Source organism: Gorilla gorilla, chromosome 12, assembly GCF_029281585.2.
Source record: "Gorilla gorilla gorilla isolate KB3781 chromosome 12, NHGRI_mGorGor1-v2.1_pri, whole genome shotgun sequence".
Classification (NCBI taxonomy): Eukaryota; Metazoa; Chordata; class Mammalia; order Primates; family Hominidae; genus Gorilla; species Gorilla gorilla.
Genome location: NC_073236.2, coordinates 118878305 through 118949972, shown reverse-complemented (window position 1 = coordinate 118949972; position 71668 = coordinate 118878305). Strand labels below are relative to the sequence as shown.

Genomic DNA, 71668 nt, shown 5'->3' with positions numbered 1-71668 from the left:
GGAAACATGCAAAGACTCTTGAAGCCCAGGCTTGGAACTCGGATAACGTCACACTCTCTGCATTCTATTATCCAAATCAAACCACGAAGTCAAGAAGTACTTCTCGATGGGAGAGGCTGCAAAGAATTGTGGCAATTTTTTTGCAGTCGATCACAGGTGTCCTCTGTGCTTTTGTTAGCTTTAAGGATTTACTTCCAGCCTTTTGAAGTCCATTGAATCATTCATGAAAGGAAAATCTGAGAAGAACCCCAGTGTTTGAGAGATTATAAGAATTCCTTTCTAACGTCAAAAATTTCCAAGACCCTTAGAATAGTTCATGGATTTCTACATGAACTCTAGAACCATACTCCTAGAGTTTGAAAAATTACTTAATAACTAAAAGTTCCTATACATTTGAGGAAGTTTTGAAATAAATTTGTATCTTTTAATCATAACATCATCAGTATGCATTAAAAGTAGTAGTTAACATTTATATGAAATAAGATACATAAGGCTACAGGCATAGATTAATGTGCAAATAGCCTCATGGGCCGTTTGTATTAATAATAGCTCTGAGATATAAGATCCAGAGCTCATAGGGTGGGAACCACTGTTCTAAACCAAATGAAGAACTGGCCTAATGTCATTGAATTTTATGCATCCTTGTCCCCTTGGGCCATGGACACTTACATGTACTTTCCATTTGTGGAGACTGCACTAGAAACTGCCCTGGGTCCTTTATATCCACTCTCTTGACTCCCAAACCATCTTTCCATCAAACCAACCAGTGAGGTCTGACATTCCACTATGGAAAAGTCATATCTCAAGTTTACAATTTCCAGGGTTAAGGTGCAATTCTCCTGGGGGTGCAAGGGCACAGTGTGTGGTCACTACTGGTGGCTTACTCTGCAACCCCTCACTAGAGTAGGAAGGTGGAAGCAGCTCTACTTGGCCACTGAACAGTGGTGGGAGACTGGAAGTCCTCTCCCCAACTCTGGGCTTCTGTTTTCTTGCAAAGAAATGAGAATTGAAAAGGCCCTTTTAGGAAGATCAAGGCTGAAATGAGTGGCAATAAAGAGAAGTGTTTTCCAGGCCAGGCACAAATAAAAACTAGTTGTCTCTTTCTCCTTCATCTTTCTATTTGATCTTATTGCTCTTCCCCTCCCTAATCTCCTGGCAGTAGTATAGCCACCTCCTCAGTTGGAAAAACATTGACTCTGAGAGTCATATCCCTTGAAAAACCTTGGCTGGCACATCGATGCTTCACATTTGGGGATTTGACAGTGGGTTTAATGCACTAGGAACCTGCAATTCCAGGACAGAGCATCCTAGTGAGTGCCTAGGGCCTAGTCACCCTGTGGCACAGCCTCCTCAGATATGCAGGGTGAAGCAGAGGCAGAAGACCACAGGAAAGGAGCCAGGAAGGCAGCAGGAAAGAGCTGAGGTCTCTGTTTCCATGGGCGTTCCCCTTCTCAGCTGTGTGTCTTGGCGGCCAAGCTACGCTTCTGCTCTTTGATGCCATGAAATACTTTGTTACTGTCCAAATCATCTCCCTTTTGACTTAGGGCCAGTTTGAGTGGAGTTGCTGTTGTTTTTTTTTTTTTTCCTAGCAATCTTGATAAAGACACATTAACTTAACAAATTAAGACATATTCATTTGACATTTGTGTGTGCCAGGCTCTGGCAGCTGCAACGTTGAAGCCATGGCCTCTGCTCTCCTGAAATAAAGTCTAGTACAGGAGGCCAACACATGAACAGATAATTACAGTGTAGTGTGAAAGTGTGGCATATGGGAGTCATGGATTGATGAAGAGAAGAAAGCACGTAGACAGGAAAGGAGGAGTCAGACAGCTGGGTTTGATGGGCCACCAGGAGCTCAACAGAAGCAGTAAGATCACAAACAAGGAGCTGGGAAACAGCAGTTCTCAGAACTGACAGGTATGGAGGTTGGGTATTGCCCTGGTGTAGATGAAGGCAAGTGAAGGTGTTGAGAAGCTGAGGCCAGGTTGGCAGAGCTAGGTGATCCAGAACTGCTCAGAGAACCTTCCCAAGCTTGCTCTTGGCTTGTGACTGCTGAATTACAGAGATCGGAACAGGTGTAATTTCATTTCCCATATTTTCAGCAAAGGCATACAATTGAACAGTGTTCTTATCTGAACTGACAAAAGACCATCACCAATTTATATAATAGCACCCTTTAAAACATTCCTGCCAAATGTTCTCAATATTGAACAAAAAGATTTTGGAATCAAAGCAAGGTAGAAACAGGCCTCTTTCATAAACGGTTTCCATCTTTGCTGCTTCACCTCCACCACTCACAGATATCCCTCGCTTTATAAGCAAAGACAAATGTTTGGAAACAAAAATGAAAAATGGTAAAAATGTTCCTATGTTGGGACACTGTCATCATCCAACCACGTGACTTGGCCAGCATGCTGTCAGATGTTTAGGGCAGCAGTGGGACAAGCTCTGGAGGCTGCAGAGTGTGTCTTCCCAGGTAAGCAACCACACTTCCCAAAGTATGAGGCTGTTATGAAGACCTGGGAAATGAATCCCCTCCAGCCCCCCTCGGAGAGTCCCATTTCTAATGCCACCTCAGTCAGCCAAACTCATGTTAGCATCAGTTTATCATGAAATATGGAGCAGCCTGTAACTTTCATTTTTCTCTTTCAACTGGGATATTAAAAGAGGCTTTAACATTTCCTCCAAAAATGCATTTCAGAGTTCACATTTCCTCCCGAGGGCCTGCTCTGAATGAAGACTCCTCATTTCAAGCTTGATTTAATCCAGGAAGTGCCTGGGAATCAGATAATGCCAGCAACAACCAGCAAGCTAAAAGAAGCTGCTCTAAAGGGCTTCTTTGCTGCATTTCTGCTCTAAAGGGCTTCTTCCTTGTGCATTTAAGTTGGGGGGTTGTCATCTATAGAATGCTTACCTCCTGCTATCATCTGTATACCCTTTATTCCTACTGCCACCACCGCCTGTGGCACCATTCCCACCATCACATCAGGATCATCACCACCGTGGACTCTATAGTCCTCCCTCTGTGACCTGTCCCATCATGGAAGGCTAATTAACACGAAGGACACACCATCTGCAGGTCTGCATCCTTCCTCTCCCCCTCATTCTCCTGCAGAAACAGAAGCAGCAGAGGTTGGTCTAGAAACTCCCTGGGGTATCACATAGAATGAGCTTCCAGATCCTGTCCCCCTGGGAAGGGGATACAGGTTAAGAAGCTGCACAACCCACCTTGCAAATAGAGGTTGATCAGCACTATAAATCCTTGAATACAGCAGCTTCTTGTTGGTTGGGAGTCATGAGTACTGAACCCACATTTCCTGGATCAAAAATGGAGTGACACATGTTCATTGATGGGGCCAATAGGACAGGGTGTTTAAATTTCAGCTTTCCTGGAAAATCCAGGATGTTAGGATATTGAGAAGAAGGCCAGGTACAGTGAGTTCTGCTCCCAAGAAGACCATGGTGGTTGCAGGCCTATGTGTGACTTCTCAGCTTTTGGATCTGGGTAAGTTACTGGTGGCAGACCCTCTAGAGACTATTCAGAGGAGGCACCAGGCTGACTTCCTATTTCCTGTTGGAAATAAAGCTGTTTAGCTCTTCATGTTTTAGACATGAAGTCCTTGCCCATGCCTATGTCCTGAATGGTATTGCCTAGGTTTTCTTCTAGGGATTTTATGGTTTTAGGTCTAACATTTAAGTCTTTAATCCATCTTGAATTAATTTTTGTATAAGGTGTAAGGAAGGGGTCCAGTTTCAGCTTTCTACATGTGGCTAGCCAGTTTTCCCAGCACGATTTATTAAACAGGAAATCCTTTCCCCATTTCTTGTTTTTGTCAGGTTTGTCAAAGATCAGATAGTCATAGATGTGTGGCATTATTTCTGAGGGCTCTGTTCTGGTCCATTGGTCTATATCTCTGTTTTGGTACAAGTACCATGCTGTTTTGGTTACTGTAGCCTTGTAGTATAGTTTGAAGTCAGGGAGCATGATGCCTCCAGCTTTGTTCTTTTTGCTTAGGATTGACTTGGCAATGTGGGCTCTTTTTTGGTTCCATATGAACTTTAAAGTAGGTTTTTCCAATTCTGTGAAGAAAGTCATTGGTAGCTTGATGGGGATGGCATTGAATCTATAAATTACCTTGGGCAGTATGGCCATTTTCACGATATTAATTCTTCCTATCCATGAGCATGGAATGTTCTTCCATTTGTTTGTATCCTCTTTTATTTCATTGAGCAGTGGTTTGTAGTTCTCCTTGAAGAGGTCCTTCACATCCCTTGTAAGTTGGATTCCTAGGTATTTTATTCTCTTTGAAGCAATTGTGAATGGGAGTTCACTCATGATTTAGCTCTCTGTTTGTCTGTTATTGGTGTATAAGAATACTTGTGATTTTTGCATATTGATTTTGTATCCTGAGACTTTGCTGAAGTTGCTTATCAGCTTAAGGAGATTTTGGGCTGAGATGACGGGGTTTTCTAGATATACAATCATGTCATCTGCAAACAGGGACAATTTGACTTCCTCTTTTCCTAATTGAATGCCCTTTATTTCCTTCTCCTGCCTGATTGCCCTGGCCAGAACTTCCAACACTATGTTGAATAGGAGTGGTGAGAGAGGGCATCCCTGTCTTGTGCCAGTTTTCAAAGGGAATGCTTCCAGTTTTTGCCCATTCAGTATGATATTTGTCCAACAATGATAGACTGGATTAAGAAAATGTGGCACGTATACACCATGGAATACTATGCAGCCATAAAAAATGATGAGTTCATGTCCTTTGTAGGGACATGGATGAAGCTGGAAACCATCATTCTCAGCAAACTATCACAAGGACAAAAAACCAAACACCACATGTTCTCACTCATAGGTGGGAATTGAACAATGAGAACACTTGGACACAGGAAGGGGAACATCACACCCCGGGGCCTGTTATGGGTTGGCGGGGGGAGGGATAGCATTAGGAGATATACCTAATATAAACGACGAGTTAATGGGTGCAGCGCACCAACATGGCACATGTATACATATGTAACAAACCTGCACATTGTGCACATGTACCCTAAAACTTAAAGTATATATATAAAAAAAAAAAGCTGTTCAGCTCATAGAGACGGAGTCCTGCCCAGGGAGATGGCGAGATTGTGTCCCTCTGAAGCAGTAGTTCTCAATCAAGGGATTTTGTTCCCCAGGAAACATTTGGCAATGCCTAGAGACATTTTTAGTTTTCAGTATTGACAAAGAGATGCTGCCAGCCTCAGAGGCTGGGGATGCTGCTAAACATTCTAGAATGGACAGGACAATAGGAAACTATCCAGCCCCAAAAAGTAAAACCAGGGGAGGGAGACTGAGGCAGTATAGCGAAGGCCTTGGAACAACGTAATTAGACGGCCAGCTTTGAAAATGGGAAGGAATTTACATAGAAAGAAGGCAGGCAAATAATGAAGTTATGACAGAACCCTGTTTTTATAAGTGCCTGAAGGGCAGCTGGAAGGGACCTGGGTCTGGCCTCTGTGGGACATTAAGAGGGCATGAGTGTAATCAGCTTCCAGTGAGGTCTCTATCAAATGAGGGCCTGGACTCTGACTGATGCCTGGGAAGTTAGCCTCAAGGAGAGCTTTCTTCTCATCAAAAAGTCAAGTGGCTGGAAGAGATGGCTTCTAGCACTACACACCCAGGAGCTGGCTATTTTCGAGAGTAGGAGGTGTGTGGGAGAAGACTTGGGGATTTGGGTCTGCATGCGTGAATAAATACCAGGTCTGTACCCTGTACCCCCAGATCTCAGAGCCTGGCAGAGCACATACCCCATGGCAGATATTCTCAACTTGGCCAAGACAATGCAGCCCCTGCTGTGCCCTTCTTAGCCACACAGACCCAGTGAAGGACTGGGAGTTGCAAAGGGCAGTTTCCCATTTCCTGGGCTTGGCCTTATACCTGGACAAGGAAAGGAGTCACCTTGTCATATGGTGTCAGTAGATGTAGAGTGCCCTGCTCCCACACCTGCCCTTCTCTTTGCTGCCTGAAAACCCTCTCCTACTCTAGGGAGAGTCAATGTCAGAATGAAGACCCCTGGGAAAAACCCCAGTAGCTTATCCCTCCTCTGTTTCTGGCTACACCTCTTGGGTGAGATTTGAGAACACTGGCCCCTGAGGAATGTTATGTGGGCTCAGATTGTGAACTCTTTGAGTACGAGGTAGGGACTCGGTGTTATTTCACTTTGTATCTCCAAGCACAGTGAGTCCAGGAATGGTGCTCTATGTAAGATTGGATAGATGGATGGATGATGCATGGGTGGATCAGCGGAAGTGTGGATGGATGGATGGATGGATGGATGGATGGATGGATGGATGGATCTGTAATGAAAGAATGAACAACTCTGCAAGCCACTTGTTAGCCACCTGCAGGGTATGTGATATTTATCTCCTTTTCCTGGTAACTCCCATCCCAGGGGTTTCCCTGGGTGACAGGAAGGATTGAAGTGGAGGAGAAAGAGTGTCAGGAAGAGAGCCAAGGACGAGGCTGGGCCATGGCCAATATTCCAGGATTGTTGGGACAGTGAACAGATTTGAAGAAGTAAAAATCTTCTTGGAGAATGATGCTGCTGCTGGCAAATGCCTCTGTGGGTTCCTGGACCTGGGCCTGTTTGGAGGAGGCTGAGATGAGTGGGGCATGGGAGGTACATCCTAGTTGCGGAGTCAGGTCATGAGCATGTAAAAAGTTAAATAGCCACACTAAGCTTTTGGCTCCATTGAGGATTATTTGATGCTAGGAAATAAAAATTAGAGGAATAAAGAGTAAGAACAAAGGGCTGCTAAAGTGCTGCCAGGCCTCCTGGAATGTGGCAAACTATCAGGTGGTGCTTGTCCATCTTTGTCCCTCTGTCTCCCTCTGGGATGGCATTGCTACCCTTCTCTTCTTCTTTCAGCTTAGGATCCTTCTCTGGGGCTTCCTCTGCAAGGAACTTCATTTCTGTGCTCTTAGAACTTCAGAATTTCAGCTCTTCCAGGATTTGGGTTTGCTCTGGCACCTAGTGTGACCCTAACTCTACGTGACCTTTCTGTGCCAGTGCCTTAAACTTTTTGTACTGTAGCTTCTGTATCTTTTAGTTCAAATTCTGGAGTGAGTAGGAAAAAGGGAAGAGATCAATTAGACTGACTTACCTTGATCATATGCTATCCCTCTCCTCCCACTACCAATCCCAGTCATGCAGGCCCACAGCTGGGGCTGTATTGAAACTCACATGAAAGGGACATGGGCAGTGGGGATATTTCATCAAAGACAGATGCAAGAGACACTGCAAATGCATGTTTAATGAGGGAGGGGAATTCCCGGGAGTTTGGGCTGACCTGTGACATGGGGGGAGGACTCTGAGGTATGAAACCCATGAGATGGGGAGTATGGAGAATAGGAAGTTCACTAAGTTCAGGGATTAGTGTTTGGGGGATGATGGGAAAGTCGGTTTGGGACTCACTGAGTTTGTCAAACTCTTGAAATAGGTGCTTCATTTAATTGAGTGAAGTTTATAGGGATGCAGAAGCTGCACACACGCTCCCTTCTGGGGGATGCTGGGATATAAGGGCAGGGTTCCCAGGACAGACACCTGGGACAGTTGCCCTGGGATGCAGAGATGTAGATTTGAAAAGGTTAAACCACAATCACTCACTGTGAGTGGGGAAAGAATCAGGCCACATGGTTTCCTCTAGTCTGGCCCCAGGAAACATGTTCCGAGTTCCTTAAGAGACTGTTGAAATGCAAAGAGTCTGTTTGTTTTGGGAGCCCCCAAAAGACCTCCACTCATTGAGGTCATCTGAAGTGTGGCTGGAAGCCCAGCTAACAGTTGGGAAAAGACTAGTTTCAAAGCCAATTCAGAGGTAAGAGGGTAACGACAAGGAAGAAGTCCAAGAAGCAGAGAGAGATATTCGAGGAAACACGAGCGGGGCAAGTTCTACAACTATGAAGAAGAGAATCTGAGCTGCAGGGCCCCGGAGGAGGGGGGAGAGTCCTAAGGGCTTGGAATCCAGTGACTTTCCAGGATGGGAGCCCAGGGTCACAGGTCACTGGGATTGTTCTCTAGGGTCTGGAGTGGTGTCGAAGACCAAGGTAACTCAGAGGGAAGATTGAACCTATGACCTTACAAACACTGTCCAGGAGGAACTCTGTCCTATACCAGAGGAGGCCAGTTTAACTCAAAATATTTTAGGGAATGAACTGGTATCAGGAAGAAAACCAATGGCATATTGAGCAGCTGTTTGTCTCCTGGAAAAATCCATCCAGTTCAGGTGACGATAATGAGGAGGGCAGAATGGGTGCAGGTTTTCCCCCAGTCTGGAAGTTCTTGGGCATCCAGCCCAGAAGCACCTGCACAGACACCAGCCCCGACTCTTTCCTGGCTCAAGTGACTCCCTAGGGCCCTGGACATGTAGGGGAAGCTGTAAGGAAACTCTAGCTAGCAATGCCTGTTGGTGGTAATTGATCTGGCTAGAGGGTCAATGTGAATCATTAACTGAGAACTTATGACAAATTTCTGCATGTTATTATCTTATATTTGCGTTTGAAAGTCATCATCCTGGGTTGTGACAAAGGGGTATGCTCAACATAGAATTCCTGCTCTGGTTGAGAAAGTAGCTTTTGGCTGTCAAAGCGACAGACTCAATTGCCTGTGTTTCAGCCTTCACATTGAATTTCCTGCCCTGCTGTGAGGCAGTAACTAGCCACACACCCCCTCTCAGTCTGCTCCATGCTGATCAGAAACATTCCTGTCCCTCTGTCAGAGCCATGACAATTCTGTTGAGGCAGAGGCCTGGATTGGACCCCTCTGCTTCCCTGGCCAGGCAGAAGCTCCACCTGTGGAACTCAGCCCCAAAACTTTTTGGGAGAAGAACAAAAAGCAGTTCTGATTGACTGAGCATCTTAGGAGTGTTGTGGCCCAAATAAATGCTTATTGTCATGGTGACAAGCTCAAGCCAGGAGTGACTGGGCATGAGGTGGATGGCAGGGGATGGATGGGGAGTCCATAGACATAGCCTGGAACAGTTAAGTCCACAGGTTCTGGAGTTAAGAGTTGCGTAAATCCCTGCTTCACCATTTACTAGCTGTGTGTCTTTGGGCAATTTGCTGAACCTCATTAGCCTTGGTTTTCTCATTTGTCAAACGGGAATAATAACACCAACATCAGACAGTTGCGCTAAAGATTAAAGGGAAAAAATGCAGACAAAATACTGCTCCTAGAATGTACTCAAAAAGCATTAGCTTTCTTAGTGTCAACATTGCTGGTGCTACGTTTGCACTCCGCTTGATTCTCAACGTCTGGTATAGGCAGCGCATGGAGGCAGGGAGAGTTAGCTGCATGCTTTAAATAACGGATCCATGAAGAATCTGTCATGTTTTGGAGACGCCAGCCAAAAAACGTCTTATTTTCAGCCAAGCACTTTGTTTATCCAGCTACAGAGTGTGACCTGTTTATCAGAGACAAGGACACCCCAGCCCCATTTTTGTTACTTCTCAAGAACTACGGCTGGGTGTGGTGGCTCACACCTGTAATCCCACCACTTTGGGAGGCCGAGGCAGGTGGATCACGAGGTCAGGAAATTGAGACCATCCTGGCTAACACAGAGAAACCCTGTCTCTACTAAAAATCCAAAAAATTAGCCGGGCGTGGTGGCGGGCACCTATAGTTCCAGCTACTTGGGAGGCTGAGGCAGGAGAATGGCATGAATCCGGGCGGCGGGCTTTCAGTCAGCTGAGATCGGGCCACTGTGCTCCAGCCTGGGCGACAGAGGGAGACTGTCTAAAAAAAAAAAAAAAAAAAAGTACAGCCAGAGGAGAAAATTAAGTTGTGGCTTGGTTGCATCCCAAGATACAGATGTTTTCCTTTTTGATAGGCACCTTCGCCCTTCCAGGGGCCCAGTAAAACACCCAAGAACTGAGAATCACTTATGGTTGTTGGAGGAACTGATACCCTTTGAAAGAGGGTTGAGAACAATGCGAATGTCATGTGATCTCTGCTATGCACAGAGTAGAAGGAACAAACCAATTAACTAATGGAATGTGGAGCATCCAGGGGAACTGCAGGGGCTCCGAAAAGCCAAGAAAAGCAGCAAAATGATCCCCACGTGGACAGGAGACTGCTGCTGAAGTGTGGCTAGAACTAAAACTCTAGTGGCTTTGACAAAATCTGAATCATTCTCCCAAGTTCTCTTTATTTTTGTTCTAGGATGGGCACATCCCTCTTTGAACAGCTAAGTTCCTATATCAGAGCCCAAATGCCAACCTTAATTCCTCTCTTTCTGGAATCCCAAGACTCTGCCCAGGAAGGCTTTGCTTTCATGCTGTCTTTTGCAGCAGGTGCACCTGGAAGTAGCTCCTCCACTGAATTGTCAGCCCAGGCTAAGGACACCAAGTCTCACCCAGACTTGAATCCTTGAGACAGGAGCAGATTTTTAGTGGGTGCCTAGCACATCCAATGAAGGATCTCTGGGAAAGTTGTGCAGTCCTCAATTAGGAATGTCTTCCATGGATTGGGGCACAATGAATAATGAATAATGAGTAGAATAATGAGTAATGAGTAGATGAATAATGAGTAGAATATGAGTAGAAATGAATAATGAGTAGAAACAGACAGGTGAGGCTTTCTTAGTGCCAACATTGCTGCAGGTCACTTGAGCAGTTGCCAAAGGTATAGACTAGACAGCCGTCTTTGGATTGGCAGCTAAGAATTCTTTCCCTTTGTATGATTTGCTCTAACTCTCAGCTCAAAGCATGGGGGCCATGAGAAATCACCAGCAAAAGGAGGGTAGAAGAAAAAGGGAGGATCTGGTAAAGGCCAATGTTCTTTCTCAGCTCCTGTTTGATCTGGTCAAAAGCAGATGCATTTGGACTCAGCCTGGGGAAGAAACCTCTGCATAAAAGAGACAAGCTAGGCCAGGGAGATTCCTGGCTTCTCCACCACTCAAAAAAAAAAAGACTGGATGCAAGAATTTCCACTGCAAATTGCTGGTCACATGTATTCTCCATCTAGAAATCATTTGTTAATCAATGAGTGCAGTTTTTTTCTTGGTATGTTGAATCACATCTGGAAATGATCTATCCCCATAAATTGATGCTCAGGAGATGATTAAAAAATTCTGATTGTGCCCAAATGAGTATGGAAATGTTTAATAAGGAGCTGGGATACTGGGATGCCTGTGAGGCACATTCTTGAATCCTCATGGTCTGGACCTCACTTTGGGCAAAAGAGACCAAGTGGAGGATTAGGGAGGTGCTGGTTCAGTTTCTGTTTCCCACTCTAGTGTGGAGCAAGAGTCCCCTGCTCCCCTGCTCGCCCTTCTCTGTCCATCTGGAGCCCTCCTTTCTATTGCTTTTTTCCCAGGGAGGACGAAAGGCAGGGAGAACATGGGGATGACAAAGCATTGGCATCTCACAGAAACACCACGAGGATCTTGGCACATGGGGACTATGATTCTGTTTCACCCTTGGAGAGGTTAAGCCATGCTGTAAATCTTTTTGAGCCTACAGTCCCATAGCTCTGACTTGCGCAAGGTCATGTAACAAGCTAGAGTCTTGTTGCTAGACTTCTAGTGCAGTGCTTTTTGTGTGCTGAGCTCTTTGGAACCTTCTGTCTCCTGAGCAGGTCCGTGGGGTGGCTCTTCCTGTCATAGGACCAAACTGTTGAAATTTGGAGGACACTGGGGGTATGCATGTGTTCATGTATGTGTGCATGTGGACATGGGGGGGTGCATCTGTTCATGTATGTGTGCATGCATGCATACATTTATGCAGATATGTGTATCTGCACGTGCATGTGTTTGTGTGTGTGTGCACAAGCCTGTGTCTGTATGTAGGTGTTTCTGCATTTCTGTGTCCTCCGTGTGCATGTGTTGGGCCAGGAGTCAATGTAATGTGTACACCTACATGCCTGTGTCTATATGCTTTGGTTACCATTACCAAGGGCCCTACTCAGGATGTTTAGTACCCAGCCTACCACTGTCACTGACCAATCAGAATAAACACTGTCAGTAACTCAGCATTGGCTGGAGTCCTGGGAGGCCAGAGGGTCCTGTGGGAGAAGCCGGAATGACTGGGGTATGTGTGAGAGTTTGGGGAGCTTGGGGGGCAGCCCCTATATACGAATTGGTCCGAAAGTACTTCAATACTTTAACGGCTGGCATGGCCTTCCTTGTGCTAATTGGAAGAATATCAGTTCTTCTGTCCTCGGAAATAAACCTGGGTAAGTGATTAGGAAGATGTGTTCCGGTTAATGTTTGATTTTCAACAAAAGGAATGACACAATTGAATTTGACAAGTTAGAGTACTCTGTTGGCTCTAGACAAGTTATTTAATCCCCCTGAAAAATTGGGATGATCATACCTACCTTTGTATAAGGCTGGTGTAAGGGTGAAATAAGCTTACACCCACATGGTGTGCCTGGCACGTGGAAGTTGTTACTATTATTGGTGTCATCAGTTTTATTATAAAATGGCACAGTGAATGTTTCCAGGTATGGTTTTGGAGATCACACAGATCTGGAGTTTATGCCTACTCGGCTGTTCATAAGTTTTAAAAGTGAAGCTACTTAACCTTTTTGAGTCTTAGTTTCCCCGTCTGTAAAATAAAGACACAGGATGTTACTATGCATTTGTTGCAGCACTATTAACATGGCCTTGCAAGAAGTGATCTAGAGCTGAGCTCTGTTAAATTGCTCCTGATGATGACGGTGATGGTGATGATGATACTATAGGGGCTCCCCTCTGAAGTCTGCCAGAATCTGAAGGCCTTTAGAGATCACTCGGTCCTATTGTTTATTTGCACAGATGAGACTGATGTGGTCTGTGGAGGTGTGATGGGGGCCTGACCTCAGGCCTCCCTGGGGCTGCGACCTGCGGGCCCACTGAGGCATGAGCAGCCTCCAGCTGGGAATGGCCTCCCCACGTTGCTGAGCCCTGGGCTGCACAGCCGACTTTGGGACTTGGAGAGACATCAGTGCCGGATGATGTGCATTTCATTACTTTCAATAGATGTGTAGGTTGTTGTTGAAGACTGATAACTTGCTCCTGTTCATCACACGTGTGCTGTGGCAGACACCCTCCAGGGATTTGGGCTTTGAGTGACTTCAGGGTAGGAGAGGAGAAAAGAGGGCATCACCGGACCTCTTCCCTGGTGGATGGAACAGCGGCATGGCTTGTCCAGGTTGGCAGGCTATGCCGGCCTGGTCCCCTGAGAAACGTCCTCCCCACATTTTGAGGCCTGCATACATGCTGCCCTTAAGTATGTATGGCAGAGGCAGAAACTCAACAGAGACATAGGCTTCCCAGCATCAGGTACCAAACATGACAGAAACCTATTGCGACTTTAGGAGATGGTGAGAGAGGTAGAGGTGTTTGATAGGTACTCAGGGATGATCAGATAAAAGCACTTGGGCAGCATTTACATTGCATCAGACACTAGTCTGAGAAGTTTACACAATGAACTTCTAAAACTTCACCAGAACCCTCTGAGGTAGTGCAATGATTATTCCCGTTTTATATATGCAGAAGTGGAGGCACAGAACAGCTCCCTACCCTGTCCAAGGTTACCCCTAAGTGCACAAGAGAGCTGGAATTAGAACTCAGGCAGTTGGGCCTGGAGTCTGTTCTTTCTGTGTCCTCAGTTGGAGGCTGGGACAGAAGGACACAGCCTCTTTCCCTTGGTGAGATTTGGGCTGAATGCTGGGAAACTGTGAGCAGGGACATTTTCTCCAGGCAAAGAGAACAGCCCTGGAGCTTCGAGGAGGGCCTGGGCCACTCACTCTGCATTCCTCAGCCAGCAGCCACACTCAGTTGCCTGGTGAGCCTCTGGAGAACGCCAGGGCATCATCAATCACAGCATGGCCCCTCCTGGGGACTGGCCCCACCTCACCCTGCCTTTCCTCACTCACTTGCTGAGTTCTCACGGAGAAAGGGATGGGAAGGGAGCACAGCCTTCCCTTGAAGCACAGCCTCCTGGCATCCACGAAGATGTGTGGTTGGGACCAATTCTGCCCTGAAGTTGATCAACAGGGTTATGCTGAGCCCCTGCCAGGAGCTTGGGAACCCAGTCATGGGCTATGGAAGGGATGAGACCCGTGAAACCCAGGCCCAGCCAAGGGAGGGCACGGGACAAACTAACAGGAGGAAAGAGGGCAGTTGGCTTAGAGGGGAGGGAGGTCTGCAGGTTGGGAGATTGGGGGTCCCAGAGGAGGGGGCCTCTGGGAGCCTTTTTGGGGCAAGGAAGTGAGTGAAGGGGTGGCATGTCACTGAGAAAAGAAAGGGAAGGGGTCTGGCTTCTGCCAAAGCCCTGGAGGCACATCTGCTGAGCCCTTTTCCCCAGATGTCAGAAGGGCTGGCTGCTGCTCAGGGGGCAGGGATCCTGCCAGCTGGGGCTGGCCACAGAGCCCCTTCCTGTGTGCGGCACTGAACAGAGAGCGGTGTTGAGCTCATTTGCTTATCCTCACGTATTCACCTCCCTCAGCTCCTCTGTGTGCCCCCAAGGTTCCTGATAGGGACTGGAGGTGATGTAGTGAGGGAACAAGAAAAACTAAGGAAAAGTGACCAGGGGTCTCCCTACTCTGACCTTACTGTCCCAGCAGAGCTTGCCTGGGGCAGAGGGCTGGCCATGCCTGGAGGAGTTAAGTATGGCCTTTACCAGTCCCCATAGATCTCTAGATCTGTGTCTGGGGGACACAGGACTATTCTGGCAGTGCTGCAGGAATGTGTCAGGAGGAAGCCTGAGCCCTGACCAGCACCCTTCACTTGTCAGCTTTTGGGGAAGGGCTCTCCTGGTCCAGCCTTGGTTTACACTGACCTCAGCGTCTGATCCTCAAAGCAGCACAGTGGAGTTTCCTGGGAGGCAGGCCATGGCAGTAAGAAGGCCTCCACCTGCTCCCCGAGGGAAGACACAGATAATCAGGGCCACCCTCTTTCCCCTTCCTCTTCAGAGTCTGTAAGTGACCAGAAAGGAGAGCTCATCAGGCTTTTCACACGCTGAAGGACTGGAAGTTTGCTTTTCTCTGTGTGAACAGCTGGAAAAGCCAGTGGAGAGTTTCCATCTCAGTGGGCAATGGGCTCCTTCCTCCTGTCCCTGAGCAGTCCTGGTCTCGCCCTAGCCTGAGCAGTGACAGAGGAGAGGCCCAAGGGGCTGGATTCTCAGGGGCTTCCAGACCTGGAACTGAACCTTTCCTGGGGCTGTCTGACAGTCTCACCTCCCGCTCTCTGTTTCATTCTGAACCACTCACATTATACTTTAGCACTTAATTCAACAGTCATTGAAAATATGCTGGTTTTAGTTTTTTCATCGTTTTGACCTAAGATCATGTTGGTGCCAATTTCCTTTAAAATAATTCTCTACCTGTGGGCCACTGGCGTGAAATCCCAGCGGCAGCCCCCGCCGACCCTCCCTCCCTAATTCCATGGCCTCCCCTCGCTCACGCTCCCCTCAGGGTTCCTTGGCCTCTGTGTTTATACACTAATGTTTTTTCTCACACATTCATTGTGCAGCTTTCCTTAATTTGGTGTCCCGCCGGGCGCCAGCAGGAAGCCACTCAAACATTATGTCAGTGATCTCAAAATTGAACCCCAGGGCTTTCTTCTGCCAGCAGATGTGTGGCACACTTTATTAACTCAAGTACCCACGAGTTGAAAATTTCATTAGTTTGAGGGGAGGGCTAAGTCCCATCAAGAGACCTGGTCTGGACAGATTCTTTGTGTCAACCTGACCCCTAGCAAAACGGATTATTGTTCTAAGTGAGACAAGTGACCTAATGTTCTGCCTATTATGCACACATGGTCTGTAACCTTTTAAAATACGAGTGTGGGAAAACAGCACATTCTGCCACATCCCTGACCAAAAATTCCTGACAGGTGGCAGCCGGCCTCTTAGCAACGCCACCAGGAGCCTGGAGTTATCCAGGGGCCACAGTGGTTCCCTTAGGCCAGGTACAGGGCGGAGTCGGGAGACCTCCTGCTGGGAGGAAGGAGCCCATGAAGGCAGCGCTCAGCCTCCAGTGCCGCCCTGTGACAGGTCAGGGGACAGCCTTGGATGGGCCATGAAAGCCCACCTCCTATGCCCCCTTAAGGTGGTCCCCGGGCTTTCCACCAGACTGGGAGACTCACAGGGAGGCAGTTTGTTTGCTGTGCTAAGAAAATTTCCCAAGACTCTGTGCTGGGCACTGAGTGCAGCCACATCCCTGCACAAGACTCCCTTCTCACCTGCTCACCCAGGCCCTCTCACACTACCTTGTTCCAAGTGGCCTGATATTCTGCCTGCTAGGCACACATAGTCTGTACCCTTTTAAGGTACAAGTGGGGAAGAAGGACACTTTCTGTCACATCCATTACCACAAATTCCTGACAGGTGGCAGCTGGGCTCTGGGAAAAGGACCAACATGCTCAGTTGAGCTTAGCACCTCCTGAGGCCTCCTTAGCAAGGCTGGAGCCTGGCCTGTGGAGGAGACAGGTGTCCCAGCTGTGGCCCAGAAGTGTGCAAAGGTTGGGGGTAAGAAGGTGGAAAGACTATGGGGTTGGGCAAGGAGGTATAATCTCCGCTTGGAGCATGGCTGGAGGAGAGCAGGTAATGGAGGGGTGAGGAGGGCTCCCAGGAAGGAGGGCCTGAGCAGGGCATGAACAGGTCAGAGAAACGGGGTGAGGAAGGGTTCTGGGAAGGAACGGGCCAAGGTGTGGGTCTTGGGTGGAGTTTTGGGGGATGCGAAGCGGAGGCTGTAATCATGCACAGCACGCTTGCTCTGGACTGTGTTTTGGGCTCAGACACAGAGCAGTCCCTAGGCTGAGAGACCCCAATGGAGTGGGGACAGGCAACATTCTTCGTGGTACCTCTGTCTCCAGTGGGCCTGTTGTGGGGATGCATCTTCTGACAAACCCGTCTCTTTTGGGGTAGATGAGAATTCCTGGAGATCCAGGAATGCAGCCTTCAGGCCTGGGTTTGTTCTCCCCGGAGTCTCTGTGACCTGGCCTCCCAGAGAGCTGAGGGTAGGTCTGCACTGGCCCCTACCTTCTGACAGACACAAAGCAGAGCTGGTTGTAAAAACTTAATTAAATGAAATATTTTAACAAGAAATTCCTAGAACAGAATGCCCTGCTCGTAAGCAAGCCATCACAGAAATAAAAGCTGACAGAAAGCGTGTGTTCTGTCCAGGAAGAGAAAGTTTCTGCAAGAAACAAGATAGTGCAGAGAGCTGGCCTGTGCTGGACCAGTGGCTGAGCAAGCTGGTTCCTGGAGTCAAAGCCAGGCAGACTCGGGACACAGCCCTGGGGCTGTGACTACTTGGCTCAGGAATGCGTGAACTCCAGACCATAATTCATGCATTCCACAAACTTTTCCTGAGCACCTACTGTGTGCTGGGCAGTGTGCCGGGCTCTGGGTATACAATGCCTTCGGTGTTCACCAGGTGCTCCTGTGAGAGGGCTATTTTGCAAGATGAAGAAATGGGGGCTTAGGGAAGTGATGCAACAGGGTACCACTGAGGCAGAGCTGGGACTGGAACTCAGGTCTGCGAATCTTCAAGTCCAAGCTCTTTACCACCTCACCTACTCTTCACACAACAGCTCAGTTAGCAAAGGTGCTGAAGAGGAAACTCGACTGCATTTGTAGGCTGCTAAATTGTGGCTGGCCCCATGCAAGGCCACCTCTGGGGCTGGAGTGTGCCACTGGACCTTCCTGGGGGAGTGCAACAAAATCCTGTCCTCACACTGGACTGAGAGTGGACAGAGACACTCATTCCCATACTGAGGAAAGGGCCTGCAGATCAGAGTGTGTAGCTTGCATAGTGGACTTCCTGGAGGAGGTGGCACTTGAGAGGACCTTGAATGTTTCTATAGAGAGTCAGGGGAGGATGTGCCCCTACATAGGAGGGGAAGGGAGTAAGCCACACCTGAGAGTGGGCAGCAGAGCATGGAGTGATGCTAAGTGGCAGGAGGAGCCTGCATTGGAGGCGAGAGTGGAGCCTGACTCAGGGACTGATCTCCAGGGAAATGTTGCCCTCTGCATGTGTCAGTAAGGATGAGGTGACAGAAACATCTCTTGCTCCCTTGCCCATCTCGGGTGAGTGTGAGAAAAATGCATCGCATGCACAAGCCAAGGAACTGGCTTGATTTCTCCTGATTGATTATTTCCCAGGCTAGAAGGATTTTGGGAACAGCAGAGTCAAATCCTTCCTGCCACCCGGTGCCTTTGTTCCACACCATCTTCCAGTGGCCTCAGTAGGACTTGGCTCAGGACCAACCTAATTTAAGAAAATTCCATCAAAAACCCTGACATGCAAAGAAGACTCATTTTAGGTAAAATGGTTCACAGGGTAAGAGGAAACTTTGTTTTACAGGAATATTCTCCATCAGGTTATCTTATATTGTAAATTTCAAATATTCTTTGATTTATTCAAGGAAATGCCCAAACTTTACAGGATATGGTGAGTGCGTAAAGTGAGACAGGGCTGTGTTTTGTTCAGAAATCAGCTTACAAGTGCCTCTTTTTTGCAGCAGAGAAATTATCTTTAAACTCTGTCCCCTACACTCCCCCAAGGACTCAGCCCCCTACTGCCCCAGGGAGTCTGGAGAAGGAAAGGGGAGTCTAGGGGTGGGCTAGTCCTATGTTTGGATGACTCTCTGCCTCTGGTATTATTGGGGAGTTGAGGTTGTATGTGCACTCCGTCCCAGCATCGTGGCTTTGCCCCATTCACAGAGCGGAGGGGAAGACCCTGCATCCACGGCTTATCTCTGTACCTGTCATAGGAAAGAGTCAGCCCTGCATGGGCAGCCGGACCTGTGAGTGGGGAGGCAGGGTGCCCGGGATGGGGAGGCAGAGGTGAAGGCTAAAACCCACTCAACAGAGCAAGACAGCAAGCCCTCAGTCAGCCTCCTGAAACTGCAGCCCCTTCCATCTCCCATCCAAACCTTCTTCTGAGAGAACAAGCCTAGAAATGCCACTTTAGCGTGTGTGCTTAGCCAGTCAGAGGACGGCAGCACACACCAGTGCTGAGTGAGTTGTCTCAGAGGCATCCATGCAAGGGAATGATTGTTTTCAGCAAACTCAGGGAATCCCCAAGAGGAGGCCCTTCAACTACCCAGCCACAGGGTGAGACATGGAGGAAAACTGACGAGACCTCAGGGGAAGCCCCTTGGAAGGGCCTGGTTGATTTCAGTTTGGCCTCGGGAGTGACACAGGCGAGGACAACTAGATCAAGGCAAGCACGTGGCCTGGGTGTGCTTCAGCAGGGATCGGGGTGTCTTCAAGGACTAAGAGACATTCTTTGCTGGGCCTTGGAGGATTTTTGTATAGAGAATAAAAAGAAGCGGTCACAGAGGCAAAAAGCTTAGATGGTATAGAAGGACCCGGGCGCATTCAGTTCATCTGGAGCATGTTATTGTTCTCTGAGTTCCCATTTTACAGATGAAGTAACTGATGAACAGAGAGGTGAAGTGACTGTCCCAGGACCCCATGGCTGGTGAGTGGCACACTTGGAACTCACACCCACGTCTGTCTCCCAAGTGTGCTCTGTGACCTCCTGCCTCTTCTGTCTCCGTGATCCCAGAATCCCTATAAGTCCTCCTCATTTGGGCCCCTCCCAGATTGAACACCGTGTCCAGCCTCCTACATCAGTGCCTTGTTTATTTCTCTGCCCTGAATGCTTAGGAGAATGCCTGGCCTAGAGAAGGGGCTTAACAAATAGCTGCTGAAGCAATAATTTTGCCTTGAGAAGGAGGATTTGATCTGCCCAAAAATCTCAGGTGAAGAGGAGAAGGAAGCATGAAATCATTTAATTGCTTCATAAAAGCCATGCACTTAAAGGCTTTACATTTTTCTCCTTTGTTTTAATTCATTAAATACATAATATAACTTAGTCAATTAGTAGTACCATAAGCACCTACAAACTCACCCTCCAGCATGAGAATGAGGGCATGAGGGTCACCCACCTTGACCCATGAGTTCTCACCCTCCCTTCCCTGCCTCTCCCCACCAGATCGTAACCTATCCAGAATGTTGAGTTTAGCATTCCCTGGCTTCAAAACTATAATCCTAGAAAGCAAAGCATTTTGTTCTTGATTTTAACTATATTAAAAGAGTCTGGCGGCCAGGCTCAGTGGCTCACGCCTGTAATCCCAGCACTTTGGGAGGCTGAGGTGGATGGATCATGAGGTCAGGAGATTGAGACCATCCTGGCCAACGTGGTGAAACCCCATCTCTACTAAAATACAAAAAATTAGCCGGGCGTGGTAGCACATGCCAGTAATCCCAGCTACTCTGGAGGCTGAGGTAGGGGAATCGCTTGAACCCGGGAGGTGGAGGTTGCAGTGAGCCAAGATGGTGCCACCGCACTCCAGCCTGGTAACAGAGCAAGACTCCGTCTCAAACAAATAAACAAACAAACAAAAACAAAAATAAAAACAAACGCAAACCAAAAAACCCAAAAGAATCTGGCACTGCATTTCATCTTCCAGGACTTGCATTCTTATTCCCTATTATGTTGTGGTCAGATTCCTCTAAGTAGTTGAGTATAATTGTAATTGTACATCATTTATTTTGACTTCTGTCAATAGAAAACCATCGATGCATTCATTTGCTGTGTGCCAGGCTCCATGTATGTTAACCTCATTTAATCTTTGTAACAACTCTGTAACATAAGATGGGGCCACTTTCCCCTCCTGCTCAGAGTCGCTTAACCTATTTTTCTCATTGATCTGCATTTTAATGATGAAACTGAAGGTTAGGAAACTCAAGTGACTTTTCTGAAGTTAAATAGCTCATGAATGATGAAGCTTGAATTTGAGAGCGGGGACTTCTTTTGAGAGGAGGGAAGTATTGACTGCCTTGGTTCCCAGCCTCAGCTCAACAGAGCTATGGGGCAGCAGTCGGCCCTCTCTATTGTTCTTTCCAGGATCATCCAACATCCCATGTGATTATAGAAATGTTCTAATGACTCTAGCTCCGATCCCACTTCAAAGGCTTTAGGTCTCCTGGAGCTATACTGAGCTCCATTACTCTAGAAAGACCTTGGCATCAGCCTGGATGAGCCCCACCTGATGGAAAAGCAGAGGAATGGAGAGAGAATTGGTGGAGCTGGGCTATTGGTCCAGCTGTGCTTTCCTTAGGCACGTTTCTGGGTTAGAATCTAAACTCTGGATGCCTCTGCTCACTGTGGTTTGGTGTTCATGCTGCACAGCTGACAGCCCAAGCCACAGTTTAAAAACAAGCGTGGGGACACAGGTCTTCAGTTCATGAACCAGTCTACCTTCAAGGCCTGAGTCATCCCTCTCACCCCAAGAATGGGCTTTGGTGGTGTCAGTCCAGGGAGTAAAATGGACACAAGTGTCAGTGTTAGCGCCTAGTGCCCTGGCATTGTTGACTTGAAGCACTGCTCAGATCTGGGGAAGGCATGAGCCAGTCTATGTAGCAGAATAAAGGCAGGGCCCTCTCCTTGTGGAAACATGTGCACCTACTCCACCAACTTTTATGAGGCCCTGGAATGTTATTTGTTGGTGACCACCCAACCATCCCACCAACAAATGGAGCACTCTGAAGGGAGTTATAGCTGACCTCTTAATGTGAAACAGCATACAAGGAGATGAGCTAAGAGGTAGGGTCTGTTTCTGCACATTTATCTCTGGTTATTAGACACTTTTAGAGGGAACATCTGTTTGTCCACTCTGGCTCCCATATTGCAGGCCCCATTTGAGGGCCAGCTTGGCCCCTTCTCTGACTGAATTGGGACTAAGTCATAAATTAGATTCAGAAGGGGACCTAGAATAGGGAGTTAGAGGGGGCTTTGCTCAACTCACCAAAAAAGGGGAATTGAGCTGTTCAACTGACCGGGCTTCAAGTAAAAAGCAGAAGAAAATGGAGGTAGCTCTGAAGACATCTGGTGGTGCTGAGTTCCATTGGACCCATTTCTTATCAGGTTTATCCTGAGGACAGCACCACTACTCTAGGCGGGACCTGGGAGTCAAACCAAAGCACACAGCTTGATCATGCTTCTGAAGCCCCAGGGACTTGGGCTGGGCTCCATTATTTGATTTCTCCTTTGGTTGAAAACTTTAGATATTTGTTTAATGGGAGGAATATCTGTATTTATAGCAGGACTTTCCACGTCACCTCACAGTATGTTCTTAGCAGATGTACCTGTTGACTTAATCCCAGGACAATAGGGCAATTAACTGTACAAAAGGAAAAACTCTTTGTTTTCTTGTTAAGTTTCTAAAGATACTTATACAAACATAAAATTAATGCAATTATTGGTTAAAATCCTCCTTTTTCCCTACTCCTTTGGATATTGTTTCTCTAGCCCACATTTCCAACTGGCCTGCTAGATATCTCTGCTTAGACACATCATTGCAAATGGAAACTCACTATGTGATCCAGTAGTCCCATTCCAGCTGTGATAGTCAATGAGTCCATGTCTTATACTAATAATCTCCCACTCAACACATTCCTCCCATTTCTACTGAGGCTCCATAGTCCTTCAAGTTACACAGGTTCGGAAATTCCTGAAGTCTGCTCTGAATTAACTCTGAAGTCTGCTTTACCTATTCTTCCTTGTTCCTATGTTCCTCTCTCTCTCTCCTGCAATCCCTCCAGTTCCCGGCTTCAGTGACTTACCAAGGCAACTCCATTTCTAAGAGCTTTTGCACCCATCCTTTGTGTTTTACTCAGTCAGCCACCGGATTCTGTCAATTCTGCCTTCCCAATCTTCTTTTATCCTACCCTCCTCACCATTCCCAACCCTAGGACTTGACTGAGGTGCTCCTCGTCTGTTACTTGGACCCTGGCACAACCTCATAGATGTGGTTTGGGTCTGTGTCCCCACCCAAATCTCACGTCAAATTGTAATCCACAATGATGGAGGTGGGGCCTGGTGGGAAGTGACTGGATCATGGGGGCGGATTTCTCCTTTGGTGCTGTTCTCGTGATAGTGAGTGAGTTATCATGAGGTCTGGTTGTTTAAAAGTGTGTAGCACCTCCCCACACTTCCTCCTGTTCCAGCCATGTAGGTTGTGCCTACTTCCGCTTTAACTTCTGCCATGATTATAAGTTTGCTGAGGCCTCCCCAGTCATGCTTTCTGTACTGCCTGAGGAACCATAAGCTGATTAAACCTCTTTTCTTTTTAAATTACCCAGTCTCTGTATTTCTTTATAGCAATGCCAGAACGGACTAATACACTCATATCCAGATTCACCCCATTACAATTCATTATCTATATGTTGTCATGTTGGTTTTCCTAAATCACAATGCATGTCACCCTTCTGCTCAAAAACTTTCACTGGATGTCCTTCAGCAAAGAGAGTGTCATCTTTTTACTCTGACATTCGAGCCCTCTGCAGTACTATAGATCTGCCTTTCCAGTCCTCTCTCCTTACCTTTCCTGTGCTTTGGCTAAACTAGATAATCCAGTGTCCTTACAACACACCCAACTATCATTCTTTACTCGTCTTCTTCCTAGACCGCTCTCTCTCTCATCTGTTTATTAAAGTCAATGTATATTCGAGATCCATTTCAATCTTTTCTATAAAAATCCCCTGATTCACAACTTTCCTCTTTTAAATCCCTCATAGTGCTTTGGTTATATCCATCATGAGACAACACATTTCACCTTTGACAGATAAATGGGCAGACAGACCTCCAGGAACTGCATCTTATTGATCTCTGTCTCCTCTATAGAGCCACTGCACAGTGCCTTACACATAGAGGTGTTTTATCAATGCACACTGAACCAGACACATAGCCCTGCCTCCATTCTTTCCTCTTGCCATAACGTCATTTTAATAATCATCTAATGATAATGGCAGTTTGTCTCTACAGGACATTCAAGGTTGCAGAACTCTCATATATGTTATTTCAACTGATTTTCATGAAAAGTCCTGCAAGGCAGGCAGGATAGATATTATCTCCATTTCATAGGTAAGAGAACTGTGGCTTGCAGAGGTGAAATAAGTTGCCCTGAGTACAAGCAAATAAAAAATGTAGCTATTAATTGAACCAGAGAAGTATCCAGATATGCAGTAGAAGACCTAAGAAGGGAGCAGGCAAAGTCCAAGTCCCCACAAGGATCCCTTGTTCTTCAAACTTCATTCAGTACAACAAAGACATTCTGAGCTCATCAGGGGCCCTTTGTATGAGGGACACTGGTCAAGGAACTGGGCAGTGGGTACCATGTGACTGCACAATCATTTTGGATTTGTGGCTATTTTTTTTTCCTTTCAGCACTAGATAGATATCAACAAATAAGCACTGGGAATCTTGGACTCCCTCTTTCCCTCCAAATTAAGCCACAATTCCAGGCCTCCTTTCAGTTTGAACACTCACTAAATTTTTGCTGCTTATAGCTCATCAGGGAAACTCTTGCAGAACTATTCCTGGAACTATTCCATGTGGTGCCTTGGGATTTAAGTCTAATTTCCATGTTTCTCTCACTCTCAAAACTGACCCCTCATTTATCCACTCATTTATTCGCTCACCCACCCATCCATCCATCCATCCATCCATCCATTATCCAACAGACTTTCCTTGAGTACCAGATTCATACACTACCATATTATAGCTCCATAGACTCTTTCTCACTCTTCAGTTCAGTACAGAAGAATATTGTTAAGGCTATGTGTTTCCTTTTCCAGGTAACGCCTGTGCATTTTAACAGTGGGCTTCACCAAGAGAATGTGAAGCTTTATGAAAGAATGGTGGAGGTTGAAGGATTTTTGAATTAAAAAAGGAGGTCTTTTCCAAATAGACCTCATGTAGGATTTGGGAGGTGGTGACCTCCAATTTCTTATTGCCCCCAAGTTACACTGTTCTTTGCTCTTCAGTGTCATGGAAAAGAATGCACTGTTTTATATCTACCCTTGTCAGTAATATGAGTGCAAGTTTTGTTGCACAGGTTTTTTGCAGCTTTCTCTTTCTAGAGCTCAGCTCAGAGGCTCTGACTGGATATTGCCAGTGTTTAAAATCAGAGTTTGAAGTCAGTGGATGTGGCAGGAGAAACCCTTGGGTTTTTACTACACTTGGGATTGTTGGATATTATGTTTGGAAAAATAAGGATGCTTAAGAGCCTAAAGAGCATACATGTATGCTGGGTCACAGAATTGTTAGGAATCTACATCTCCACCCCTCCTCTCCCAATCATACTTTTTTGGCCTTGAATGGATCCTGGCAGAGCTCCAGGGAGACATCTGGGGTCCGTATTGCCATGAAGCCCCTGGGGCTAGGACTCCCTAGCCATTCCTTCTCCACTCCTGGCAGGCTGAGTGAAATAAAGGACCTGTTGTTTCATCTCGAGGCCTACCGGAGAGCCTTGCCTTGCAAAGGCAGACTGTCAGTGAGGAAGACTATGTGGCACATGAAGACACCAGAGGTGTTCCTCAGGATCAAAGTATGTACAAGCCTTTGTGAATATTTTTTCCTTCTCACTTGGCAAATACAATTCCTGAGATCAATAACCTCGTCTTTTTAATTTTTTCCTCGTCTTTTTAACTATTTATAAAATATTGAATTATAAAATATGTAATTATAAATACTTTAATTATAAAATATGTAATTATAAATAATTATAAAGTATGTAATTATAAATACTTTAATTATAAAATATGTAATTATAAATATTTTAATTATAAAATATGTAATTATAAATATTTTGATTATAAAATATTTGATTATAAATATTTTAATTATAAAATATTTAATTATAAAAACACAATTACCTCATCTTTTTAAATATTTTTGCAAAATATTTCCCTCCACAATTTCTCCGTTTCCATTTTTATTCTGTTACTTAAATCACTATGTGTTCTAGAGGTTTTGCTGTGCCAGAACATTTTATCAATGCCCTCGTTTCACTGTCTTTCAATACAAATGAGCCACATTCAGTGGTATGATACACAATAAAGACTCCATTTATTTGTTCCTCCTCCCCCAAGTTTAGCAAAATAACTCAGATCCTGATTTTCTTTAACTTGCAAAAAATGCCATCCTTCTGAGTTCAGAGACCTTCAGAGCCCTGGTGCCAGCTTTGGTGCAGGTCCAGTTCATATGTGCTTCTGCTTATAGTCTACTGCCTACTGCAGGGCTGGCTCACTGTATGGTTTTATCAATGTAGGCAGTTTGAATTTTTTCTGTGCTATGTGAAAGTTCAACTTGAAAAGAAGAATAAATGAAGATTGCTTTTAAAAAATTAGAGGATGATAGTAAGTTCTCCTGGAGCAAGCTTCATGTAGGGGTTCATGACTGTGGTTGATTGCAGCTTTTTCAGTAACTCCTTGATGTATATCAGAAATGTGTGGTAGTTTTGAATGGACAGGTCAATCAATCTTTTGGATTCAGCAATAAATTTTTCATAGTAATCAGAGAGTTGGTCTGAAAAATCTTGCAGTTTATATCTAAACTGCTGGTGGTAATCAGAAATTATTTTCTTCGTCGCAATGGCCTGGCTTTTAATTATTTCCTGAGCAGTGGCAGAAAGCTCTGCAATCTTCTCTTTCCCTTTTCCATCTGGATCGGTAAGGATGCTAAGATATTCCAGAATATTTCTGTGCAGAAATTGCTCAACTTGACTTGAGAGTTGGGAAGTAAAGTCAGAGGCACTGACAATATATTCAGAATGGAAGTCCTTAAGAGAAACTAACAGGTTCTTGATCAGACTGACTATCTTTTCTTCAAGTTCATAATATTTCACTGTCCAGCCAACTATACTTGGATCAAAATATTCTTCACGAAGGGCCATAATGTATTGATGGATCTGCTGTAACTCTTGAGAAGCTTCCTGAAGCTCGTTTTGAATAAATTCATTGAACTTATGAAGATTAAGGCATAGGTTTTCTTTCAACAATTTAAAAACATATGGGATATAATCATTGAAGATTGTGTTGATCTCATCTTGGATATAATTAATAAGATAAGTAAATTTCATCTCTTTCAGCTGTTTAATGTTATCTTCTATTAGTTGGAAAATGAATTGTAAAAGTTCCTGAAGATTACGTAGCACCTCTGTGGTCTTGAGAGACTGAATGGCTTTAAATACCTCTTGGGCTTCTTTTGATAAATCTTTCAACAGTTCCCTATACATCGAGATTACTTCTATTAGTTTATGTTTCCTTAACTCGAAAGGAAGTGTAATCACTAGGTCTTGGAAATAGGAAAACAGTATTTCTGAACCATTATGGACTTTCGAATATACCTGGGACAGTACCGTCCCTACCTCCCTTATGAACATAGTGCAAAGTTCCTCCCTAGTGTATATCCCAGGTTTCCCTGGAAACTGGAATCTGGGGAAGTTCAGAAAATCAATGAGTGAGTCAATCAGATGCTTGACTTTCATATGGAATTCTTGAGTAACTCGTACCAAGCCGTCAAACACCTTATCCTTGAGTCCCTGGAAATTGGCTTGGCCTTCCTGAGTCAACAGTTCCTGGTACAGATTCTGGGCCTTGTCCTTCCACTCTTGGTAGGTCCCAGTGGTGCCACTGGCTGCTTTCTGGAACCTCACGTCGATATCATCAATTTGCCTAATGGCCCCTTGATAAACCCATTCAGCATTGTTCTGCAGATTTCTTCTCAGCTTTGAAGACGCTTCTCTCAGGGTGAGCCCTGTGTGTTCCCAGTGGTACTTGTTGACGTAATCATAAAGGGCCCCTGTGGCCTTGGGCACGTTGTCTTTCAGAGAGGTTAGCAAGCCAGAAGCTGCCTCTTCTTCCCAATTAACTTTGATCTGAATTTCCTCATCAGATTCCCGGACCCTCAACTCAGTTTTGAATATGGTGAGTTTTTTATCTGGAGAGGACTAAACAGAGAGAGAAAAAAAAAAGAACATGTTTTCAATTACTCCAATTACATAATATAGTACACTAAAACTTCATTAGCAGTTAAAAATAAAGATCAGAGAATCTTTCATATACTGAAAGGGATTTATCTTTCATATGTCAGTTCATGTGTTTGTTTTATGGTTAAATAAGTCTACTGTTGTTAATTTCTCTTTATCACATGCCCCAGAAAGGATTTAAAAAAAATGCTTGCTGTTTGGCATTTACATTGTGACACTTAACATTAAAGCCTTCCTAGGACTGAAAACTGGAAGAGGAGTGGGGGAAGAGAAAGAAGAGGAGAGAGAAGAAGAGTCAGGAAATGACAGATAGGGAAAGAAGAAATAGCAAAAAAGGCAAGTTGGAGCCCACCCTGCAGAGACCCAGAATCCCAACATCAGTACGCATTCTCCAAGCCCATGACAAACTTTTAGTAACAGTAATAGAACCATGTTTGGTCTTCTCCTCTGGTAACGTCACCCTTGATTTGGCTCTGGCAGAGCTTGTAAATGACATGAGAGGAATTTGATGTATCTCATCTAGCAATTCCATTGTGGGGAAGAATTTTAAAGTTTTAAATACTACAGAAACCAGCACTCTCTGAAAAATATACCCTGCCTATGGCTGAGCTTGCTTATGATTTAGATGATGAGGTATAACCCTCATCTTCCTGGATTTGTCCAGAATTAACAAATAATAGTGCTGATGGGATGTCATGTGTGCATCTAAACATTAAAATCAATCAAGGACTCATTGTAATACTTTCTAGAGAATATTTCCTCAGAGAAGAAGTTGCTTACCGCCTGTCTTTCACCTAGTTTGGGGAATCTCTGAATGAATATTTGGTCCTAAATTAAATGTATCTGCCCCAATTCTCCACTCACTCTTGGGGGCGTGTCACTCATTAGGTGGTATTTACCTGAGGGCTGTAGTAGAAGTTCCATTTAGAAAAGTCGTCATCTTCATCCATATCCATGCCCACGGTGCCTATGGCTGGGGAGGCTGCTGAGGTGGAGATGCCTTTCTTGTCTTTCTGGTAGCGCAGATGGAGATCGGTGAACGCTGGGCTTTTGATATTGAGGTACGCTTTTCCTTCCCATTCCCTGAAAGCAGAAAAACAGATGAGCCATCACGAAAGGGGTATGGAGATGAAGAAAATCACAATGAGTTTTCAAAAGGTATAAAGTTTCAATTCAATAAAAGCTCCATACTGAAGTCCTTCATATTTGCCATCTTCTTCATATTCTGCGCTGAAGTCACGGTGTGCAAATGTTCCTTTAGTCTTAGAGGCTAACATACCATCTTCGATTTTGTGTGTTCCCACAACTGTATAGGAGAGATTTTGTATTTTATTAGATTCGTAACAGTAGGATGTTGATGTTTTCATTGTGAAAACTGGGAGAATTCTATCCTAACCAGATATTTCACTTATGTTTAAAATATGCAATGTACAGCTCACAGTTATTTTAAAATAAATAGTTAAAAGACATTGTTAGTCCTAAAATAATTACAGAAAAATCCATTTTCTTTAAAGCTGTTTGTCTTGAATGGCACTAGATTTTCTACAGTTTGGTTTTTACGTGTAGGGTATACATGTATCTCTTTTCTTACTTAAAATTTTGTGATATTGAGTAATTGTACATCTACTCACAACTAAATACATAATTATTTACTCATAACTCTCATTGAAAATATACAGTATCTAGGAGAGGAGGCAGGATATTTCTTACCATTTAGTTCATATTCTAGGAACTGTACGGTTGAGCTGCATGTGGAATCCAGGACTGTTTCAACATAATCTGCTTTGTTTTTCAAACTGGCACTCCAAGTGGCATTATACAGGGGAGAGTCTACCTCAAAGTGTGCAGTCAGTGCTTGAAAGGAAGGAATGACAATTCCAGCAGGTACAGAGAACTTAATGGAGGGAATCTCAATGGTCTGCTCAGGCACGATGATGGTGGGCAACTCAAAGTCTGCGATCTTGTTGGCTACTGCATTTAGATCCAAAGCAGCAATGCCATCTGAAACACTTTTTGGAAGCGTGAACTGGGACACAGTTAACTGAGATTCAGGCACGGTTATCTCAAAAAAGGGAATCAAGGAGTCTTCTGGTTGAGAATATTTTGTTAACACATCAACTTCAGGGAATTTTACCTCGGGGAGTGTTGGTAGGTTGAGGGCAAATGATGAAGTTCTCAGCTTCTTATAGATTTTTATTTCTCTGAAGTCAAGTTTGTACGATGGAACCTGAAGATCTGTAAATGGGACATGGAATGTAGGCATGACAAGAACTGAATTTAGATCATTTAGTTTCAGCCCAGGAATAATGAATTTATCAGCCAAAACTTTTACAGGGATGGAGAATGAATAGCCATTGGGGTTTTTGGTGTACACAAAGGCAGTTGAAACACGAAGACGCTGTCTCCTACCAATGCTGGTAGTTACATCCAGCTTTAGGAAATCCCATAAGCTCTTGTCATAGACTGGTAGGATGATATTTTTGAGGAACCTTAGGTGTCCTTCTAAGGATCCTGCAATGTCAAGGTGTGCCTTTTCTTGGTCATTGGAAAGCTCGACATGGCTCTGGAAAGACCCAGAATGAATCCGGACTTCATTTTTCCATCTGATCTTCTGGTTCTTAGTGTTAGCATTCAGGGCCACTTCCTGGCCAAGGTGGGGGAAATCATGGAAGGAACTGGGCTGACTTGCATGGACCTGAACAAGAGCTGACATTTCCCATGGAGAGAGTTCCAGGGTGGCTTTGCTTGTATGTTCTCCATTTGTGAAAAAGAGGCCCTCTAGCTGTAAGTGGTTTTTTGTACTGTGCTCCCAGAGGGAATATATGCGTTGGAGTGTGGCTTCTCCAGCAAAATTTTCTTTTACTTCAAGGTTCCAGATATCATCAATTTTGGAAGTGCCCTGCAGCTTCACTGAAGACCGTGTGCTCTTGGAATTCAAGTAAGTGTTGGCCTCACTAGCAATAGTTCCTGAATATTCCCGAGAAAGAACTGAACCCTTGACATCTCCTTTGGTAGATGACTCAATGGAAAAGTAAGAGGTGAGGCTTTCCAAGCTGAGCTTGTGGTCAACTGCTCCTTTAGCGGTAGAGTACAGCATTGAAGAATTGAAATCATACTTAAATTCCATGGAGGAAGAGACAGTAGGTTTTGCCTTGGTATTTCCATTAAGTTCTTGCTTGAAATTCATTCTCAAAATTGGAATTTGGGCTTTTGCGGTTGTTGCCACTGACGCTTCCATATATTTCGTGGTTAAGCTCACAGTACTGTTATGACTACCCTCCACAAATTTGTTGCTCAGAGACAGAGCTGTGGCTAACTTCAATCCCCTTTTTCTTGTCAATCTTGTGGTGCCCTCTAATTTGTACTGCAGTGCGTCAATGACAGATGAAGATGAAGAAAGGAGATGAGCAACAATATCTGACTGGTTAAAAAGTTCAGCATTGGTATTCAGTGTGATGACACTTGATTTAAAGGAGAAATCATAGGTAATATTGCCCATGGCAGGAATAAAAATATGGCTTATGGTATACAATTCCTTGAAATCTGGAAGAGAAAGCTTGAGATTTCTAGGGACATGAAGGACTGGCAGCTCTAAGGATGGCAGGATTAATGTGTATGAAGGCACACGGATGTCAGAACCTAGGATGGTGAAACTAGGCATGCTGACTGCTTTTGGGAACACATAGCCGAACGCCGACATCTCTATGGTGAATGGAGACACTTCAACATTGACAACTGGAACAGTGTATCCAGGAATTTGAAAGGTCCTGGGGAGCTCGTCGTGAGATTTTTCAGCTTTGTACTTATCAAACTTAATTTTTGTTTCATTATAGGATTTGGTGACAAAATCTAATGCATTGTTTCTGTTTTTTTCAAAATGCCTGTCAAAGGGTTTGATGCTCTGACTGGTAAACTCATAAAGCACAGCCAAAGGATTTGTGATGGAATGCCTGTGTTTGTTTTTCTTATACTGAGCTTTTACACTTAAATCAAATGATTGCTTTGTTGTTTTCAAGAATTCCTTCAAGCCTGTTTTTTCCCATAGAGAGAAATCTTTCAGTGGAGGAGTTGTGATTATTGTGTAAGGTAGATGCATTTCAGGAATTGTTAAAGGAATGTTTAAGAAATCCAGATTTGCTTCTCCATTTATTCCTACATGGGCCTCCATAATGTTCTCGTTGTTTCCAGCAGAGAAATTTTGGTTGTACTTATACTGATTGAACCTAGCACTTACTTGCCAACTTGCTTGCTGGGCACTGGGACTCAGAAACAGTGCGTAGTTATTCAGGAAGTCTATCTTCCCTGTTAACCTTAATGGAAAACTAACTTTCAAATTCCCTTCATTGTTTGTGGATGCCGTGATCTCAAATGGCTGGGCTGAAAAGAAAAGAGAATTTTTCAAAGTTCCAATAACCTTTCCATTTAAATGAGCATCATGCCTCCCAGTAAACTCTGCCTTCCCTTCTCCAAACAGTGCCGTGCCTTTAGCAGTTAGAACACTGTGGCCCACATGCTGGGAATCAACTTGTGATTGAATTTCAAGTTTAGAAAAGTTGAGGGAGCCAGATTCATAAACCAAGTTTTGGCTTACTCTTAGGTGTTTGCTATTGATCTTATTGGACAGTCCAAAGGAAGTGAGGGGTCCTTCTATGGTGAAACTAATTTGTGATTCATGTGTTCCCTCATCTGAGAATCTGGGGCAGGCCCATTTCCATGACCCTTTTCCAGAAGAAGTCCATGCTATGTGGCCAGCTTCCAACAGTGTCTTGATCTCGTTGCGCAGGTCAGCCTGACTAGAGAAGTCCAGTTTGGGGATGTTCAATTTGTGGAAGTATTTAGTGTTGCTATCCAGGGTAAGCTGATTGTTTATCTTGACAATCACTCCATTACTAAGCTCCAGTGTATTTTTTTCTGTGTGTAAACTTGCCACTGTGTTTGATTTTCCCTCAATAGCATTTCCAAAAAACAGCATTTCACTCCCATGTTCTGTTCTCAGGTACTTGCTGGAGAACTTCACGGACTCCTTCAGAGCCAGCGGATTAATCTTAGGGTTTGAGAGTTGTGCATTTGCTTGAAAATCAAAATTGAGAACTTCTAATTTGGACTCTCCTTTGGCAGTGATGGAAGCTGCGATACCTGCTTCGTTTGCTGAGGTGGTTCCATTCCGTATGTCAGCATTTGCATCTAATGTGAAAAGAGGAGATTGGATTTTCAAAATACTGTATAGCTTGCCAAAAGTAGGTACTTCAATTGTGTGTGAGATGTGGGGAAGCTGGAATTCTGGTATGTGAAGGTCAGGAACTTGAAAATCATTAAGGTTGAGAGTTGGGATTATGAATTCTGGAATTGCGATTTCTGGTAAATGGAAGTCTGGCAGGGTGATTCTCGCTAGAGGAATGTCTTCCACCTTCAGATCCCTGAGATATACATCTGGAACGGGCCACTGCAGCTCACTGTTCAGCATCTGGTCAATGGTTCTGATGATCTTTACTTTCATTTCTACAAAGTCAATTGTAAAGGAAGGAATGTGGAAGGTGTTAAGGATGGTAAATTCTGGTGTGGAAAACCTGGATGGGATTTTTATATTTTTTAAGTCTTTGAAGTTTATCTGAACTGACGGAATCCTCAAATCTGTTAGGGGGACTATAAAATCAGGTGTCTGGAAGGTAGCTTTCTGAAGAGCCTGAAGACTGACTTCAAAGGCAGGCATGGTCCCAAGGATGGTCTTGATTTCAGGAACAGTGAACCCTTGCTCTACCAATGCTTTCACACGTTTAGCCCAATCTTGGATAGAATACTGCTCTGCAAAGTCAGTAAGGTTCTTAGCAGCAAGAGTCCACCAATCAGAAATGTAGGTGACAAGTGTGCTATAAACCTGGCCTACCAGAGACAGGTATCGTTGAAGTTCCTGCTGAATGTCCATTTGATACATTCGGTCTCGTGTATCTTCTAGGGTCTCTCGGAATTTGGCCTTCATGTGAGCCAAAGATGCTGAACTTAAAGCCTCCTGTAACCAATTGATGATTAAGGTTATTTTGGTGTCCTGTAGGCTTTCCAGATACACTTCAACTGTGGCCTTGGTTTCCTCTAAAAACAGTTTTAATGCTTCAGCTTTTTGTGGTAGTTCCAGAGCCTGAATTTCACCATTGAGTCTCTGAGTCACCTCACGGATTTTGTCATTGGTTTCATCTACAAACTGGTGGTAATCAAATGACTTTAATTTCTTTATCAACATGTCAAGGAATTTGTTAACATCTTCAATGAATGTTTTAAAAGATAATTCATTAAGCTTCTTGACAGCATCATCAATAAATCCAACCAATTTCTCAAAGTAATCTTTTATCTTAACTTTTTGTAGGACATTGCTTAGCTTCTGAATAGTCTCCTTCAACTTGTATTGGTGGGCCAACTCTACTAATTTATCCATTAAAACCTGAATTTGTTGGTCTACTTCATACCTCTCGATTAACTCATGGACTTTGGCTCTGAAGGCATTGATTTTTTCAGCTACTTCAAAATCCCCAATAAGATTTATAACAAAGTGTTTGACGTGCTCAAAAACGTCATTTATTCTTTCAAATGAAATTGTAGTTCCCGATTGATCTAAAAGCACTGTAACATCAATAGCCTCAACGTGTTGTTTTAACTTTCCAGCTAGGTGCTGGATGTCTATATTCTGTATGTGTCTCTTAAGCTGCTGCAGTTTTTCTTGTATCTGGATTCTGATTTGGTACTTAGTATCCACATTTTGAATCCAGGATGCAGTACTACTTCCACTTTTGTTAAAATGAATATTTTCAATAAACAAATGTAGATCATGGATTGTTTTTACTAAATTTACACGGATATGATAGTGCTCATCAAGACTTTTTAATTTTTCAATGATTTCATCAATAATATTAGCAATAGCTATTTTCAAATCATGTAAATCATAATTATCTTTAATATACTGATCAAATTGTATCATATATGTCTGCAGTTGAGATAGTTTTTCATTAAAGTTGATTTTGGCATCATCTAATGCAATTTGTATATCATTTTCTGTAATTCTATACTTTTTTGTGAGAGCAGTCAGTTTCTCCTTGGCACGTGAAACTTGTCTCTCCCAATTGAATGAATTCAGATAATCATTAGCTTGCTGTGGGAGTTTTCCCAGGGCTGCTCTGTATTTTCTTACAAATTGATCAATATTGATGTGCTTCAGGTCTCTCTGTACGTTTTCCAGTACAACTATAATGGTTTGTCGATTCCTCTCAAAATATTCTTGCAAGGTCTCAAAAAATGGGAGGTTAATGGAGTGAACATCTTGGTTTTTATCATACTTTACAAAAGCAACAATTGTAAATTCTTGGGGCTTCTCAATGGCATCTCTCATCTCTAAAGCATCAATGATATTGATGGGCTCACTGAGTAAAAGTGGCACTTTAATTGGGGAGTCTAGTAGAGTTAGGTCAGCCAGAGTTCGTCCAGTAAGCTCCACGCCAATTTTGTCTTTAGTGTTGTAAGCATCCAAGTCCTGGCTGTATTCATTGTTGTTAAATTGGGTCTTGAGTTTCCAGGTGCCTGTCTGCTCAGCTGGAGTAAGCAGGGCACTGACTTTGTGTTCAAGAGCTGCACTGATGCTTTTCCTAGACACGAGATGATGATTTGTGGAGCCTTTATAATCATGAGAGAAAGTAAATGCCAGAGGTTCTGCTTTCAACAGAAATTTGCTATACAGCTGCCCAGTATGTTCTCCCCAGAGAGCGAGTTTCCCATTGCCATTTGTATGTGCATCGATGGTCATGGTAAACGGGGCCATTACAGAACGGAAGACATTGCTGAAATGCAGTGAGTCTGAATTATAGTTTGTGCTCATGTCAATGGCTGAAGCCAGCCCAGCGATGTCTGTGTTGAGCCGATGGCTAAACTCCACACCCTGAACCTTAGCAACAGTGTCTGCTTTATAGCTTGCTGATAAGGCAGCAGAAGAGATGGCATAGATGTGTTTTATTTCATTATTTTGGTAGGCTCCTTTTAGGTTACCAGCCACATGCAGCTTCAGGGGTTCTAGCCGTAGTTTCCCATTGTTGGTGAGATCCAGAGCATTGTATTTCAGGTCACTGTTTAAAGTAGTTACCAGAGAATAGGGCTGTAGCTGTAAATTAACAGTTTGCTTATAAAACTTGTCAGAGCTGTAAATGTTGTCAAGTTTTGAAGAGAAGTCCAGTGTTAAGCCTGCAATGTTCAGATTGTTTGTGTGGTCAAATTTCATTTCAGCATATGAGCCCATCATGTCGTTTGAGAGCTTAAGTCCTTCTTGACTGATCTTGAAGTTGAAAATGTTTTTGCTGTCGACACCCAGAATCATGGCCTGATAAGCACTTCCCAGTGATAGCTCTGTGAGGGCGGCTTTCCCATCCAGACTGAATTTTGCATTGTGTTCCTTGAAGCGGCCATTTGTTGTTAATTTCATAGATGCCCCAGAGAGGCCAAGCTCTGCATTCAGCTCATTCTCCAGCACCAGGAGACTATACTTCAAGTTGGTCGTTGCACTGGTAGATATTCCATCTTGGCCAATCCTTAGTGTCGCCTTGTGAGCACCACTATTAATTTTGTCAGTGCCTAAGATGTCAGCGTTTAACTCAAGACCATGGGAATTTAGTGATCCAGAAAGCAGGCTGAAGAACCTCAATGACTCGTAATCAGCCTGATATTCAGAACGCAGCAGTGCATTTTGCTTAGAGAAGGTCATATCCATTTTGTTAGAAGTGGCAAAGTTCTTATACTTCCCATTGGTGTCAGATTTTAAAGTCAGCTCGTAGTTCTCATACTTTAGGGAAGCAGTATTTTTAATGATGCCACTTTGCAGATCAGAGGTGGAGGTGAGGGAGAGGGTTCCATCTTCATATCTTCCTGTTATCTGGTTGGTGCCTTGGAGGTAGGAGGAGTTAAACCTCAGGTTGGACTCTCCATTGAGCCGGCCAGTGTTAGGATCCCTCTGACAAGACAGGCCATATGTGCCTTTAGCATAGAACGAAGAGACTCTGAACTGCCCATCAATCTTGACTTCTTTGACAAACAAATGCTGTTTCTTTTTGGAGTCCAAATGAACTGAAGCAGACATCTGTGGTCCCCAGGAACTAGATGCATCGAATATTAGTAAACCTTTTGAGACTGGGTTGTTTCCAAGTTTTTCTACATGACTGAATTTGATATTCGAATCTAGAAATTTGTGGCGTAGAGACCCATCACATGATAGTGTGAACGTATTCTTGTGGTCATATGTTGTTTCTCCAGATCCTAACATAAAAATGAAAAGACATTGGTTAAATTAAGCAGTACATTTCCAGAGCAATCTCTATGTTGAAAGTCTTTCAATAATAAAGCCCCATTTTTCTGGGCCAATTGTGCAGTAGACTCCTCCATCTGTAATGCAAAGATAAAATCTGATAGCAAAAGGCATTCCTCCAGGAAGCCTTGCCTGACCACCACAGGCTTTGTTGAGGTTCCCTTGTTGAGTGCTTCCACTCTATTTTATACTTATATACTACACTTTATCATAGCACCTCTCACACTGAATTATAATTGCTGGCTTATCTGTCTACTTTCTGTTACTGCCTACTAGAATATTTAATACATGTGATATGTTTAATAAATATTTCTATTTGTTGAATAAAATAAAAGACTTCCAAGTAGCAAGGAAGATTATCTGCTAGAAAGCCAAAGTCCTTTCCTCCCTGGAGGAGGCTCTCCTCTTAGAGCCTGCCATGAACTAGCCCTGTGCACCCTTTACCTGAGCATAGCTCACCTTGCACATTGTAGGAAAGCAGGTCAACCACAGAGTCAGCCTTCATGTGGTAACGAGCCCGAAGGCTGAAATGGTCTGTGCTGGTGTTGCCACCACTGTAGGAGGCGGACCAGTTGTACAAGTTGCTGTAGACATTCGTGGAGAGGTCTAGAACACCCAGGAGAGGCACTTGCAGTTGATACAACTTGGGAATGGTAAAAGTAGGGACTTGGAACTCTCGAGATGGCAGATGGAATCCCACAGACTTGAAGTGGAGGGCTGGTGTCCTAACAGTCTCTAACATCTTTAGATCTCTGGAGGATTTGCCACCAAAAGGCAAAGGAATCTCAATTTTCAAACTGTTCTTGTTCAAGGTATATTTGACCCGGCCATCACTAAAATGAACAACAAAGACAACATCCCCACAGTCAGACATCAGTCATTCAAAGTTCTCTGCCTCTGACCTTCACGGCAATATTGTACTTGCCCCATTCCCAAAGCCACTCTGCACTTTTCTTTGTGCTACTCCTATGCCTGGACCCCTTTGCTTTTACCTCCACCTGTCAAACACTCAAATCCTGACAAAGCTCTTCTAAGAGCCACTCCTTATCATTACCATCCCACCTAAGTCATAGCAAATTTGTCTCATTCTTACAGTTACATAGTCCCTTGCACCTTTCTCAAAGAGCATGTCATAATTTTGCTTATATAATTAATTATTTCTCATTTGTTGATGTCTCCATGTTATCTTCTTGAAAGAAAAGGCTATACCTTACCCAGTTTCTATCTTCTCACTGTACCTAGTCTAGCATTTTGCACATAGGGGATACTTGATACAAATTTGCTAAACTGAATTGAGGCAACTTGATTTGTGGAAAGAACATAGGTATGGAAGTCAGTAAGCCTGGGTTAAAGTATTTTCTCAGAATGCTGCCTCCATTTAGTGCTCAATGGCTGTTCTGACTCTCTCTAGCTTAACAGCAAGCCTGTAGTCAATAACGTCTCTAGCCATTCTGAATTCTTCATAGTCAGAGGGAGAATTTGCTTATAACAGGTTGTACTGAATAAAATATCTTAGGGTGAAAGTGCCAGAATCCTCTAATGACTTTCTTAGATTCTTCCTGACAGGGTTGGTGTTCTCATGTTTACTAATGCAAAGATGCCACAGTGTTTGTGCTATAGTTATTAATCTCCTTAAAATGCTTAAATTATTTCCTTTAAAAATTTAAATTAAAAAAATGTCTAAATCATGCTATGTAAGATCTTTCATTTACTTTGCATGGTTCAAGAAGCCTTGCCAGTTTCTTCTTTTACCTTTTTAAGAAGAGGTTTTCTGGGATGTGGAAGTCTGGCAATCCCATGTTCTGGAGGTTGAACTCCTTCAGGCTATTGAGGTGGTCTTGCAAAGTCTGGGTATAAGGAAGACTCCCAGATGCCTTCTGAAGCCATGAGCTCATTGCCTACAAAATGACAGGAGATTTTTAAGGTAATGGGCTTGGATGAGCCTCAAAGAGCAATGAACATTAGGCAAAAAATACCGATTTGACAAGTTAATTATTAAGCTGGACAATGCACTGAAAGTTAAAAATAAATAACAGAAAATTATGAATCTTCATTGCCAGTCACTGATCACTGTCCATATTTATAAAAGGAATGTCTAACATAGTCAGCCTCCTAGCTAGTGTCCTGAAGCTTCCTTTGATACCACTAGGCAAAGAACTGTTCTACTTAGTAGCATCTCTTTGATATGCATCACATTCAGCTTTGTGTAACTGGGTAACTACACACTTGTGAAAGTTTTTTTTTCTCCCCAAGAATTCCCTGGGGGGGGGGGCAGGAAGCATGCCTTATACATCTTTGGAAACCTTCCTGCACCTAGCTCAGAGTTCAGGATGTAATTAGCACTTATACCCATGTATTTATTGACTGGCAGACTCATACTTACAACTATTAATTTGGAACCCACGTGCCGGAAAGTCATGTCTGTTTGAGGGACACTGTGATCCAGGAGTCTATTAGCATACATATGCAAGCTCTTAGGATAATCGGAGAGATCCACAGGGAAATTGGAAGTCATTTTTTTGGTATCTACATTGGTGCCTGTGTTCCATTCAAATTCAATCTTCTCTTCATCTGAAAATACATAGGAAATAGTTGTGAATGGTACTAGTTCAGCCTGTAACCACAGGTCTCAACACCTGCATTACTTTGGAAGTGCTCACACAGGGGAAGAGACACATACCGTAATGCCATGCCACCCTCTTGGAAACTGTGGAGCCATAAGCTGTAGCAGATGAGTCCATTTGGAGAAGCAGTTTGGCAGGCGACCAGTGGGCGAGGATCTCACTTCTGGCTTCTGCTTGCAAACGGGGTATGGAAATAACACCCTTGATTTTTCTTTCTTCCTTTGTGTCACAACTATGGTAAAGAAAATCAGTTGGCACCAATGATTTTGTCCTTTCAATGGAGATATGCAGGATTAAACAGAAGTTCCATTTGTGGTGATCAAAACCAGATACAAGGATGGTTCAGAGAAACAGCCACAGATCAAACTCATCAACTTCTAAAGCCAACATTCAGCACAAATTAAGGACTTTGCAAACAGGTTTAGGAGAAAGAGAAGTTTTTTGAAAACTGTTTGAATCCTGCTCTGCTATTTACTAGCTCTGTGACTTTGACCAAATGATTTAACCCCTCTGAGCTACCATTTCCTTATCCATGAAACAGGAAAACTCACAGTGACCTCGCAGTTTATTGTGAGGACCGAGATAATTTCTTTAAAGCAGCCAGCACTGTGCTTGATACATGAATAGTAAGTGCCTGATAAATGGTAGGAAAATCCAACTGGACATGCACAGAGGGTTAAAATGTTGAGAGCTCGGCCGGGTGCAGTGGCTCACACCTGTAATCCCAGCACTTTGGGAGGCCAAGGCAGGTGGATCACGAGGTCAGGAGATCGAGACCATCCTGGTCAATATGGTGAAACCCTGTCTCTACTAAAAATACAAAAATTAGCTGGGTGTGGTGGCATGCACCTATAGTTCCAGCTCCTTGGGAGGCTTAAGCAGGAGAATCACTTGAACTCGGGAGGCGGAGGTTGCAGTGAGCCGAGATTGTGCCACTGCACTCCAGCCTGGTGACAGAGTGAGACTCCATCTCAAAAAAAAAAAAATTGTGGAGGGCTCTATCTGCCACTCTGATTGTAGACTAGGGGAGAACATGGCTTGGTCTGGTATAAAGTGGAAGAGGAATAATGAAAAGAACCACCCAGGTCTGCAGTGCAGGTCAGATGACCCTCGGCCTTCTTTACCTTAGGTGGCCCATGAGGGCGACCTCAGTAATTTTCTTGTTCTGAATGTCCAGGGTGAGTCTGTAAGACGTTTTGCCCTCAGTAGATTCATCATTAACTCTGAGGATTGTTCCGAGGTCAACATCAAAATCCGGAATTTGGACTTCACTGGACAAGGTCATACTCTGCCGATTATATTTGAATGTCATGGTAGCCTCAGTCTGCTTCGCACCTGGACGAGTGTATAAGAGAATCAAGAGATGTGTGGTAAGAAACTATGTTTTGGGCCGGGTGCGGTGGCTCACACCTGTAATCCCAGCACTTTGGGAGGCCAAGGCGGGCAGATCATGAGGTCAGGAGATCAAGACCATTCTGGGTAACATGGTGAAACCCCGTCTCTACTAAAAATACAAAAAATTAGCCGGGCGCGTTGGTGGGTGCCTGTAGTCCCAGCTACTCAGGAGGCTGAGGCAGGAGAATGGCGTGAACCCGGGAGGCGGGGCTTGCAGTGAGCCGAGATGGCACCACTGCACTGCAGCCTGGGCAAAAGAGCGAGACTCCATCTCAAAAAAATAATAATAATAAATAAATAAATAAATAAATAAATAAATAAATAAATAAAGAAGCTATGTTTTGGAAGGAAAGAGAGGAAAAAGTAGAGAAACTCCAAGGAATCAATGTGCTTAAACAAAAACACAGTTCAGGATTTTACTGAATTTTTTTTTCTCATTAAACTTTTTTAATGGGTCTCATTTACTGATAATTTTAAACTCAGTTGTGTTCATGTATGCAAGTCTTTATGGATTGCCTGTTATGAGCCTATTGTGTGCTGGGCACTGCTCTTGGTACTGGGGAATCCTTGTTTTCATGGGGCTTACCTTCTTGTGGGGGAGGTGTACAGGCAATAAACAAGTAACTTGCTCATGTCAGATGGTAATGAATGTTATGAAGAAGAGTAAAACTGGATAGAAGGATAAAAGAAAGGGATAGAAGAAGTGTTATTTCATACTTGGTGGTCAGAGAAGTTCTCTCTGATAAGGGCACATGTGGGCAGAGACCAGAATGAAGAGAGGTTGGAGCCACGCTGAGTTCTGGGAGGAGCACATTCCAGGCAGAAGGTCAGGAATGCAAAGGCCCTGAAATGGGGAGCACTTAGCTTGTTTGTGGAACAGCAAAGGCTCGCAGCCCTTCTGGGCCAGGAAGACACGACATCTGTATATTACTTTCTACCCAAGATGCCTGTCCTGGTTCCTTGCTGCCCTTGCCCTGGGCTCCATCTCCCCAACTCCCCCTTTCTTTGTAACAAGATTCCCGGCATCCTTCAATCCATAGGCTGGTCCATTTTATATCCTTTGTAAAACAATGTTTACCAAACACTATTTCCCCAGCATGCCCTGCTCCTCCAGTGCTTTCTATCATGGGATTTTCTTCCTAGTTTAATTCTGTGATATGCTATCCCTATATAAAAATTTTTCCAAAGTGAACACCTAAATGTGCCCCATTCCCTAAAACCTGCTCCTCGCTATCCCTATATAATTTTTTTTCCAAAGTGAACGCCTAAATTTCTCCCATTCCCTAAAACCTGCTCCTCCAGTAGCCCTTTCCATCTCAATAAATGGAAGTTCCATTTTTCAGTTGCCCAGGCCAAAAACCTTAGGTTTGTCTTCATTCCCCTTTTCCTCTTACACTCAGCATCCACTGTATCAGCAAATCTTGTCAGCCTAATCTTCAAAATATGGCCAGAATCCATCCCCTTCTCATATCTCTTCTGCCATTGCCCTGATCCAAAACAACACTGATTCCTGCCTGGATTATTGTGATAACCTACATATTAGTTTCTCTGCCCTTGTCTCCCCATAGTCTTTTCTCAACATAAACATAAATCAAATCATGAGGACTCCCCAGTGGCTTTCGTTTAATTCATAGAAAAAGCCAAAGTTCTTACCATGGCCTATGAGATTATCCTTCCTTCACCTCTCCATATCTCTCTGTCCTCATCTTCTACCTCTTTTCTCCCTGGTCTTTCTGCTCCAGCCATACTGTCTTCCTTCCTTTCCTTGAAACAAGGTAGTAGTGTGTCAGCCTCAGGGCCTTTGCACTTGCTGGTCCCTCTGCCTGTAACAGTCTTACCACACGGCTTGTCCTCTTATTTCTGTTAGGTCTCCTTATGCTCACTTTACCAGGGAGACTTTCCCTTATTATTCCAAATGCACTGCTTTCCCTGCCCTTCTTCCTCCCTCCTACTCCTAGCCCTCCCTAGACCAGTCTACGCTCTGTTTTCCTCCTCAGTACTGATCTGATATTCCAAATATTAACTTGTTTGGTTGTTCACTGTAACTTCCATGAAGGCAGAGACTCCATTGTTCACTGTTCTAGCCCCAGGTCTTAGAATAGGCCTGCCGCTTAGTGGGTACTCAGTTAACCTATTTGTTAAATAGGTTAAATTACATGTGTTCTCCTCACGAATTCTGAACCTGAGACTGCAAGAAGAGATGAGGCAGCTGTGTTTTGAATACTCACCTTCTGCTTGAGTTACAAACTTCAGGGTATCCACCAAGGCTCTGTCCTCTCTCTGGAGCTCATAGGTTGCGCTGACAGAATACTGCTCAATCTCTCCTGTAGGCCTCAGTTCCAGCTCTAATCTAAAGACGTTACAATGAAGACAGTGCATAATGTTAGAGCTTTCAAGGATGGTGATTATGTTCCCAAAATAATTCAGCCTCAAATGCAACAAAAATATGGTCCTTATTTTAACATTGTCTCTTGCCCTTAACTAAGATGATCTTTTTGATCCCTCAGTCCTACAAGAACCCAAGGCAAGGGCAGACACCAGGATTCCCAAGACTTTGGACAAGCAGAGCAGGAGTTGGCTGCTTGTTTCAGCAAAGCTGAGAACAAGCACTGAAACTTGGGGGCTGAAGACAGGGAGCCACCTAAGTACGGTGAAGACTTCAAGCACATTGGTGGGCTCCAGGAAGCTCATAGCGATGGGTCTGGAGGCTCAGAAACATGGACACTGAATTAGGAGCAAACTGGGATCTGTGCTGTGATCGCATCCCATGCACAAGGAAGCAAAAGGTGACACCCAATGTGTTGGCCAGAGGACCCTGCTTTAAATACCCAAAGATGGTGCAAACCCAGAGGGCTAGTGACAGCGGCTTACAACACAGAGTATTTTTTCCTGTGCCATGCTAGGTGGAAGGTGAGAAAATGCTGGGTCAGGCACTGAGCATCTCTAACCTGCTGTCCCCGGTCAGCGGATAGTAGGAGGCGGAGTCTGTGGAGCTGGCGTTGGAGTAAGCGCCTGATGTGCAGTAATTCAGGCCAGGAAAGACTTGCTTGCAAACTGACCAGGACTGCCTGTTCTCAATGAGAGGTGGGATCACCTCTGTTTTGGTGGTAGAGACCAAATGTAATGTGTTGCTAGTGAAGAACAAAAATACCTGAGTTATTGCCAAGTCATGAATCCAAATGGACATCACAAATTCTCAGGGTGCAAATAGCCCCTTATCCTCCTGTCTTCCCTCAGTCCACACCTATCTCTAACTATTTAATTTACTGAGAAACAAATAATATTAGAAAGAACATCAACATGACAAGCCATGAGAGTGACTCTGAAGCTTCTGGCTGAGTTCTTTCCATCTGTTACCTGTAATCCCCACAACAGTAGGCTTATGGTTCTCATTTTACAGAAGCAGAGGCTCAGAGATGTTAAATAGCTGATCACTGGGGCTGAACTTCAGTGTGCCCCTTCCTTCCTACAATGCAGGGCAAGAGAAACTGTCTCTTTCATATGAAATCTCCTACTCTCTACCTGCTTCCTTCCACCCGCATTAAGCACGCTCAAGTCTCTTCCCCTGTGCCCCTCCCCTATGCTCTTTTCTTTCTTTTCTTGCTTTCTCATCTTCCTCACCATCAAGAGTTGTCTGCCTTTGCAGTCTCTACTTCCTCCCAATGTGCTCTGACTGCTCACTCCATCTTCTGAAAATGCTTTCATCAATGTCTCTAATGCCATCCTTGCTCCTACATCCAATGGGCATATTTAGGTTTCATCTTCCTTGACCTCCCAGAAGCCTTCCATAGAGTTGCGCACTCATGACCAGACTAAGACGCTGGAGCCTCTCACATCTGAAGAGATGATGGCACCTTCCTTCCAAGTGTGTACTTAAAAACTTAGTACATGTAAGAAAGTTCAACATTGGCCTGGTTTTTTCTAAGGATGCTTTCTTTGAAATAGCACATTTTCCTCCAAGTATTGTTTCTCCAAGTTGGGGGTGCCACAAGACCAAGCTTTGCTGATGTGCTGGAGTCCTAATGCCAGCTTTCGCTTACCCATGGGGTGATCTCCCCTGTGGCTGCTCTTTGGCTTCTGTGACCTGTTATGGCTTTGGTTCTGCTTCTGCTTCTCTGGTCACTTCTTCTAACTCATTGCTGGTTATTCCCCTTCTTCCTTTATATGTTTGTCTTCTCCATATTTCTGTCCTCATCTCTCATGTCTCACTCTACACCAGTTGCTGTTTAACCACAACAACCTCTGTATACTAATGATTCCCAAATCCATATGTGGAGCCCAAGCCTCTTTACTGGGCTCAAATCTATAGGTCTATTTGCCAGCTAGATTTCTAAACTGGTTGTTTCATAGGAGGACATCAAATACAGCACATCCAAAACTGAATTTGTCACTTTCCTTGAAACCAGAAGCTCTCCCACTGTTGTTCTTATTAAAATGAAGGGCGCCTCCTTCCTCTTTTCTTCTTTCTTTTGCCTTGTCCCCATACCCAGTTAATCACCCAGTACTTATGATTCTGCCTCTTAGAAAGTTGTAGAATCTGCTCACTCCTTTCTACACCTGGCTTTCCTCCACTGCAGGCCATTATCAGCTCTTAGCCACATAGGATCGTAAGAGATGCCCAATGGTCTCTTTGTGTCCAGCTGTGCCTCCTTCTCACCCATCTTCCACACTAGAGTCAGAGTATTTCTTCTAAAACCTCACCCCTGTCTTATTTCTGCTCCCCTTTTCAACTCCTGTGCCTTCAAAAGAGTCCAAACTCCTTAGGATGGCTTTCACAGCTGGGCATGCTCTCTCCCCTGCCTACCTCTCCCCATCATCTCTGAGCCCCTTACCATTCTGCACTTCTTCCAGTTCCTTGAACCATATTCCTTTACCTTCAGGCCATTACACGCTTTTCCTTTTGCCTGGAACACTCACTCCTTTCTCCTTTGCCTAAATGACTCTGACACAGTCCTCAGTTATCAGGTCAAGTACACTTGCTTCAGAATGCATTCCCTGACTAGCATAGGCTACATGATATAAAATTTCATGGTACTCTAATACTTTCTATAACTTAGCCCTTACTCTATGATTACTGCTTGCTTAATTGTGTGTCTCCTTTATAAAATGTAAGCGTTCAAAGGTCAGGGATCTTGTGTGTCTCACTCAACATACGTGGTATATATTAGGCAATTAAATATACTATTTTTTGTTTTTTGTGAGACAGGGTCTTGCTCTGTCGCCCAGGCTGGAGTGCAGTGGTGCAAGCATGGTTCACTGAAGGCTTGAACTCTTGGGCTCAATTGATCCTCCTATCTCAGCCTTCTGAGTAGCTGGAGCTACAGGTATGTGCCACCACGCCTGGCTAATTTTGTTATTTATTTTATTTTTTTTGTAGAGATGGGGTTTTGCCATGTTGCCCAGGCTGATATCCAAACCCCAGGACTCAAGCGATCCATCCACCTGGGGCTCCCAAAGTGCTGGGATCACAGGCATGAACCACCGTGGCTGGCCAATTAAGTATTATTTTTGAATGAACACGTTAATGTGTCTAAAATATGAAAACTAAGGTAAATCAATGGTTGAGGGTGCCACTTAAAATGGAACTCTCCATAAGAGGCTGTATTCCATTATCACGAGGTTAGGAGTTTCATGCTTTACCTACCTAGCTACCTCAAATCAATATGTTCTTACGTATTTTTTGGGGGGGAAAATATTAATTTTCCAAACATGATCTCTCCGGAGCTATTGTTTCTTCATTCTCAAAACAAATAGATAACAAAAAATCACAACTTAATAAAAACTAATTAAGCAGTAGGTCTTAATAAGTCTCAAAGCAGAAAGATAAAGGACAGTTTAGTAAAATGTGAAAAGTAGAAGAAAGGCAATTATGTAGTTATGTAGTAAGTCTAGGCTAGAATTAAAATAGGTAACCCGGAATCTTTCCTCTCTACTCCTCTCCTGCTTCCTCAGGATCTGAATGATCTCAATCAACTGTTTAGCCTGGCAAAATTCTGCAGGTACATTCTCTTTTCTCTCTTTCAAACTGGTTAGGCAGACTTGGCTGAAAGAATTACCCTCCACTGAGCAGCTTGACTGGCCTCTTTGGGGAAGGAATGATAAACTTCAGCTGCCCAGCTTTTAGGGCAACATGAGCCTCCAGACCCGACTCGTGGAAGAAGTTGGTGTTCATCTGGACCCCACTCCTAGCGAAGTCCGGAATGATGATGCCCATATTTGTCACAAACTCCACAGACACGGAGGGTTTTGCCACCAGTTCAGCCTGCATCTATAAGTCAGAAAACAACCTATTCAGATTCATTAAATACTTCAGTCCCCTGTCAGTCAGATCAACCACCCTTTCTCACCTCCGGGCAAAGATTTCCTGGATAACTCAGACCTTTGGAAACATTACTGGGATTTGTTTGGAAGAAGGAAAGCAAGTTCTCAGTTCTCTAGAGTTGGAGTATACTACCCAGAACTAGAAAGTACCTGAGTTAACGTTAGGCAAAACCAGATTAAAAAGATGATAGGAATACTCATTTATTGAGAGAACTGAGTTCTTGTCTTATGGCCATACCACTACTGGAGCTAGTGAGGTAGTGCATTCTGGTGGAAGCTTGAAGTTTTTCATAAAAAAATAATGAGGTGATTACAATGATGAAGTATTTTGTCTTGAACTGGAAACACATTTTTAAATGTGTTTTAACAAGAAATGCACCCTGGAAGAAAGTAATAACCTAAGAAATCAAAAGGCAAACAGAATCTTACGTTGGCTACTTCCAGTTTTACTCCAGCCTTGGCTCCGGGAGCAATGACTCCAGATGAAGATATTTGCAACTGTAATCCAGCTCCAGTGGGGAGTTCAAAGGCATTCTCCATGAAGATGTAGTGAAGAAAAAAGTCATTCTTTGAGCCTTTCCTGATGACCTCTCCAATCTGTACACCCAACAGGGGAGAGCAAATAAAAGTAAGTCTTTTTAAAGTCGGTTTTGTTAATTACAACCTCCCATACATTGGAGAGTAATTCCTCTTTATCTGGAAAGGAAGGACTAGCATATTTTGATGAGCTGAATAGTTTGATAAATAAAGATCAGACTGATGTTTTTACCATTTTCAGTGAATCAGGATATAAGAAATTTCACTAGATAGATATCATGTCATTTTCAACTGGATTCAGAAGGCTCTTAAGAATATTGCTGGGCCTCAGAGCTTTATGGACTTTAAGTATCATATATGCCATGGCTTAATTCTGGTGTTCTGGAGTCTGACTGTAAGTGAAGGTGTACTTGAAATGTATTATATTATGGTAAAATCAATTTTTTGAAACCAAAGTCCTATTGAGATGATGTACATATCAATTTGCATTGGGTTTTATTTTTTAAATAATATTTCCATAAAATAGCTTGAGACCTGTTTTCTTAAAGTCAACATTTTTTAAATCAAGCCATAGGAGTACATTTATATATTTCCTTTTATTAATTAATAATAAAAATTATAGCATATTTAGATAGTGAATTATAGTTTGCCAAATACTTTCTTTTATAATCATTGTATCATTTCAATCTTAAAAGGACCTTCAGGTCATTTGCAGTGGCTCACACCTGTTATTCCAGCACTGTGGGAGGCCCAGGCTGGAGGATCACTTGAGGTCAGGAGTTCGAAACCAGCCTGGCCAACATGGTCGTCAACAGGCTTGCCTCTACTAAAAATACACAAATTAGCCAGGCATGCTGGTGCACGTCCATAGTCCCAGCTACTTGGGAGGCTGAGGCAGAAGAATTGCTTGAACCCGGCAGGCAGAGTTGCAGTGAGCCGAGATTGTATCACTGCACTCCAGCCTGGGAGCAAGACTCCATCTCAAAAAATTAAAAAAATAAAAATAAAAATAAAAGGACCTTCAGCAAAGGTAGAGGAAGGTATACCGAACATTGTTTTCCAGATGAATAAATTAATGCTCTTAAAAATACAGCTAACATTATGAATAGCTTAATTTCTAAACGTTAACAGTTCCATGTGATCCAAGAGTCATCTTCAGTGAAATTCAAGGCAAACCTCCATCTTTGAAGAAAGTACAAGCATCTTTTCTGGCTTGTGCAGCTGGGATCGTAAGGGAGTCTGGGCGATCTAAAAAAAAACCAACGTCTGGTCTCATGGGCCCCCAGTGGGGCCTGCTGACTTACCATCTGGGGGATCCCCTGCAGAGTGCGGGCACCCATCAGAAGCAGCTTTCCCAGGAGCTGGAGGTCATGGAGCCTGGCAAAACCAAGCTCCTCTCCCAAGATGCGGAGGTAGGCTCTGGCTTCCGGGACTTCTTTGGATTTCAAATCTTTAATCAGCTTCTCAACACTGAGCATCATTCCATTTACCATATCCTGAGAGTTTAGTAATAAAATGGCCAGTGAGATGTCAGCAATGTCAAACACCTTTCAGTTCCCAATGTGGGACCTGTCTGGTGCAGCCAGGATGGGCCTAAAAAAATGCTCCAGGTGAGGAACAGGGAGACACTGAAGTCCAGGCTAATTCCTCTAAGCAGAGATTAAAGAACTAAGGTCTTGTCAGGGATAGTGGCACTCCTAAAGCTATTCTTAATTTAAAAATCTGTAGACATAGTAAGATGTGGTGGGGTGAGGGGAGGGGTCCCTATTCTCCAGTATGCCAGGATCCTCAAGATTAGAAGATCCTCTATCCCCCACCCGTTCCCTGCTTAGCCTTCTCTTCTTTGACCAGTGAAGACTACAAGGTGTTTCTTAAGAAAATGTAGCTGTTATATAAATTCACCAGAAGTTTGAAAAACACTTGATCCTAGACAAGTTCTTCTCAGAGAGAAGAAGAATCTCAGAGATGGATGCCCAGGCATTGGGGAAAAAAAAAAAAAATGTGAAACTGACAGACTCAAAGCAGATCAAAGATCCTCGGCCTCAAGTGGGGGTCAGGAAATTAGAAGACGGAGCTGGTGCTCAACAGTGAGCTTGGAGGGGTAAATTACTGCCTTGCTCTGCAAAGTTGAATGTGCATACAAGTCACATGAGGTCTTGCTAAAATGCGCTTCTGATTCGGTAGATTGTGGGTGAAGCCTGAGAAGCTGTATTTCTGACCAGACCACACTTTGGGTAGCAAAAAATTCAAGAATAAGCTCCAGATCATACAACCTATTTTCCTCCTTAAATGGGGGCTCATTGCTAGCTTCAAAGTGGAAGTTTGGTCTCATTTGCTAGTGCACTGATGGGAGTGAGAGCCAAAGACAGCAGTTAATAATAATGAAAATATTAATTTAAAACTCGTAATAGTGTCTGCTTATTGAACAACCAATGCCAGCATCAGGCACTGTGCTTGGCATTTTAGATGCCTTATTTCATTGTCTTTAAATAACCTTGTGAGGTTTGGACTGTTATTAGTAGTCTGGGATACAGACAGAAGCAGATACACATAATATCAACCAACTTCCCCAAGTGCGCATAGCTTCAAGACAGGGAAGTTAGAATTAAATCTATGCCCAGAGTTCATACTTTTTTTTTTTTTTTTTTAAGATAGAGTCTCACACTGTCACCCGGGCTGGAGTGTAACGGCGTGATCTCGGCTCACTGCAACCTCCACCTCCCAGGTTCAAGCAATTCTCCTGCCTCAGCCTCCTGAGTAGCTAGGATTACAGGCACCCACTACCATGCCCAGCTAGTTTTTTGTATTTTTAGTAGAGACGGGGTTTCAGTACGTTGGCCAGGCTGGTCTCAAATTCCTGACCTTGTGATCTGCCCACCTTGGCCTCCCAAAGTGCTGGGATTACAGGCATGAACCACCACACCCGGCCCAGAGTTCATACTCTTGTTATCCTAGAGTACTTATTGTGAGTCTGGTTTCTGGGCACACTGAATTCAGGAGATCTTTAACTGCAGAGGATACTGGCCCTTACCCCAGCAGGTCTGGTTGATAAAAACCATAGTTATCCCTTCAGTTAGATAGTATTTTGATGACTTCCATGCTTAGAAAAGAATTGTTTTTGCATTGAGACCCAAAGCTTTCCTTAAGAAGATACTTAACAAATACACACCTGCTCACGTTTATCATCTTTGGTATAGCCAAAGTGGTCCACTAAGACCTTAGAGACACCATCAGGAACTTGACCATTAACCCAGTACAAAGCTTTGTTGACACTGTCTGGGAAAAATCCTTGCTTCCCAAAAAGAGCTTCCAATGTTGGCTCAAAGCCTTTTCCTTCCAAGCCAATCTGAGAAAGAAAATCAGACAAGAAAATGGCATCAGGTTTCTTTGTTGTATGCCAGCCTAGTAGTCCCCCCTCTTGATGTCCATTTATCTAAACAAGTATTTGAATACCACAAGCCAGGAGCTGACCTTAGCATTTCACAGGAGCTGCTTTATTAAAATCTCACTAGAATCTTGACCTTATTACTTGCTTTTTTCTAGAAGAGGCAGCTAAGGTTCAGATAGGACAAATAATTCAACAAAGGATTCAGAGTTGGGAGTGATTTGAGATTTGAAGCAGATCTGACTAGGCAGCACATATGCTTCCTTGGTTTTGGTACTTAAAGACGAGACATTTGCATTTCAATTTTTTTTTTTTTTTTTTTTGAGACGGAGTCTTGCTCTGTCGCCCAGGCTGGAGCGCAGTGGCGCAATCTCTCGGCTCACTGCAAGCTCAGCCTCCTGGGTTCACGCCATTCTCCTGCCTCATCCTCCCAAGTAGCTGGGACTACAGATGCCTGCCACCACGCCCGGCTAATTTTTTGTATTTTTAGTAGAGATGGGCTTTCACCGTGTTAGCCAGGATGGTGTCGATATCCTGACCTCATGATCCACCCGCCTCGGCCTCCCAAAGTGCTGGGATTACAGGAGTGAGCCACCTCGCCAGGCCTGCATTTCTATTAATGTTAAGAAGTCATGCTTCAGGTGACCCATAGCGGGGAGAGAGGAAGGCGGGGAAGGAGGGAAAGAAGAAAGCCTCAGAATCATGGTAGGAGGTGCCTGGTGGTTCTTAGTTTTCCTCTGGCTAGCTCCTGGCTCCCAGGGACTCTCTGTTTATGATGCTGTACAAAATGGGCTAGAGAACCTCAAACTCTTCACACTTACCTCGATGAGGTCAGCTGAAGCAAATCCAAAGGCTGTGAGGGTAGTTTTCAGCATGCTTTCTTTAGGAAGGTAGTTATTTGGATCAAATATAAGATTCCCTTCTATTTTGGCTGAGGCTGGGTCAAGTGATGGAAGAGAAACAGATTTGTAGAGTTGATAGTTCCGAGAGAATTTTCTGAAGTCCATGACAGTTGGAAGTTGAGATTCTTTCAGAGCTTCTTTCACTAACTTTTTCAGACTAGATAAGAAGAAGTATATTTTGAGCTGACACACCATGTTATTATCCTTTGACTCTTGCACCCCAAGTAAATATGGATTTCCAATCACTACCAAAATGTCTGGATTTCATTGACCCTAAGGCTTTGGGTCTAGATCTGCTACACATTTGCACAAGTGTTTGTTTCAGAAGCAAGGGCAGACAGTGGCTATGCCAAAACCTAGGGTTGGAATTCCAGCTCAGGGCCCTCAGTGGTATATGGGGTGAATAGCTCTTACTTACTCTTGGATATCCAATTCTTCTGAGTTCAAGATATTGGCAATATGGGAAGCCACAAAGTTCTTCACTTGCTCATTCTGTTCCCATGGTAGAAGTTGGACAATTTTGTTAATATCTGCCTGTGAAGGACTCCTCATCAGCATAAGATAGGCAGCCAGTCGCTTATCTCCCGGAGAAGCATCACCAAGGAAAGTCTGAAGAAGAACCTCCTGGTCCTGCAGTCAAAAGAGGAAATGGTTATCACTGTCCTGTGGTCAGAACACAGAACATGCCTGGCAAACACTGGCATTGTCTGCTAGCTCTTTCTTAAGCACAGGTCTAATTTCTCTGTAATCGTTCTTCGAATGCTGGTATTGAATCTTCTTGCCAGTGTTTCCTAGAGCACTATCAAGTAAGGGTTCCCAGAAGAAGCCTGTGGAGTGCCTGTTGAATTCAATTCCATTAAAACACATAAATTATGGCCAAGTTGTGATTTGTTTGGAGATCCACCACTAAGTGAAAATCAAGTTGTTTTAACGTAAGTTATTTTAATGTGAGGATAAAGATGAGAAGGGGTAGTAAGAGTTTGGGGCTAATAAATAGGGTAGTTTCCAAAGTTCTGGAGTCATTGCACCTAAGAGGGGGCCAAGTTGGCTATCCTAGCCTAAGCTTATTGGGGGAAAACTAAGCATGTTTTTCCATGATGAGAGGGATGGTCAATCTGGTAGGTGGACGGTAGGTAGCAAAAACATCTCACGTTCTGCATGTTGACATAGCAGCAAGGTCAAGTATTTCTCTCACGTCACATCCTGCTAGGCAGTCAAGTCAATAGGCTTGTTGAAATTTGCAATTAGAAAACAGTAGAGGCCAGGTGCAGTGGCTCACGCCTGCAATCCCAGCACTTTGCAAGGCTGAGGCAGGCGGATCACCTGAGGTCATGGCAGAACTCCGTCTCTACTAAAAAATACAAAAATTAGCTGGGTGTAGTGGCACATGCCTGTAATCCCAGTTACTCAGGAGGCTGAGGCGGGGAGAATTGCTTGAACCCAGGAGGCAGAAGTTGCAGTGAGCCGAAATCATGCCACTGCACTCCAGCCTGGGCAATAGAGTGAGATTCCTTCTCGAAAGAAGGAAGGAAGGAAGGAAAGAAGAAAGGGAGGGAGGAAGGAAGGAAGGAAGGAAGGAAGGAAGGAAGGAAGGAAAGAAACAGCAGAATAAAGTCAGTAGATGAAATCTAGAGTCTTATTCCCCTAGTACCTTCCAAATCCTTGTTAATAAACTTTCAGACCTCTTCTTGTGGACTTTACCTTGTCTTTAGGCTCCATTTTCCGCAGAGCCTGGATGGCAGCTTTCTGGATCATCAGTGATGGCTTTGTACTTTGGACACATTTCAGGATTGAAGACTTGAGTTCTGGAGTTAACTGCTCCATGGTTTGGCCCATATTTCCAATGACCTGCATTGAAGAAAAGAAAAAAGAACCCATCAGGGTGCAGGAGAGGGAAGTAAAAGGTGTCCAGGAAAAGTGCTTCTGAAATGATGTATGTCATATAAAAGACTGAGATTACCCGCAGAATCAAATAGGTGTAATCTTCATCCCCAGTGCAGTCATCTTGAATCTGTTCCATCAGGTAATTAGCAATGTCCAGCAGCTCCTGGGTCCCTGTAGGGTTTGTCTTATGATAGCTACAGAATAAGAGAAGAGAGTCAGGACTTGGTAACCCCAGTTAGGTTTGTCTTAAAACCCAAACTTGTGAATTAGAAAAATAATTATAAAATTCATATGGAATCCAAAAAGAGCCTGAATAGCTGAAGCAATTTTAAGCAAAAAGAACATAGCTGGAGGCATCACATTACCTGACTTCAGATTATACAACAAGGCTATAGTAATCTAAACAGCATGGTACTGGCATAAAAATAGACACATAGATCAATGGAACAGAATAGTGAACCCAGAAATAAAGTCACATACTTACAGTAAACGGATCTTTGACAAAATTGACAAAAACATACACTAGGGAAAGGACACCCTTTTCAATAAGTGGTGCTGGGAAAGATGGATTGCCATATGCAGAAGAATAAAACTGGACTCCTATCTGTCACCATATAAAAAAATCAACTCAAGGTGGATCAAAGACTTAAATATAAGACCTGAGACTATAAAAATGCAAGAAGAAAACCTAGGGAAAACTTCTCTGGACATTGGCCTAGACAAAGAATTCATGAATAAGACCTCAAAGGCAAAGACAACAAAAACAAAAAATAGACAAATAGAACTTAATAAAAGTAAAAAGTTTCCGCACAGTAAAACAAATAATCAACAGGGTGGACAACCTGCAGAATGGGAGAAAATATTTGCAAACTATTCATCCAGTGGGGTACTAATATCCAGAATGTACAAGCAATTCAAACAACTCAACAAAAAATCCCCCAAATAATCCCATTAAAAAGTAGGCAAAGGACATGAATAGACATTTTTTCAAAAGAAGACATACAAATGGCAATAGGCATATGAAAAAATGCATAACATTACTAATCATTAGAGAAATGTAAATTAAAACCACAATGAGATAACATCTTACAAGAGTCAGGAGGGCCATTATTCAAAAGACAAAAAATAACAGTTGTTGGTAAGGATACAGAGAAAAGGAAACAGTTAATCACTGTTGATGGGATTGTAAATAAGTACAACCGCTATGGAAAACAATACAGAGATTTCTCAAAGAACTAAAAATAGAACTACCAATGAATCCAACAATCCCATTACTGGGTATATACCTAAAGGAAAAGAAATCATTATATCCAAAGGAAACCTGCACCCATATGTTTATCGCAGCACTATTCACAATAGCAAAGACGTGGAATCAACCTAAGTGTCTATCAATGGACGATTGGATTAAAAATGTGAAATGTATGGGCAATAAAATGCTATTCGGCCATAAAAAGAATAAAATCATGTCATTTGCAGCAACATGGATGGAACTGAAGGTCATTGTCTTAAGTGAAACAGGACAGTCACAGAAAGACAAATATTGCGTGTTGTCATTTATAAGTGGGAGCGAAATAATGTGCACACAAGGACATAGTGTGTGGAATGATAGACAATTGAGACTCAGAAGGTGTGGAAGTGGAGGGAGATGGATGGTGAGAAATTACTTAGTGGGTACACTATATGTTGTCTGGGTGATGGATACCCTGAAAGCCCTGACTTAACTACTGCACAATCTATTCATGTAACAAAATTACAATTGTTCCACATAAATTTATATAAAAATGTAAAAAAGAAAAAGCAAAAAAATTTCATCAAAAGAAAAACCTGCTAGCCTGAGAATATGGTGAAACCCTGTATCTACCAAGAATACAAAAATTAGCCAGCGCATGGTAGCATGCACCTGTGGTCCCAGCTACTCAGGAGGCTGAGGTGGGAGGATCACTTCAGCCCAGGAATTTGAGGCTTCAGTGAGCCGTGACTGCATCACTGCACTCCAGCCTGGGTGACACAGTGAGACCATCTCAAAAAAAAAAAAAAAAATTCAGAGGAAAAAACTGCTAACTAATATTGAACTGAAGTTAATAATATGCATGCTGTAATACTTAGGGGAAAGTGTGTTGATGTTTGCAATTTACTTTGAAATGCTTCAGAAAATAAGATGAATTAATGGATGGATGTATATGTGATAAAGCAAATATAATAACACTTAAATAGTAGGAGATAGCTGGTTTTCTAGGGGTTTTCCCTGTGAAATTCTGTCAACTTTGCTATGTTCAAAAACTTTTATAATATAATGTAGAGAAAATATTTTTAAAAATTCAGTTTGTGTTTGCTGATTTCTTATTTCAAGTCATTACCCCTAAATGATAAAGAAAAAACACAAGAGTAAGGAGCAGAGTTTGAAAGTGGAAGGAGGGGTTCAGTTTTAATACAGAGATGCACAGAGGTGCACGATGTTCCTCTGCTCCTTGGAGGAGAAATACAGTGTGGAAACTCACTTGTTGACCGCGTGGCTCAGCGCATACAAGGTGGCTCGGCTGCGCTGATCCCTCGCCATGTTGAAGATCTCTCGCAGCTGCTGTGCTGAGGGCTCGGGGATCAGGGCCACCAGGTAGGTGACCACATCTATCAGAAGGGGGTTGGCATGCACACGTTTCAGCCACTGGAGGATGTGAGTGGAGCACTGGGGCTGTCCACACTGAACCAAGGCTTGTAAAGTGATGGGGCTGAGAAGAAAGACATGGATAAAGTTATACAGACCACCTTCAGGGCACATAAAATATTGCTCATGGTGTGTCCTCTGCCAGGAGAGCCCTTAATCACCTCATTCACTATTCAAATCTAACCATCTTTCAAAACCCAACTTGGAGCTCAGAACCATGATGCTTTCCTTAGGAATATTACCCACAGAAGAAGCCCAATCGAGAAAAGTCCCAAGAGGGGACTGTGGATCTGTAGCAACAAGAAGACTTATCACAGTCCTTTGGCCAGCACACAGAATATGCCTGGCCAACATTAGCTGGGTCTCATTCCTAGCCTCAGTCTCTTCTCTCGCCTTCATAGCACTTAAAGCCAGTGCCTTGAAGGGTAGAGAAATCATATTATATTTTTTGTCTGAGTTCTCTCTCCACCAGCCTATAAGCTTCTGGACAGCACCTGCAATAGACCTAGGAATTAAAAGTTACCCATCAAAATGTGGGAACTATTCTCCTTCTATTTTAACACACAAATACATAGCTGCCTTGAACACAGTATGCACGTGTGTGTTTCATGGAACTCTTAGCACAGCAGCTGATAGTTCTCTATCCAGCAATCATGAACTGATTGACTAATTGATTAACTGGATTGATATCCAAATGGTCCCTGAGATTCTCCATTTGGCCAAGGTTTGAAAGTTCAGTCAGTTACCATCAGTTTTATAAAAAGTTGAGCTGTAACCATTAGATACCTGGACACCTCAATCAGCTGTGGCAAGAGAGATGTGACTGCCTCATCACTGAGGCCTCTCAGCTCAGTAACCAGCTTATTGAAGAGATTAGCTCTCTGGGTATTTTGCTCAGAGATGGTTAGCTTTTTCAATTCCTGGAGAGTCTTCAAAACAGCTTCGGCCTGCTTTGGAGGTGATGTGGATTTGGTGCTCTCAAATGCGAGGCCCATCTTCTTAGTACCTGGAAGATGGAAAGTGTCAAAGGAAGTCTAGCTTTCTTCATCTCAACCATATCTTTGTCTACTGGAAGCTGGAAATTGTGGAGTATCAGCACAGGGGAAAAGGGAAGGAAACTATCCTGTATTCAATGCCTGCTAGATCTGGCTCTGCCATAGGTGATGGACTTGTTTTCACTGACTCATCATCCTATCCCTGTGGGGTGGCATTATTGTTCAATTTCACGATAAATTCAGCCCTGCTTCTGAGACCCACAGAGTTTTTGGGCCATGTAAATTGCTCATCCCTGGATCTCAGCTCTGAGTCCCAGAGATGAGACAAAGAGATGAGACCCAGAGATGAGGAACTGTGACCCAGAGATGAGCAACTTAGGTTTCCCAAGAGCTCTCAGGGTCTAAGAGGTAGAGCTGAAGTGGAATCCAGACTTGTCTGAGTCTATCATCAGGTTACCCTTAGCTTGAAATAATTGGTGAGGAGGTGCTACTGTTGACATGGTTACAACTGGGACCAGGCACATGGGTGCTTATCACCATTTCTTCTAATTGGGTCTACCAGCAGCCTGTGGGGAGGGGAGACACTTTTGTGTCCTCTCCACCACCTACTGTGACCTATGCCAGGAAGAGAGGTAAAAGTCATCATGGAAATGTGGTGTAATGAGAATAGTCCTGGCTTAGATTACAACCTGGCACTTATTTGCCCCCCTCTAATATTCTGCAGCCTTGACTACATCAAACTCTAAGCCTCTCTGTGTCACTGTCTCCTCTGTAGAATAGGTATAAAATCACATCTCTACCACCTGACATCACAGGTTGCTATGAGCAAAAAGGACAATGAGGTAATGTACAAGAAGGAATTTGGACAGATATAAATACAATACAATACTGGGTAAGGGTTGGAGTTGAGATTGCTAGAGTTCCTTCTTCCTCTAAACACTGACTCCTGAGGTTACTATCTGGCCGGACTCTGAAGGTTCTCTCCCACTTGGTCCACCTCGTCTGGGACAGCTCTGGATCTTATCACAGGATGGGTGATGTCAGTTCTATCAAATATGTCATGTTAAACTTAGGATTCCAGTTTTCTATTTACAAATGCCTAGGTAGCTTTGGGAACTTCTTTTCCTTTATGCCATTGCAACTTGACATCCTGAAATGAATTTGCTTTCTCACTAGAGGTAGCCAGAACACCAGTGTCCGTATCACTTGTTAGTCAGCAGACATTTAACAGGGCTCAGCAAGTGGCTAAGCCATGATAGGCACATCTTGAGTAGATTTTCCAGCAACTATGTGGACAGAAACTCTTACCTTCACCAAAGAAGCGGCTGTTGATCTTTGGTGTGTCTTCAAGTTTCAAAGTCTGTGTCACTTGTGCCACCATCCCATACTTATTCCTGGTAACCAAGGAAGCACACCATGTCACGGATGGCCAGAACATACTATTCTTTCCATGTTGAAGGTTTTCCCTGTCTCTGCATCTACCCAAGTCCTGCCCATCTTTCAAAGCATGGGTAAATCCAGCCATTGTTGGCCCTGAATGAATAACATCCACCTCTTCCTGGTCACGCTAGTTATCCTCCCATCAAAAAGACATGCATGCCTTATACTCTCCACTAGTCTGGAGTGGCCAGAGGTAGGAACTAGTGCAATGTCTCAAAATTCTTTCGTATCTTCCACAACATAGAGCCAAGAATATGGCAGTTACTCAATATATATTCATTGATTATCAGTTTTCAAAGTGGATTTGGATACACAAGTTTCCAGTCAATATCCCAAATCTTCCATGAAACCTTTTCTAACCAGGGTACCCTGCAGTGATCCTGAGGTTTTCTGGATCTACAGCCCTTAAAGAATGGGTCTTAGATATCTTTTGTTGGTCTTGGATTGTTTTGCATGCCTAGGACTTTTCTGCCAAATGGCCTGTTAGCTTAAAAAGGGGGACAGGGAGGGGCGGCATTTTATCCCTCTCCATTCCTCCCTCCCAGGCACAGGTTTGCCTGGAACAGAGCACTTGAGAAATGTTCAGTTCACACTGACCCATTAAATGACAAATCAGGGGTGCATCACATGACCTACTTGTAGGAGAAAGGCAGGAAGAGGTGTTGCTCCTTGCAGATGGCTTCTGCCACATGCTTCCTCTTAGCGTCCAGTGTGTACTGACAGGACTGGCTGCTGCTGATCAGAGTTGACAAGGGGCGGGTCTATGAAAGAGATTGGAGACAAGCATTTTGATCAGTCCCTGTATCTTCTGTTAAAAGCATTTACCTTCAAGGTAGAAGGGAGCAGGAGTCCTGTACCACTAGATAAACTCAGAGAAAGAAGATAACTGGGTACTTGACATTTAGACCAGGGGGTGCAACAAGTCGGCATCCCCAAAGCTGAGCCAAGCTGTAGACTCCTCTTCTTCCACCCTCACTGGACAAAGTCTAAACTTTGTATCCTCCACGTGCCCATCCCACCACATAGCCCCTCACACACCTGCTCAGTAACTTTTCTTTGCCCAAAAGCCCATTCTTACATGTCTCTTTCATTTACATATTCTTTGCATTTTTTGGGTTCCTGCTCCATATCTTCCATGAAATGTTGCCCACTGAGCTACATGAATAATTCTTTCTCCTTCCTGGTCAGGCCCAGGACTTCTTGTCTGCACTGTTCAGCTTATCACCTTATTAAGTATACCATGTATACTTTATTGACCTGGCTCCTGCATTAGACTGGAAGCATCCTGAGGGGAAGGTCCATGGTTCATCTGCCACTGTCCCTTCCTTGGTGCTGCCGAGAGTGGGGTTGAGCAAACAGCAGATGCTCAGAAAAGACCCCTAAGCCGGTGCATTATCCTCTTCTGACTGTGGCACTCATGGTCATCAGACTCCCTGTTTTCAACCCTAAGGACAATGACCAGGAACAGCACCCAGCATGACAGTGATTGCCCAAGTTATTCATGTTCACTGAGACAGGCTGGGGCTCATATCAGGGAAGATGTTGCAGGGGTCAGGCAGGCTCAGGTAATATGGTGCTCCACGGCCCCAGTTAACAGAGAGGAGAGGGTGCTCCAGGCCGGTGGCAGTGGGGCCATGTTTGGTCAGGGTGGTACTGGGGGTGGAAGGACAAGAAGCTGGAGCACTCTAAGTCACTCCACTTCATGGGATGAGGGAGAGGGGGAGAACACAGGTCTTGGGACTTCTTCAAACACCAGAGGCTTGGAGCTGGCACAAGGAGTCCTTGTGCAGGAAAGAAAAGAAGGTGGTTTTGCTGCCCTGCATCCATCCCCGGAACCTTCTCAGGGGTGAGCAGTCATTACTCTCAAGTGATGAGATTAGAGGCAGTTTGGTGCCAGTGACAGAAGGACAGGAGGAAAGACAGAGCTCTGGGCTGGGAGGGAGGAGCCTGACTCAAGCCTTGGCTCAACTGATCCCAGGCCATGAAGCCTGGGCAGACCTTCCCATGCCTGCTCAGGGTCCTATCTCTAGTCTGTATAAAAAACAGCCTGGGCAGGCTGTCCTCAAAGGTGCCCACTAGCTCAAAAATTCTGGAATTGTATTAATAAGAGGATGCTCCTTGGTGTGCATGACAGTGCTGACATGGGACTTACCATGCCTTTGATGAGAGCAAGTGGGCTGATGCCTGTGCGGATGGGCTTGAAGCGATCACACTGCCCCAGGTCTCTTTCAGTGGATATTTCTGTTGCCACATTGCTCTTCCTCGTCTTGACGGTAAAGTGAGTGGAGCAGTTTCCATACACGGTATCCTACAGAGGAAGAAGATGCAACCACATGTATTCAACACGGGCAACATCCTTGGGTACTTGGGAGGGATGGGGTGGGGATCGTGAAAGAAAAGGCAGAAGGAATCTAGCTTTGGGAGGGACTTTCTTTTTCTTCCTATGCAGAGTGTGGTCTTGCTAGTGCCTGGCCAGCCCAAGTTGGGAGAGAGAAAACCAGTTAAAGGTGGGTCTGCAGAAAGGCCTCCGCAGGTTGCATCGCTGTCTTCTCCCAGTATGGTGTCGTAGAGAAATCAGAACACACAAAAGTGCTCATGGGACTGAGGTGAAATGAATTCTGTCTCACAGTGAAATCTGAAATTCGTAAAAGAGACCAGCAACAGATCCCATTATTTTTGGTGTTTAAAATACACACAGGATTTACTGTGTTACACCATAACCCAGCAAACACAGGTGAACAGCATCAAACAAAAGCAGGGGTGGGGTGGCCAGGACTCCTCAATAACTGTTTTAAAATTAGACCCAACCTGATAAGCCTGCTTGGGATGATCTGTCAGCCTAAGGGGCAGGAGGAACCTCGGGCACCAGTATGTCATGCCAATCCAGGGCTTCCTATGTAACTAGTCATGGAGCTGACTCAGTGATCTGCTTTGTATATGGTAGGACTGGTCTCTAACACATGAAGATGGATTTCAAGGGCCACTGCTATCAGCTTTCTAAATCCTCACCAGAAACAACACTTGCTCGGCTTCTTCTGTCTCTGGGGGAACCAGGAGGGCAGAAATGATGCCCCTCTTGATGTTCAGGATGTAAGTAGGTTCATCTTTCTCCGGGTAAAGGAAAACTCGCTTCCCTTCTGGAATGGCCAGCTTGAGCTCATACCTGTCCCAGAGAGAGGATGGTCACGGAAATGTCCTTCTCCATTACAACTTGCTGGAAGTAAGCTGGGTGGCACTGAAGTTTCTTTTCTCATATTTTTTTAACCAATTGTTCTTCTGACATCATTTATTTGTAAATATAGAATATAGCTACACATAGACATACATTTTCAAAAAAGTATGCACATATACATAGGTTTTGGTGATTCTATTTTTTTTCTTTTTTTCTTTTTTTGAAATGGAGTCTCGCTCGGTCACCCGGGCTGGAATGCAATGGCGCAACCTCAGCTCACTGCAACTTCCACCTCCTGGGATCAAGTGATTCTCCTGCCTCAGCCTCCGGAGTAGCTAGGACTACAGGCATGTGCCATCACACCCAGCTAATTTTTGTATTTTTAGTAGAGACAGTTTTCACCATGTTGGCCAGGCTGGTCTCAAACTCCTGACCTCAGGTGATCCTCCCTCCTCGGCCTCCCAAAGTGCTGGGACTACAGGCATGAGCCTCCAGGTCCAGCCGTGTTTTAACTTTTTTTGCTTGGCTCATCCAGCCCTGCTCTGTTCTCCACCCATATCAGTCTCTTTGCCCATCCTCCCCATACGGACACCCGAGTTGTTGTTCCATTTGTTTCTGCACACTCATACAATCCTCTGTAAACATGGGTAAGTGCAAACAGAGTCATACAAAGATTTTGTCATTGTTTTATACAAGTGGCATTGTATTATGCATACTTGTATCTTGTTTTTCTCACTTAATTATACTTCACAAAAATCCTTCTGAGTCACTTGGTATAGCTCTAACAGATTTTTTAAAAGCTGCATGCAGAACATTCCATTCCATGGCTAAATATAATTTATTCACACATTGCCCCATTTGATGGCATTTGCCCTCTCTCTTTCTGGATTTTTTTTAAACCACACAAACAATACCAAAACAAACATCCTTATGTGCCTATCTTCACACATTACTGCTTTTATTTTCATGGGCTAGAGTCCCAGAGACTAAAATATCTGTGTCAAAGGGTATTAAGTATTTTAAATTACAGTAGATATTGCCTGATGGCTCTCATTTCCACCAGCAGCTCAGGACAGCACACTTTTCCTCACTGGCCTGCCAGCAACAGGTGCTATCACTGTTTTCCAGTTTTGCAGTATGATGGGTATAAGCAGATAAATATCTTGTTGTTACATTAATTTGCATTTCTTGACTACCAGTGAATTGGAGCTTATTTTCATACACTTGTTGGACAGTCATTCTTTTGTATGGTGTCAGGCCATGGCTGAAGCCCATGCTGACTTTGGTCTTAGGGATTTCCCAATGGGTACTCTCTGAGTTTCTGAGGACCTGGCTGCAGCCACTCTGGTTACATCAGGAGGAAAAGGTGATGGACTTATCTCCCACAGCCTACACCCTCTCAGAAAGTTCCCAACACGAAGAAATGATAAATGTTTGAGATGATGGGTATGCTAATTACTCTGATCTGATCACCACACATTACATGTATCAAAACATCACTATGTTCTCAATAAATATGTATAATTATTGTATGTCAATTTTTTAAAAAGACAGTTAAAGTCATGAAGATGCAAACATGGAAAGCCCTCCTTTTCAAGAACAGGAGTGTCTTCTGTATTTGGAGAAGACCAAGGGCCAAAAAATAAACCACTCTTTCCTCCTGCCACCATACCCCTCTCCCTCATATACAGTTAAGTCTTGGAGAAAATAAAGCATAGGAAAGAAAGAAGCCTCACAGCCTATTTTGGCAAGAAAGGGCTGGCATCTGAATCTAATGTTTAGCAAAACTGAAAAATGGGCAAGGATGGTGATATGGTTTGGCTCTGGGTCCCCACCCAAATCTCGTCTCGTAGCTCTCATAATTCCCACGTGTTGTGGGAGGGACCCGGGGGGAGGTGATTGAATCATGGGGGCAGGTCTTTCCCGTGCTGTTCTCGTGATTGCAGATGGGTCTCGGGAGATCTGATGGTTCTAAAAACAGGAGTTTCTCTGCACAAGCTCTCTTTGCCAGCCGCCATCTACATAAGATGTGACTTGCTGTCCCTCACCTTCCGCCATGATTGTGAGACCTCCCCAGCCACGTGGAACTGTGAGTCCAATAAACCTTTCTTTTGTAAATTGCCCAGTTTCAGGTATGTCTTTATCAGCAGCATGAAAACAGACTAATACAGACAGAGTTTTCTGATGCTACCAAGTTAACAACTCTATCCTGCCTGTATTCATACACACCTAGGACCCTACAAACTGTGATTGAGGATGAGGCAGGGGTGATGTTGAAAATATTTACAATGGGTGCGACACGGGCCCTGACCACTCAGCAGAGATGCAGCTGCAGTGGCCAATCAGCGTGCAGTGGCTGAATGCCAGCCTAGGAGGGGAGCCACCGAAGCCTTGGTGCTCCTCTGCCCTGCGCTGAACAGACCCTGCCCCGCCATGTGCCGGCCACAGCAGCCAGTGCCTCTGGGACCCCACACCAAAGACCACCAAGCACTGGTCTTGACTAGTTCTTTAAATAAGAATTCACTTGTTTAAACAAAGCATCTCAGTTTTATAATCTCAAGAAGTTTAAAGCGTGAGATTTTTAGAAACACATTAAAATGATACTTAAAGGAACCTAACTAGGGAAGGGTAACTAATGCTTCTCTCTTTTTGATGATTGTGAAAACTCAGCAATTCCCTGATCCACGATGGATACGGAATACAAATACTTACAGTGACATCCGTGCCTGGTGCAAACACACAAGTTCATACCTCAGCGGACACACACACATGCGTGTGCTCATGTACAACATGCCTTACCTGGACATGGCTGCAGCAAACTCCTCAGAGTTCTTGGTTTTCTTCAGCAAGGCTTTGCCCTCAGGGTTGAAGCCATACACCTCTTTCAGGGTGCACTGGCTGGTCTTCAGGATGAAGCTGCAGGGCTGGGGAACCTCCAGCTCAACCTGAGAATTCAGGGTAGCAGAGCATTGAGGTTGTCTATCAAGAATGAGAGGCGGCCCCTGAAGCCCGGGGCTTAATCTCTAATCAGAGCACCAAAGGGGATGGTGCTGGGAACACCACTGCCTGCGCCTCAACACCACATGCCTTATCAACATGCCTCCTGGGTTCTCTGTGCACCAACCTAGACTTAGTCCTATTGCTGGCCTTTTCCCCCTCCCGGGTAACACGTTTCTTAAGTTTGCCCCTAGGCACGGGAAGGAGGATGTCCTTTTATTGGTTCTAAAGTTACTCACTTTAATTATAAAGAGCTGTGGTTAAATAGAAGTGCCGCAGACTCGGAGTGAAAGTGAAGAAGAAAAACAGAAAGCAGGAAGAGGGCCATCCTTAGTTTCCACAGCAAATGTCTCCTTAATGTCACCCAAAAAACTGGTTATATCTATTAGGGCCTATTTAGAGCTTTGCATATAGCTGGAGTTTCAACGGATTCCTACTTAGTATCCAGCGCTATTCAAATAACTTTATAGAAATGTTGTACATGTGTGCTGTTCAATATGGGAGCCGGTAGCCAGGGTGGCTGTTGAGCAGTTGAAATGCAGCTAATGTGACAACGAATATGAATTTTTAATTTCATTCCATTTAAATAGCCCAATGTGGCTCATGTCTACCATATTGGACAGCACATACAAGAGCTACAGTACTCTCTAAAAAAAGGTGACTGCTCAGCTTGACTTCCCCACCCAAACCCCAATAGCAGCCTATAGATCTGCTCCACATGTACGTAACATGAGTACAACCAGTCTCAATAATAAGCAAAGTTTTATTTTAGAACAAACTGTATGTTTATATTTTTTTCTTCTTTCCATTCATTTTTCAGCAACAGATTCTGTTTGACTTAAATTATAAAAACTGCATTTCACAGTGCGATTCCGAGTTGCCTGCCTCCCATAGCTCACCTACTGGGCCTCTCTCACGCTGAAATCTACAGACCCACACTGCTGCTAATCTAGATCATGGATTCCTATTGCATCTGGGAAGTTAACGGGAAAATACTTCTGACTTGCAAAATTTGGTGGGGGCAGACCACATCTCAGCAATGTGGCTGACTTACAAACAGAGGCAAAGTCCCAGTGCTTTGATCAGATTACAACAGTTCTGGGATGTTCTGCGTTTGCTCAGTACACAACCTCCGGGAAGGTCGCGTGTTGGGCGCCCGCTGGAACAGGGCTGGGGGAAAGCTGTGGGCTCTAGGTCCCTCCTGCCTGCATCCTCCATACCTTGCAGTTGATCCTGGTGGCACTTCTTGAATCAGCAGTCCCAGGGACTCCACTGGAACTCTCAGCCTCATAGTTGTATGTGTACTTCCGGAGGTGCTTGAATCGGGTCGCATCTCCTAACGTGGGGAGAAATACGTCAGCCACATAGCAGAAATAGCTCTCCCAAGGACAGCCAATACTAGGCAGAGAGGGGCAGTGGCATAGAGAATTAAAAATGGTAATTAAACTCAAATTATTTTTTAATTGACTTTATACTTAATTTTCCTTTATAGATTTGACTTCTCCATTATGTTTTTGCTGAGGCTAATGTTTAAATTGGCTGGCATGTCTTGAATATCTCATCTGAGGCACACGGAAGGGAATGACAAGTGTCAAGTAATGGGGCTCAGAAAATCTGCATGAGAGACCCTCTGGTAAATTAAGAGATGACAACATTACGCAAATAGTACTATCTCTAATGCTTTTTTAGCTTGAAAACGCCGTAATTCCGTGACTCTAAGACTACCAAATACTTAAGGCAAAGTTCATTAAGCATTAAGCGTAACTAACTTAACAAACTCCTAGAAAAGAATTTCTGGAGGTTTCCACTGTAGTTGAGAGGAATTTTCTGAACAATTGAAGAAAAAGAACATCTGGGTCCTGAGCCCAGCTGCAGTGATGCCAGATGGCCACTAGATGGCGGTGCTGCCCCATCAGAAGTCCGCCCCGCGGCTCCAGCACACAGGATCCCGCTTGGAGGCCAGTTCCTTTAACCCCCAGGGGTCAGGTAAATAGGAAGGGGGTGGAGGTTCGATTTCTTCACAAAGGTTAAAGTCAGTATTTCCTCACCCTCACATGCTTCGAATCAATGACTAGTCACTGATAAACAGGACAGTGATGTTTCTTCAAAGTGTGCACAGGCCAGCGGAGAGACAATCCCTTCCCTCCCCCGCCCCCAGGCTGAACTTTCGGGACAGAACAGAAGGCCAGGTAGAAGAGAGTTGGCATCCCTTGGGTGTGGGCAGAGGCTCAGGGAACTTGCTTCCTGGGGTCAGAGCGAGGCACACCACGATGCCATCTCAGCCCTGTAGAGTGGGAGGCCCTCAGGGACCAGGGTGTAGGAGAGGGCACGGGGCTGGGCGCCCTTCCACGCCCCATGCGCAGATGCCTTACTTGGACAGACCGGGCCGACATTTTCCAGCATTTCCTCTTCTGTAAGACAGGAGAAAGAAATCTGTGAGCTTCCCACGTCTTCCCAGCGGGTGCTAGGGCCCGACAGGGGGACCACCGGCACAGGTTTCACCTTTCAGGAGGGAGGCAGGCTCCGGAGACCCCCTCCTCAGCCCCTCCATCCCGCGCCCCCCATCCTGAGCCTGCAGGGGCCGCCAGCTGGTCCAATCCCCCCACTCGCCCTGGACCCTGTGGCTGCCCTCCCTCTGGCCTAGGCCCAGGCTGCCCCAGCCAACCTCGTGCCGCCGGCTCCCTCTCGCTCCCTTTGCGCCCGCAGCGCGGCCGCGCACTCACCGGCCCTGGCGCCCGCCAGCAGCAGCAGCAGCGCAGGCAGCGCCAGCAGCGCGGACCTCGGCGGGCCCATGGCCAGCTGCGGTGGGGAGGCTCCTGGGCTGCGGCCTGGCCTCGGCCTCGCGGCCCTGGCTGGCTGGGCGGGCTCCTCAGCGGCAGCAACCGAGAAGGGCACTCAGCCCCGCAGGTCCCGGTGGGAATGCGCGGCCGGCGCCCGCACCCCATTTATAGGAAGCCCAGGCTGCAAGAGCGCCAGGATTGCAAAAGGTCCAAAGGGCGCGTCCCGGGCCTGACCTGTTTGCTTTTCTACACTGGCTTCTCTTTGAGCCTTGAAGAGCCTCGGGGAGGGGGCCCACCTGGGATGCAGCCGCAGCCACCAGGGGCTGGGTCCCAGGTGGGTTCCCTTCCCCGAGCGTCTTCAATGCTCTGGCGCGGCCCTTCCTGTGTCTCAGTGGGGCCATGGCCGGCGCCTCAGGGTCTGAGAAGCCTGCCCTGACCAGGGGTGCCTTCTTCAGATGACCCACCATGGGGACAAAATCTCTGCTTCTCCTGGGCTGAATTGGGAGCCACGTGGAGAACCAGTCCTGAGCCCTGTCTTGGTGGAGACGTGTTCCTATGGGTTACTTCTTTTCCATTTTGGTGGACCTTGGATTTGCACCCACACCCTAATCCTGATCAGAATCTGTGGCTGTGGGGTTCAGCCCGTGCTGGGGGAGGAGAGAGAAGGGGGATGCAGGGAGGTCTGGTGAGTGACCAGTCTCTGCCCCTGAGGATGGGTGGCCTGCCTGGTCCCAGCAGGAGTCCAAGTGTCTGTCTTCAAGAAACCCCAGCGAGGAGAGGCCTCTGGGGAAGAGCAACCTCCCAGGGCGCACCCCTCTTGTGCAAAGTGTTCTTGGGTTGTTGAGAGGAGGATTTCCCTACCTGCACCAGCTTCTGGGTTTCCTCCAGTGGTGGGGAGGCGGACGAGGAAAAGCAGAGTAGTGGACAGGACACGTCATGTTCCTCATAGACATCTGGAACCTTCTCATGCATCGTTTCCTTCTCTTCTAGGCACTGCCCATTTCCCACCAGAAACTTCAGCCAGCGCTCACTGCCTCTGCCCAGCTGTAGGGAATCAGCGATAGTGGAATTTCAGGGACACTCAGTTTACTAACCCAGGGTCACTCAGAAGGGGTTATTGATGGGATGGCACTATGATGAGCTGAATGAATGTCTGAGGCTGGCTGTGTCCCCAAGGCACCTCCAATCTGGTTAGGGAGACAAGCTGTGTACGCAGGAAACCGCTAGTGAGCAATTGTGGTAGGATAGAGGGGGCGACAACCAGGTAGGTATAACTGCTGGGGGACCACCCAGGAAGGCGAGTGGGAGGCGGCCAGGAGCAAGCCCCTTAGAGTGCGGATGGGAAGTGGACAGCGCCTGTTGCATAAGTCAGTGTGTGCTCATTGTTACAACTTGTCAGCTTTGTTTGAATTATGAGATACCTCCAGATGTAACAAGCTACTGGTGAAGACTGATGATTCCAGAAGGATCAATTCTGAAACAGTAACTATGTATAAAGACCCAGTTCCCTCAGAGGAGACTCACAGAAAGACCTTCGCCTGCTTCCCGCACCTGGGCTCCACACCTGTCCTTATTCAGATATTGTCATTAGCCGTGAACTCCTATGGGCAGCTAAACTCCCTCCAGTGATCAGTTGCTCATCCACAGCATATTAATGTTATTAAAGATGGATATTACAGAGGTCTCAACTCAAGGCTGGTCATACCTACACCACTGATTTGTGAAAGGTCTGGAAAAAGTAATTGCTCTGAAACCCCATTTCTCTGAACACTTTATTTGAATTATTCTATGTAGACTGACTTTCCACAGGGTTCGCTGCTGCTAGTGTTTGAGGAAATGGTCCTGCTTCCATGCATATTCACATTAAGGAGAATGAGTAAGAATATTCAGGTATAGAGAAGCCAAAAGAGGTGTCGAGCTTTAATTTACAAGCACAAGTCCAAGCTTACTCTGTTACATGCAGATGAAACCAGGGTCCAATGGTCAGCATCAATAGAGAACGTATACATATATATATATATATATATTAATTTATTTATTTCAGATGGAGTCTCCCTCTGTCACCCAGGCTGGAGTGTAGTGGTACAATCTCGGCTCACTGCAACCTCTGCCTCCTGGGTTTAAGCGATTCTCCTGCCTTAGCCTCCCAAGTAACTGAGATAACAGGTGCGTGCCACTATGCCCAGCTAATTTTTGTATTTTTAGTAGAGACGGTGTTTCACCATGTTGATCAGGCTGGTCTTCAACTCCTGACCTCATGATCTGCCCGCCTTGGCCTCCCAAAGTGCTGGGAGAATGTAATTTTTATGAAGTAGGGATCAAAAATGAATTTGATGATTTGGAGGCAGGGAAATATTGTGAGATGCTTGGAGGTGCTGAGAGGACTGTCACCATCTCTAAAGGAAGAAACCTAAGACTCAGCTTCCCTCTTTTCCTGATGGTCTTTGGCAAGTCTTCCCTGGACTGGGCCCCAGCCAGCAGTAGTTATCCCCTGACAGGGTCTAGCACAACCCCATAGAGCAAATGTTGAATTGTTGAGCTGACTTGCATACACTCACGGAAATGCTGTAAAGATTAGTGCGTAGATTTTTCTTCAATTACAAAATCCACTTAGATCCTTTGTCAAAGACTACATGGAAATACATTACTTGTGACCAAAGATATTACCCTTCATCCCTTTTCCTTTAGGTAGAGACACATTCTGGTGTCACACAGATTAATCTCAGCTAGTGACTGTGACTTATCAGCTCATAAATGCAAAGTCCTGTTGGGTGCACCATCAATCTGGGTAGTCATAGGGCTCTGGGTACCCATTAGAAAGCCACCTGACTAGAGGAATTTCAAGGCGATAGATAATGCTGAATGTCCCAGTTACATTATCTAGAAGCAAAACTATCCATTGTGCCTATCTGCAGCTGACCAGAAGGGTCTTGGCCAAGTTCAGGGAATCATGGAATCTAATAAAGGACCCCAGCAGACCAATATTCTGAGTTTAGTGCTGTTCACATACTGAAGTAGGTGCTTAGAACATAATTTGCTGAATATGAATGAATGAATCTGCACCATTCAGCTATACCCCATTTTCCAGGATATTTATGCATAGCGACCAAGATGCTTAAATAAATATTTCCAGTGACATAAAGCAAGGAAATACAATCTATACCAATTATTCCCAGCCATGCTGTTCCAAAATCTCATCTGGCAAATAGGGATCAGTATTGACAATGATTAATTAGCCTATCTCATTTCTGCCTATGACAGCATTATAATTGCAAATGATGCCCAGAAGCTGGAAAGTAAACCTCAAACATTGTAGATGGAACTGTGCCCAGGGTGGCCTGTTCACCCAGTGACAGCATGCATGTGTGAGCACGTGCACACACACACACACACACACAAATGAGAAATATCAGGAAAGAAATGGCACATT

General features: G+C 44.5%; 1 protein-coding gene across 1 annotated transcript; it reads right to left on the bottom strand.

The window, feature by feature from the left end:
• Nucleotides 1-25868: 25868 nt before the first annotated feature.
• APOB (apolipoprotein B) lies at nt 25869-68379 on the bottom strand. Its single transcript, XM_004028908.4, has 29 exons — nt 68182-68379; nt 67831-67869; nt 66679-66794; nt 65261-65406; nt 62299-62452; nt 61442-61597; nt 59926-60050; nt 59158-59243; nt 57641-57860; nt 56691-56918; nt 54269-54386; nt 54010-54156; nt 52727-52938; nt 52228-52465; nt 51191-51367; nt 49326-49517; nt 47914-48081; nt 47220-47431; nt 44112-44294; nt 43392-43513; nt 40893-41103; nt 39825-40000; nt 39528-39715; nt 38897-39042; nt 37604-37977; nt 29524-37095; nt 29005-29119; nt 28713-28896; nt 25869-27774 (listed from the first exon to the last, which is right to left on the bottom strand). The coding sequence occupies exons 1-29, from the start codon at nt 68249-68251 to the stop codon at nt 26170-26172; spliced, it is 13680 nt and encodes a 4559-aa protein (XP_004028957.3). The 5' UTR covers nt 68252-68379; the 3' UTR covers nt 25869-26169.
• Between the last annotated feature and the right edge of the window lie 3289 nt (nt 68380-71668).

Coding starts and splice junctions, on each gene's coding strand:
- APOB (XM_004028908.4), bottom strand. CDS start 68,251: ATGGGCCCGCCGAGGTCCGCGCTGCTGGCGCTGCCTGCGCTGCTGCTG. Junction 66,795..67,830: donor TGTCGGCCCGGTCTGTCCAA/GTAAGGCATCTG, acceptor TCCCCACGTTAG/GAGATGCGACCCGATTCAAG. Junction 56,919..57,640: donor CAGCTGATTGAGGTGTCCAG/GTATCTAATGGT, acceptor CTTTCTTCTCAG/CCCCATCACTTTACAAGCCT.